We start from the raw sequence: 72,089 nt of genomic DNA, 5'->3' as shown, positions 1-72,089 counted from the left end.
CATCCCCAGACAGACGGTCAGAGTGAGCGGACAATTCAGACGCTTGAGGACATCCTGCGTGCATGTGTTATGGATTTCGGAGGAAGTTGGGACACTTATTTGCCCTTGGTTGAGTTTTTCTTACAATAACAACTATCATTCGAGTATTGGTATGCCTCCCTTTGAGCTTCTTTATGGGAGAAAGTGTCAGACTCCCATTTATTGGGGAGAGGTGGGGCAGTGAGTATTGGTGGCACTGAGATAGTGCTGAAGACAACTGAACAAATTTAGCAGGTCATACATAGGTTACCGACGAACCAAAGTCACCAAAAGAGTTATGCAGATAGGAGATGATCTGAGCTGGAGTTCCAGGTTGGAGGTTTTGTACTTCTGAACGTATCCCCTCGGAAAGGGGTGATCCGATTCAGCAAACGGGGCAAGCTGGGGCCCCGATACATCGGTCCTTTTAGTGTGACCGCCAAAGTGGGTAGGGTACTGTATCGTTTGGAGCCACCTGTGGAGTTGAGTAAGATTCAGAACACCTTTCCATGTGTCTCAACTGAAGAAGTGTGTAGCCGATGAGACGGCAGTGATACCACTAGAGGACATTCGGGTTGACGCGAGCCTAAATTACATTGAGAGACCGATTATGATCATGGATCGAAAGGTGAAGGTTCTAAGGAACAAAGAGGTACCCCTGGTTTAGGTCCAGTGGCAACATCGAAGAGGGTCCGAGTTAAGTGGGAGCCGGAGTCCGAGATGCGAGAGCAGTATCCATAGTTATTTTCAGATCATGACTTCGAGGGCGAATGTTGATTCTAGTGGGGGAGAATTGTAACATCTGGACTTCCAGGTATATTGTTTATTTATTTATTTATATATTTTGAGGACCATTCGGCTACTCGACGAGTCGGTGCTCTAACTCGTCGAGTAGAGTCGCAATGTGCCACGTAGGATTAATGACCTACTCGATGAGTCCGAGAGCCAACTCGCCGAGTAGACGCTGGGATGAGAAACCCTAAATCCCCGGGTTTGGGGCCTATTTAAAGGCACTTATAGCCTCATTTTCAGCTATACTTTCTTGAGAGAAACCCAAATCGCCCTTTGAGCTTATAAAGAGAGTGTGTGTGAGCTAACTTTGAGTGTTTTGGTGTATCTTTGGAAGAAAAGAGAAGGATTTCAAGAAATGAGCAAGATGAGGCTGTTAGATCTGTTGTTATTCATCTAAGAGCTCCGATTAAAGGTATAAAGTTCAAACCTTTCTCATTTATTTAGATAGATCTCATATTTTTGGAGAGTAGGGCTTCTTTTCTATATATTATTGGGACTTTGAGGGTATTGAGTTCATATGGAGGGTTGAACTTTAGATCTGGACCTTGTGAGGTCCCTAGCATCCAAAGGTCCTTGCTTTATTCAACCTTAATGGAAGTCTTTAGTGAAAAACCCTTATTTGAGCATGTTCTTGGCATTTCAATCCCAGAGTGACATGCATGAATGTAAAGTCTGTCACTTTACGTGATAAATGAGCCTTGAGAGTGTAGATCCAGAGTTTGGGGAAGTTTTCTGCCTTAAAATCATCTGATTGGGGAAAAAGTCTAAATGAACTTGCCGAGTCGAGGAGCTGACTCGACGAGTCGGTTAGGGTTTGTCCTGATGAGTTGTCGTTGCTGTTACTCGGCAAGTTAGGGGTTAACTCGACGAGCTGGACCATCACAAGTACCCCTGAGTAACGACTGGACTCGACGAGTCACATGAGTGCCCTCGGCGAGTCAGGTCAAACTGGGATTGTTGACTCGAGTTGGCTTTAGGGTTTGGCCAACATAAGTAATGGAGATCATGGAGGGGTAAAATGGTCTTTTACCCATTCCAAGAGTTCGAGAGAGAGTAAGAGAAACTTTTGGTGTATTTGAGTAAGAGTGGGGTATTGATTTGAGATGCTTATCTAATGTGTTAGGCGGAGGCTAGTTCGGGATTTCCGAGTACGTGTCTATTACTTGCTAGTTTACGAGGTGAGTCTTCTCACTATACTTACCAAGAGTGGTACCTTTATGTGATTGAGCTGTTTTATGTGTTTATATGTGTATTGTAATATGTTGCATTATGTCTTTGTGATTCATGTTGAATATTGTTACTATGAGTTTACTGAATTGGGATCGGAGGGTTCCACTGAGACACATCGACCGGAGGGTCTTATTGAGTTATGGCCTAGAGTAGCTAATGAGCCGTGTATGGTGTTTTGGGGAATTCACTAAGCTTTGTGCTTCCGATGTTATGTGTTTTGTGTTTCAGGTACTTCTCAGGATCACGGGAAGGCGCCGACTTGATTGTACACACACAATGGAGATTGTTTTATGATTGAGAGGATCCTGAAATTTTATATACATTTTTATTTTGGACATGAGTTTTGATGAATTGACATTGTGGCACTTTGTGGTTTTTTATTGGAATGAATGTGTTTGAAATTTAAAATTTTGGTCAAAAATTTTACGTCGTTATATTACGTCCAAAATGTAGATCCAAACCCTTTAAGACCTCCTTAACCATAAAGTCATAAAATTTATGTGCTTGCATGCATGGTTGGGGTCAAAACATGATTTTGGTCCTTTTAATAATCTTAAAGACCAACTAACACTTGCATGGTTGTAGCTTAACCATCAAGGTCCGATTTTGATGACTCTTAGTGCCTCTAAGAGCCCAAAAGGACAGCTATTATGATCTGGAATCGTAAAGATGCAAGAAGCCTCAACAATGGAGTCCAAAAGTGACCTTAAACACCCCCATAAACAAATCTAAGCATACAATGGCCAAGTATGGAACTTGATACCTCAAAAAAGTCAGAAGTGATGTCAATCTCCTGGATCTACAAGCTCTTGGTGGATCCTTGCTTATTCTTCAAGCTCCTTTCTTCCCTTCTCACTAACATAACACACAAGCACTCTCAAATGGCTTCCAAATCACACTGACACAAAAATATGAGCTAGGGTTTTCGTGGTGGTTGTCTATGGGTGAAGGGAGGCTGAGCAAACAGGGGTAATGTTATTTATATAGGGAGCAAACCCTAAATTTTAGGTTTTAAGGATTTGCACATATGCGCTGCATGCACTCCTGGTACGTTGGGTGTTCGTGCATGGCTTCCGCGGTCGATTCTCATGAGTACGCTGAGTGTACATGGCAAGGTACGCCGTGTACAGTTTTCCCTCAGCCCACTTGCAAGGCCCAAATGTCAAATCCCAAACCAAACAATTTCACTATTCAATTAAGATAATTAATAATAGTACCTGGAAAATCCTGGATGTTACCCTTCGTTTGAGAAAGTTATGAATTTTATAAGATTTAGCGTAACAGTACACAACTCGGAAATCGAATTTCAGATCGATCGATTTTAGCCGACACAACCTAAATGATAATTGAATATCTCGTTAATAGGAGTTCAACAATATAAAGTCAGTCGAAAATGGACTTCGGATGACATAATTATGAATTTTTAACGGACATTAATTGTTTAAGCATGTTAAAATATGACTTTAAAAATAAATTCAAAATTAGCCGATGGAGTCTAAATGAAAGTTGTATATCACATCACTACATACGAGTGGATATATAGAATGTCAAAAATGGAGCTCGTATGCGGAAGTTGCGGATTTCAGAAGATAATTAATTTTTGGGATTAACCAGCGAGTGACACATGGCAAGATCTGGGCCACTACTTCTTCCCTACGACTTTGCATGAGATGGCGACAGGTGGCATGAGTATTCCCAACATAGCTCGAAGTATGCCCAACGTACTGAGTATATGTCACACCTTCAAACCATAATGGCAGAAAAGTCTGAGAGTGGATGACTTCATGTACAGTATCATAACAAAATGAATAATAGTGATCAAAGCCATACAACCCTCATAATTATAAGAAGTTTACATTGTACCCAAATATTGTTTGTTTCAATACCAATTACATTATGACAAAAGTAAATAGTGTGACAGCGTAGCGTCCCATCCTCAAAATCTCGTGGTTACCTGTTTAACGATTCCCTGAGAATACAAGTAGGTTTTGAAAAAGTGTCAAGAATTAAGTTGCCATAAAAGCCCTAAATCTCAATCAAATGAGGTCTAGGAGGAAAATGAAGTAAAGGTGGTGACTTGATACCTTCAAATGATGCCAACTGAGGTAGATTTTCTGATTCCCACACCTTCCTTGCTCCTAATCTCTTGTCCTCCAAGCTCTTCCTTTCCAAAAACTCCTTTCTAAAGCTTAAGACACACAAGGATGAACACCACACGAATTAAGGCTTCTCAATGGACTGCAAAGAGGCTAAAGAGGGCTTATGCTTCTTTAAATAGGGTGCAAAACCCCGAGATTTAGGGTTTCATCTGCCAGCTCCTACTCGTCGAGTTCCTTTATGGACTCGACGAGTATGCCACTAAATGCGCGATCCCACCTCGCTACTACTCGACGAGTAGAGCAACCAACTCGTCGAGTAGATCTTAAAACTAAAACTTTCATTTACATCCATACCTGAGAATCGGGGCGTTACAGTTTATCCAGAAAATCCTATATTTTCTATAAAACTGAACTATGAGCTGTTTGTTTGTAAAGTAATTGTGTTTATCCTGGAAAATCCTATATTTTTCCATAAAAATGAACTATGAACTGTTTGTTTGTAAAGTAAATATATTTATCCGGGAAAATCCTATATTTTTCATAAAATTGAACTATGAACTGTTTGCTTGTGATGTAATTGTATTTATCCCGAAAAATCCTATATTTTCCATAAGTTGAGTTGTAGTCTAATATGATCCAAGACCGAAAAGTACAAGTATTATCAATACTTAAAATAGTTATAACTAGTTTTATTTGTAAGTATTATCCTTTCATTATGTTTATAAATTATAAAATAACTTATTTTTATCTAATCGTTTCTTTGTTCCGAAAAGGTAAGATAATGTAAATGTTTCCCTAAACTATACCTACTATAGTTTAAAGCATATGTTTTACGAAATAAAAATCGTTGCGTTTTAATGTAATTTACATGTAAATATTTGCACTGTTTGGTGGTAACGTCGTTTTGCATATTAGAAATTTGTAAGAAAACGTAATTAATAGTTTGTATATTTACACAAGTTTCCTTGTGTTTTACTTGTATCCCCCCTAGAAAAAAGAAAATTTATTGAAAAACGTAGGGGTATGAACTCACCTTATGTGTGGTCGTGGTTTGATGAGATAGAAACGGTGACTTTGAGCTAGAATACGGGAAGGATATCGTAATCCTAATGGTTTCATACACATTAATGTGGGAAAATTTGATGAAACAAGAACTTATGTGTTGAATAGCCATAGAACAAGTGAAGAGTACTTACCAAATTATTAAGGAGAAGTATGGGTTAATGAACTTCCTGGGAGAGTGTTTGTGAAGAACTTAAGAGAAAATATGTGTAATATATTGAGAGAACGTATGGATAATTTTTATTACTGAAACTATAATGAAGAGTAATCTTATTTAAGTGTCTTAAATAGGAAATAAAATGAGGAGGTGATGTGAAGTTTACGTTGGTAAGTGGTAACTGTATCATATCACCTTGGGAAACTAAATAAGGATAAAATAGGAGGGTATTTATAGGGTTTACTAGTCAATTTGCAAGAGTTTACTGCCCATTTGCAAGTGTTTGCGGCCAAAAGAGGGAGTTTGTTGTCCATTATGACCGAAATCATCCCAAATCACTCACAAAAGAGTGATTTCGGTCCTAATGGACCTAAAAGAAGAGATTTCAGTCCCATGTGTTTGGGGTTTCGGCCTTAATGGGCTATTGTCTTTGTGTTTTTGGTCCTATGTGAATCCATGAAGTAGTTTTCGGTCCTAACATCTTTAAAGTAATTGATTTCGGTCAAAGGGAGTTTCCAATGTTATAAAACTTGAAATCCTTAAGTATTATACCATAGCTTGCTCAAAGACATATAACTTGAACTTGTGTTGCCTCCTTTGAGTCCTTGATGGCTAGTTGACTTCATTTGTCTTTCAAAGGTTCTTTACAACGTGGCTTTCAAAAGTGTATATGCATATGAGCCTGTAAAAGCATGCTCTCTTGGCTTTCTATGTTCAATTGTAACAAGGTTACAATGTGAATCTACCGATACATAGAAGAAGTTTAGACCTAGTTTGCTCTTAGGATTTTTCAGGTTGTCACAACTTTCCTTTCTTTCTAAGTCTTATAATTCCTTTCCACAGTGAGACTTTAAGCAGTACCAAATCTCCAACTTCAAATGTCATTGTTTGTCGCTTCTTGTCAGCATAGCTCTTTTGGTGATCCTAAGCTGCCAACATCCTTTCTCTAATCACTTTTAGCTTGTTTGGTGGACTATTTCGGGGCCCATAAACTGCTTTTCTCCAGCCTCAAGCCAAAAATACGGCGTACGACACTTATGTCCATACAAGGCTTGATAAAGGGACATCTTAATGCTCAAATGGTAACTATTGTTGTAGGAAAACTCTACCAGTGGTAAATGCTCATCCCAGTTACCTTGAAATTCTAGGGTACATGCTCTTAACATATCTTCCATTGTTTGAATTGTTCTTTCGCTCTGACCATAAGTCTGCGGATGGTAGGTTGTACTTAAACACAACTTTGTATCCATTTCCTCTTGTAGACTTTTCCAAAATATTGATGTGAAACAATTGTCACGATCTGATACAATCGTTAACGAAACAACTTGAAGTCTTACTATCTCCTTCACACAAGCTTTCGTAAGCTTATCCATAGACCATCTCTCATTGGCTGCTATGAAGTGTGCACTCTTTGTGAACCGATCCACAGCTACCCAAATCATGTCGTGGCCGTTCTTTGTCCTGGGTAGTCTAGTCACAAAATCCATGGTGATGTCTTCCCATTTACCCATGGGTACATCTAAAGCTTCTAAACTCCCATACAGTTTCTGATGTTGTGCTTTAACTCTCGCACATGTTACATAGTCTGCCACATATTTTGCAACATCGAGTTTCATCGTCGGCCACCGATAGCAAGGTTTAAGATCCCTATACATCTTAGTGTAGCCGGGATGAACCGAGTACACGATCTTGTGAGCTTCTTCCATCAGAAGGTTTCTTATTCCTCCCATCTTAGGCACCCAAATCTTATCTTGGAACACCTTCAATTATTGACTATTTGTACCGAATACCAATGTTTTGCCTAAACGGACTTCCTTTCGGTCAATTTTCTCCAAAGCTTCTACATGAGCTTTCTTAATGCTTTCCATAATTGTTGAGACAACTTCTATTCTTAACACTCTTGGCCTTTTTCTTCCCAGGTTTACCTTTCGACTTAGAGCATCAGATAGAACAATTACTTTACCAGGGTGGTAAAGTATCCCACAATTATAATCCTTGAGCAACTCTAGCCAACGTCGTTGCCTCATATTCAATTCCTTTTGATCAAAGAGATGCTGGAGACTTTTATGATCATTGAAGAGTTTGCATTTCGTGCAATAAATATAATGCATCCATATCTTTAATGTGAATACAATCGTTGCCAACTCTAGATCATGAGTGGGTTAGTTATTCTCGTGCTCTTTCAATTGTCGAGATGCATATGCTATCACTTTATCTCTGTGTGTCAGAACACAACCTAACCCAACTCCAAATGCATCGCTATAGACTGCGAAGTGTTAAACTCCTTCAGGTAAAGAAAGAATCGGTGCTTCACATAACTTCTTCTTTAATTTCTCGAATGCTTCTTCATGTTTCTCGCTCCATATATATGTAGCTCCTTTATAGGTCAAAGCTGTCAATGGATCAGCTATTGAAAAAAAGCCTTGGATAAATCTTCGGTAATATCCAGCTAATCCCATAAAGCTTCGAATCTCAGTAGGACATTTTGGTTGTTCCCATTTCATCACAACTTCAATCTTTGATGGTTTAACCATTATTCCTCTTGGTTAATCACATGACCCAAGAATTGGACTTCTCGAATCTAAAAATCACATTTGGAGAACTTTGCATACATCTAGGTGTCTTTCCTAGAATAAGCTAGTGCTCATGTCTAAAATATAGCAGGCACTCATCTCACAATCATCGCTTAGCATTCTAAGTTTAAGTTTAGAAATCCTACAAATTCCTTGTTCGCTTGAACTAATGCTCTGATACCAACTGTAACATCCCCAATTTCACGGTCTGAAAAGACCGATTTGTTTATGCTTTATGTGAAAATCAGAGTATCCTTTTGAAGAAATATGTTGTGGAATTTGTTCCCAAAAATATGATAATTAAATTATTAAAGCATTTTCGAAGAAATGTGTTTTCAATATATTAAAAAAAACGTTGGGATGCCATTTTCAATACAGTACATAAGCATAAATATAAATAGTATAGGTCTTACAACATCTATTATTCTAATGGTTTATAATCCATTGATCTATCATCAGTTCATCACTCCTGTGCTTTATGGCCACTACTTGTAATACAAGAAACTGAGTGGGTCAGGCTTGGGATCCTGGTGAGCACATATGGTTTTTAACCCACAATAATTAAGTTTATTAATTTTATCAAATCAATCAACCCAATTACCCATTCACTTTATCCTCACTTTTGGTCCCTTAAGCATCTAAATTAAGGGACCTAGACTAAGGATTTTATCGGGATGGAAAACACTGCTTAGGGGATTGCTTAGCAATATATGTCAAAAAGGCTACCATGAGGGGATGGAGTACACCTGGTGAACACGTAGTTCAAAATCACATACATGTTGCAAGTCTGTCAGCGTTCCACTAGACTATCTTGAATAGTCTATGGTCGTCATCTATACTCCGCTAGATGACTGAATAAGCTTAAACATCGGGGCCTCTCATCATATATTTCATCATCTATATCAGCTACCCATCTTTACCCATCATAATATAGATATAAAATACATATACAATTTGATTCGAATAAAACATGTATATTTTGTTCATCCAACATAGATATCAAGAACACAGATTATGACAACCATCAATTTTGGTCAAACAAAGTCAACCATGTCAACTCAACTTGTATTAGAATCATTAGAGAAATATGATATTCCTTAATTCTTCTAATATACTATTAACAAGTTATAATACAAAGTACCTCTCTTATTGCCAATTATTGATTCTAAACCCTAATTAGGGTTAGTAACGTAAAGATTCGATAATTCAATTATATATTATTTTGGTATAAATAATATTCGTAACACAACGTTCGACAACGGCTTTTGAGAGCTATGATTGCTAATTAGATTTTGAAGTCATAATTGTAGTTATAGTTATTAGACTTATCTAAGTGGGAGACTGTTGGATTAAATGTCTAAGCCCATAACTATAATTAGTATGTACTTAATTTGATAGTAGCATGGTCCTTTCGGGTTGCCTTCACCCGTAGCAACTTGACATGATAACTTTTGGAGAAAGAGGTTAATAAATGATTTATAATATATTATAAGAATAATATATTAATTAGAAATCATATTAGTTAACTAGTATTTATCAGAAATTAATTTGGAATTAATTTTGGGATTAAAGAAACTGATTAAATGAACGGGGACTGGTTTTGCAAATCATTGATAGTTGCAAAATTGGGCTACTGGACTCCTTATTTGTGGGGTGGACGAAATCTAAGGGAGGCCTTATAGAATTTCGTCCAAGGCTTCTAAATAGGAGGTCCATTGACTGCTTATGGCCTAAGCAAGGAAATTAGGCTTTCCACCTGAAAACCCTAGCAGCCTCAGTTATATAAAGACTCCCTAGCATATGATTTTCAGCCCTTATTCCTTCTTGGAAAACCCTAGCCGATTTTCATAGTGGTTTACCTCTTCTCTCCTTCATTCTTTGCTATTGGTGTTTGTGACTCCATTAGAGGTGTAATACTTGAGGCACTAAGCTTTCAAGAGTCAAGATCAACCAAGGAATTCTTGTTATTACTAGATAGCAAGCAATGTAATCTTCTAACCCTAGTTTTCATATGGATTTCGAAATTGTATGCTAGTATTAGGGTTATTGCTTTGGAATTTCTATTTGCATGTATAATTTGTGAAAAACTTAGATCCAAAGAAATTAGGGTTGCATGATAACATAGGAATGTAGATATGCTTAAAACCCATCAACAATATGCTAGGAACCTACCTAAGTGCAACAAATGCAAATTCCATCACAATGGAGCTTGTCGGGAGTTGCACTGCAACAACTGTAACAGAAAGGGGCATACCGCTCGATTCTGTAAGGCGCCAGCTCAGCAGACCACCCACGCCGCTAATACTGGGGAAGCCAGGCATGTTACGGATGTGGGGAGATAGGGCATTTCAAAAGGGAGTGCCCAAAGGCAAAGAACAAAAATGTCGGAGGCGTGGGAAGGTTCTTGGCAATGGGGCATGAGGAAGCAATGAAGGCCCCCGTTGTGGTTACCGGTACGTTTCTCCTCAATAACTCATATGCATGCATACTTTTCGATAGCGGTGCAGAGAGGAGTTTCGTGAGCCACAAGTTTAAACACATACTCAAATAAAAACCTCAAACACTCAATGAAATATTCACAGTAGACATGGAAAATGGAAAGACTGAAAGCACTAAATACATATACATATGATGCACCCTAACCCTAAATAATCACTCCTTCCAAATTGACTTAATGCTTGTTACAATAGGAAGATTCGATGTGATCATTGACATTGATTGGTTAAGCTCTCACCATGCTGATATCATGTGTTATGAAAAAGTCGTTTGACTTAACTTACCAAATAATGAAACCCTTGTTATCTATGGTGACAACCCGACACGAACCTTTGAATTGTCTCATGCATCAAGGCTCAAAAGTGCTTGCGCAAGAAGTACCACACATTCCTAGCCCACTTCATCAATGAGAAGAGAGTAAAGGACGTCAAGGATATTCCAAAATTATACAACTTTCCCGATGTATTCCTAGAATACCTTCCGGTAGTACCACCCGTGCGACAAGTCGAGTTCAAAATCAACTTGATTCCTGGAGCCACCCCGATAGCCAAATCACCATATCGATTGGCCCCAGCCGAAATACAGGAATTGTCCAGTTAGCTTAACGTACTTCTAATTAAAGGATTCATTAGACCAAGCTTCTCACCTATGGGAGCACCAGTCTTGTTCGTAAAGAAGAAAGACGGGTCATTCCGGATGTGCATTGACTATCGAGAGTTGAACAAACTCACTATCAAGAACCGGTATCCCCTACCCCGAATTGACGACCTGTTCAACCAACTTTAGGGATCGAGCTACTTCTCGAAAATTAATCTAAGGTTGGGGTACCATCAGCTCAGAATCCAGGAGGAAGATATTCCTAAGACAACGTTTAGGACTCGTTATGGTCATTACGAGTTCGTTGTGATGCCCTTCGGATTGACTAGTGCACCCGAGGTGTTCACGGATCTAATGAACCGCGTATGCCAGCCTTAACCGGATAAATTCATGATATTGTTCATCAATGACATCCTAATCTATTCGCGAAGTAAGGAAGAGCATAGTTAACATTTGCGAGAAGTCTAGGAGACACTAAGGGCAAAAAAGTTGTATGCAAAATTTTCATAATGTGAATTTTGGATTCGAAATGTGGAATTTTAGGGGCACGTGGTCAGCAAAGAAGGGATACATGTGGATCCCTCCAAAATCAAAGCAATTGGAAAATGGGAAGCGTCGAGGACACCGACATAAATCTTCCATTTTTTGGGCCTTGCTGGCTACTACCGAAGGTTCATACAAAAATTTTTCAAAATCGCAAAGCCACTTACTAGCTTGACCCAAAAAGGAGCGACCTTCAAATTGGAGGATAAACAAGAAAACTGCATTTCAGACACTAAAGCAAGCTTTATGTGGTGCTCCGATCTTGTCTCTTACAGAAGGAACGGAATACTTTGTGGTATACTGTGATGCATCCAAACAAGGTCTAGGTTGCGTATTCATGCAACGGGGAAAGGCCATTGCCTATGCCTTGATACAACTCAAGACTCACGAGGTCAACTACACCATACACGACCTTGAATTAGTGGCAATATTGTTTGCCTTAAAGATCTGGAGACACTACCTTTATGGTACCAAGTGTACGATCTTCACCGACCATAAGAGTCTCCAACACATCCTCAATAAAAAAAGAACTCAATATGAGGCAAGGACGATGGCTAGAGCTACTAAATGATTACGAATGCGAAATTCATTATCATCCATACAAGGCCAACATGGTAACAGATGCCCTAAGTCAAAAGGAGTACCCGGGCCGCCGAGTAAAATCGTTAACAATGACTATCCATTCACATCAGTTTACTCGGATCAAGGAGGCGCAACTTGAAGGCTTGAAACTTGAGAATGTCGCAAGTGAAGCCTTCGGGGAATGGATAAAAACCTTAAGGTCAAGGATGACGGAGCTCGTTACCTCATGAATCGAATATAGACACCGAGATTCAGCAGATACATCGACATTATCATGAACGAAGCTCACAAGACAAAGTCCTCCGTTCATCCCGGGTCAGATAAGATGTATCTAGACCTCAAGAAACTATATTGGTGGCCAAACATTAAGGCAAGAATCGCTACTTTCGTGGGCAAGTGCTTGATTTGTGCCAAGGTCAAAGTAGAATACCAAAAGCCCTCGGGTTTGCTACAACAACCAAATATACCCGAGTGGAAGTGGGAGCGGATAACCATGGACTTCATAACTAAATTTCCCAAGACAAATGGTAGGCATGACACCATATGGGTAATTGTCGATAGGTTAACCAAATTTGCGCACTTCCTGCCAATAAAGGAGACAGACAAAATGGAGAAACTAACAAGGACTAGGGGTGTAAGTGAGCCGAGCTACTCGGGAACGACTCGTTAAAAGCTCGACTCGAGATCGAATTAAACGAGCCCGAGCCAAGCTCGAGCCTAAATATGAGGCTCGTTTATTAAATGGGCTTGAGCTGAGCTTCAATTAGTGGGCTCGCGAGCCTAAACGAGCCTATATATATATATATATATATATATATATATATATATATATATATATATATATATATATATATATATAGGCTCGATTAGGCTCGCGAGCCCACTAACTTGTTCATGAGCCGAGCTCGAGCTTCATTTTAAGGTTCGAATCGAGCTCGAGCTCGAGCTTCCTCAAAATTAAACGAGTCGAGCTCGAGCTTGGTTAGGCTCGGGCTCGGCTCAGCTCGTTTACACCCCTAACAAGGACGTACATCAAGGAGATTGTATGATTACATGGTGTGCCGATCTCCACTATCTCTGACAGAGATATCAGGTTTACCTTACGATTTTGGCAATCACTACAAAAGTATTTGGGAACTAGGCTTGACATGAGTACAGCCTATCACCCACAAACCGACGGGAAAAGCGAGAGGACTATGCAAAAGCTGGAAGATATGTTGAGAGATTATGTGATGGAATTCTGTAAAGATTGGGATACCCACTTATCACTCATCGAGTTCTCATACAACAACAATTATCATTCTAGCAATAAAGTTGCTCCATTTGAGGCCCTCTATGGGCGCAAGTGCAGATCACCTCTATGTTGGGCTGAGGTGGGTGACACTCAGCTATCTAGAGGACAAGTGCCTATCAACACTCTTACCGGCCCTGAGATCATATGGGAAATGACAGAAAAGATTGTTCAGATCTGCGAACAACTAAAGGCTTCTCGGGATCGACAAAAGAGTTATGTGGATAAACGATACAAACCCTTGGAATTCCAGGTTGGTGAAAAAGGGAAGAAATGAGCAAAGAAGTCGGTTGCCCTCGACACCCTTTTATAGGGGCTGGAAGTTCGAATTATTCTGGGCGTAATATGAAATTACGCTGGGCGTAATGACGATAGGGTCGCTGACTCCCCCCCATGGATAATATCGATTAACATATATTAAATTAAATATCGAAAATATTTAATAAACTTTAAAACTTCATATCTTCCTCATACGAACTCCGTTTTCAACGTTCTTTATATCCAAGCGTAGGTGAGACTACGATCTACAACTTTCGTTTAGACTCCGTCGGCTAATTTTGACTTTATTTTTATTATTTATTTTTAGTAGGCCGGGACAGGAAAACTCCGTTATAAATTCATAACTTCTTCATCCGACGTCCGTTTTTGCCTATCTTTTTATCGTTTTACTACTATTCATGAGACCTTCGATTCTCATTTAGATTGTTTTGGCTAAAAACCGCTCGATCTCAAATCGAGTATTCGGGCTGCATACTGCTAAGTCGAAACTTCGAAAAATCATAACATCCTCATACGAAGTCAGATTTGGACATTCTTTTTATGCACGCTCATGGTTTAACAAACTCTAAGACTTTCGTTTAGATTGCTAAGGCTAAATATCACTCTAACGTAAATTCACTTTTTACGTCATTCAGCGTCGTGCCGGTTCTGCCGCGACATGTCATAACTTCTTCGTTATAACTCGGATTTCGGCGTTCTTTATATGCACAAAAACCTTGTAACATATACTATAACTTAGTTAAGATTATTCATTCTAAATAATCTTTCATAAAAAAAATTCATTTTTGATGCCTATCGTTTCTAAATTCACTAGCCCGGATCTACGGGTGTTACAATTATCTCCCCCTTAGGATGATTACATTCCGGAATCATCAACGAAAATAGAACTTGCATAATGATTCCACACGTTATTTATTCGTCCTAGGTAATAACCGTAACTTCTACGATTCCTCGAAAGAGTATTTAACTCTATGGCTTTCTTGACCGTAGAAGATGCCCAATCTTGCATCTGCTTATCGTACCATGTCGTACTTTTCAATTGTAACCTTTGAGTTACCAAATAAGTCCTTATTATGGAATCCTTCTTCTTCTCAGGATAAATACTTTCCTTTATCTATTGTAACAGACCGATGGGTCGTGCTCTACTGACCTCTCATCGCACGATGCGACGCTTAGACTCGGTCTTTTTAAAGTTAAATTCCATAATGGAATATACCTTCCTTCACATTTTAATGTGATATAATCACATTTTTACATGTAGCGTTTCTAGCTACAAGCTTCCTTAAAAACGAGCGCCATGCAAACGATCGTATTAATTTCAATCTTCTGACTTGAGTCAAATGCTACCTCGAAATTGGTTCTATGAACCACGTAACAAACCCGTCGTAGTCGGACTCAATTTGAATGTGACCACTAGGGTCGGAATAACAACCACCTTACTAGTCACTACCGAAATAATGGTAATGACATACCAGAATAAAACGGAATCAATTACTTGCTTCTTGGTAACCTTGTGACTTTCCCTGATCCAAGTGCGAGTCCTGTGCTTCCGGTAGTATATGCATCTACTACCTTTCACACCTACTCATACTCGTCCCAAGTATTGTCCCGCAGTCGACCAAGTCACCATACAAGAAAATCAGACAATCATTCAACACATCAGTTAGCAAAACTAGGGTTTATATTAATTCCTTGAAACGATTACACAAAAGTTCAAGTTCACCTTATACTATGCCTCTAATAGGCTACATACATGATACTTTTCATATCGCTACTTTATTACTTGATCTTTAGATATAAGATCCTTATTCCTGATTCCTTGCATTGCCATCTACTTCATCAAGGATCATTTGAAATGCTCTTGCCTTTAGCTTTGGCGGCGCCTCTAGCCTTGCTGCTTGATTTTTCCTTGGGCAGTCTTGCTTGAAGTGCCCCTCTTCGTTACATTTGTAACACACCTTTTTGTTGAAAATACATTCATCGACGTAGTGCCCATGCTTTCCACACTTGAAACATGTCACCTCTGCCCCACATTTTCCTGAGTGCTTCTTCTTGCACTTATCGCACCACCTTGCCTCATCCCTTCCTCCTCCTCCAGACTTCGAGAATTTTCTTTTCTCATTAGAACCTGAAGTTCCTTCTAACTTTCTCTTCTCGCCAACTTCAACATTACTGTCAGTCCTCCCCTTGATCATATTCTCAACAGACTTGGCAGCCCAAATAACTGCCTCTAGAGTAGGTGCCTGACGCACTGGCACCGCATACTCCCAAGGGAGTCCCTTTGCGTACTGGTTGACTTTTGTCAGTTCGTCTGGGACGATGCGCAAAGCAAACTCCATCTTGTCTGTGAAGGCATTAGTGTATTCATCCACTGACATGATGCCTTTCTTCAATATCAGAAATTTGTTCTCCAACTCTAGCAGGTTTTGGGCCAAGCAGAACTTGCGCTTGAATTGCACCAAGAACTCTGCCTAGGTCAGTTGCAGTGGCTCATTAGGGATTAGGATCTTCCCCATAGTGTTCCACCAACAAACAGCCCCACCCCTGAACTGACGTACTGTGAAAGTGGTCTGCAACTTGTCTCTGCAACCACACGTCATGAAGGCTAGCTCCATTTCCGATACCCAATCCATAACTCCGATCGGATCCTCCTTTCCAGTGAAGGTCGATGGTTTGCAATTCATAAAATCCTTATACTTGCATCCCATTCCATCATTCCTTCCATTATGGTTGTTTTGCCTAACTATCGGTGGGTTGGCTTGACCAACAGATCCACTGAAGTTTCCTCCTTCCGAGTGCCCTTCATTTAATTCAGGCTCTTCCACTTGAATTGACAGTTCTTCACGATTCTGTCGAAGCAGACGTCTCGTTTCATTCATCTGACGATCCAACATCGTCTGAATCATCAATTGTACACCAGCCATTGTTATCGGCTCAGGTGCTGCTGCTACGACATGTATTTGCTCAATCGCTGGTGGTTGATTCTTGTTTTCATCATTATTTCCAACTCCACTTCTTGTTCTCATCATTTTTTATCTATATACCGAATAAGGTGAAATTAGATCCTTATTCACGATAGATATTCAAATCATCCTTATCACTCCGAAACGTTTACATGCTAGTTCTAAATTCGTAGACGTACGCTTAGAATCCTGCACACATAAGGTTTCCAGATCCGGTCAGCAAAATACCATAGATCCTAACAAATAATCGCATCAATTTAGCTATCACACAAAACAATTAGCACATAAAAGCATTTTAGGCATCATTCCTAAAAATAAACTAGTGCTCGTGTCAATTTAGGTGTACTACCTAACATATTTTAGACACACTCCTCACAATCATTACTTAGCATTCTAAGTTTAAGTCTACAAATTTCCTACAAATTCCTAGTTCGCTTAAACTAATGCTCTGATACCAACTGTGACATCCCTAATTTCTCGGCCAGAAAAGACCGATTTGTTTATGCTTTGTTTTTAAAATCAGAGTAATCTTTTAAAGAAAACAGTTGTGGAATTTGTTCCCAAAACAAAATATGATAAAAATTATCAAAGCATTTCTGTAAAGAAATGTATTTTCATTATATAACAAAATCTCGGGATGTCATGTTCCGATACAGACACATAAGCATAAACGAAACTTACATTATTTACACTAACGATTTTACATCTCCTTTAATCTCTCCGTGAAATATATCTTCGTATCGATACCTGTGATACAAAGAAAACTGAGTGGGTCAGGCTTGGGAGCCTGGTGAGCATATAGGGTTTTCAACCCACAATAATATAATTATTATATTTAACCATCAAACAATCAACTCAATTATCCATCCCCATTATCTTCTTTATTTCTTAGGATTTTACCCTAAGAATTCAACTACCCTTCATTCATTCATTCCTACGATTGACCTTAGGAATTAGCACAAAATCTATTGCTACATAAGGCGCATCTACCAACATCATCCTTTAAGCGCCTCTGCCACGATTATGTCATACACTATGAGGTGCGACTGCCAGGTTTATGACATTCTCTATTAGGCGCATCTGCCGACATTATCCTATAAGCGCATCTGCCAGGATTATCCTATAAGAGCATCTGCTAGTATTATGACATTCTCTATTTGGCGCATCTGCTGACATTATCCTATAAGCGCATCTGTCAGGATTACGACATTCACTACTTGGTGCATCTACCGATATTATTCTTAAGCGCATCTTTCATACCTCATCATTTATCACATTCCAACTATCTCATCTATCCATGTTCTACCCAACATATTTGTAGATATAAAATACATATACAGTTTAACTCATTTAAAACTATATAAAACATCCATTCCACACTCATCTCAAATAAACAACAATATATAAACACATAGCACGTATTTTATAACAAATATTTCATATTTATGTGTTAGAAGATAGTAACCACACGTTCACACAAACATATACTTAATACATTCAAACAATACTTGTATTATACCCGTGTTTATGAAAGGGACTATACACCCACACATATAAACAACTTTATATTATACACATAGCACGTATTTTATAGCAAATACTTAATATTTATGTGTTAGAAGAAAGTAACTACACACTCACTTGATCAAAAGATGATCGGACAGCACTACGACTTGTAGAAGTAGTATTCTTTCGCAGATCTGGAAGATCTTCACAAAAACCGGACTCCTCGCAGGCAGAGCTTCGGCTCGGGAATTGCACTTTTCGGGATCTTCGGGGCTTCGGGATAATTCTTGCACGAAAAACGATGCAAAAACGCGAGAAAAAGGGAAGAAATGAGCAAAGAAGTCGGTTGCCCTCGACACCCTTTTATAGGGACTGGAAGTTCAAATTACGCTGGGCGTAATATGAAATTACGTTGGGCGTAATGACGATAGGGTCGCTGACTCCCCCCATGGATAATATCGGTTAACATATATTAAATTAAATATCGAAAATATTTAATAAACTTCAAAAATTCATATCTTCCTCATACGAACTCCGTTTTTGACGTTCTTTATATCCACGCATAGGTGAGACTACGATCTACAACTTTAGTTTAGACTCCGTCGGCTAATTTTAACTTTATTTTTATTATTTATTTTTAGTAGGCCGGGACAGGAAAACTCCGCTATAAATTCATAACTTCTTCATCCGACGTCCGTTTTCGCCAATCTTTTTATCGTTTTACTACTATTAACGAGACCTTCGATTCTCATTTAGATTGTTTTGGCTAAAAACCGCTCGATCTCAAATCGAGTATTCGGGCTGCATACTGCTAAGTCGAAACTTCGAAAAATCATAACATCCTCATACGAAGTCAGATTTGAACGTTCTTTTTATGCACGCTCATGGTTTAACGAACTCTACGACTTTCGTTTAGATTGCTAAGGCTAAATATCACTCTAAAGTAAATTCACTTTTTACGTCATTCAGCGTCGTGCCGGTTCTGCCGCGAAACTTCGACATGTCATAACTTCTTCGTTATAACTCAGATTTCGGCGTTCTTTATATGCACAGAAACCTTGTAACATATACTATAACTTAGTCAAGATTATTCATTCTAAATAATCTTTCATCAAAAATTCATTTTTGACGCTTATCGTCTCTAAATTCACTAGCCCGGATCTACGGGTGTTACATAATTTGATCTTCAAGTGACTTCAAGTGTTCTAAACTTGAAAACATTCATCTTCATCTCTTTATCCACCAAGAAACACACTCAATGTGAGTTCATACCTCTCATTTTCGTTTTATCCAAGTTTTTAGGGGGGGTAATACAAATGAACTTGTATAATAACACAAGTTGTTATGCATGCTTCGTCTTTATGTTGTGTAAAAGTATTATTTGCATTAAATAATGTTTTTACCTAGTATTATGAGAATTTTTGTGTGGTAAGTTTGATTAAAATGAAAAGCTACAAAAAATAAGTATAAACAAACTCTAGGTTCTTAAGAAGATGTCCTAAAAACAAAACTATAAAAACTATGTTTTTTTATGAACACTATATGAGTTTTCTAGCAAAAATGGTCATGACTAGGCTATGGTACCATTTTTGTGAGATTTGACCAAAAATATGTTGTTTTAAAAATATAAGGTTAGCTTGACTTAACCTCCATGAAAAGGTAAAAATAGACTTTACAAAGTTTATAACTTAATATTTACTGTTTGGCGACGTAAAAAGGCCAAAACCAGAAAACCGACTTTATCATACAAAAATTTCATATACTTGTGTTAGATTTATAATATATGTTTTTTATGAACATCTAAACATTATATATATATATATATATATATATATATATATATATATATATATATATATATATATATATATGCGTGTGTGTGGACACAAAAAAACATTTAAGATAAACTGTAGTGAGTATAGTTTATGGGTCATTAGCACTATTTTAACGTTTTGAGACAAAACAAATAATTATATAAAAGTATAATTATTTTACACTAGGTAAATACTATGGAAATGTGATATTTTTACTTACAAAGGGTTTTGAGTACACCATTCGTAAACTTGTTGATACAATTATGTGAGACATAGTCTTCACCGTACGTACCAGAGTACACACTAAAGTCCTGAATTATAATCAGAATCTCGGTAAGAGAGTGTGACACTTGTATATAGATCTATACGGGACTGACAATCACGCACCTAAGCTGCTAGCTACAGCTAGACCGGCAGGTCTGGGGTGACAATTGTTTAACATTCCGACGCCTGAACAATGTCGTAGCGGGCCACTATGGTTTTAGTATGGTTGTGATAACTCACATGGGAAATCAACAATACATTTGGTTTACGGGGAACACGCGTTCTAATGATTTTATATAAGAATAAAACTACATAATGTTATTTTTAAGTATAGAAATACTTATACATTTTTGGTCCTAAGGTTTTTAAGACTACAAGTCATTATTAATAAAATATTGGATTTTCTAGAAACATCCACTATCATTTTTACGAGGAAAAAGTTACGAATTTTTCACATACAAAAACTCTTATGAACTCACCAACTTAATTGTTGACACTTTTCAAAACTACTTGCATTCTCAGGGAATTGTTAAACAGGTAACCACAAGGTTTTTGAGGATGGGACGTTAGGGCGCCATACTATCTATTTTTTTGTCATCATAATGTAATTGGTTTGAAACATACAATACTTGGAAACAATGTAACATTCTCAATTATATTTATGATGGTTGTGTTTGCTTTGATTCAGTATTGCACATTATGTTGTGATACTGTTCATGAAAGTCATCTACCCCTAGATGTTTCTGTCATCCTGGTTTGGGGGTGTGACATAGATAATATGCACACATAGCACACAATTTATATTAAATATTTCATATCTATGTGTAAGAGGAAAGTAACTATGCACTCACTTGTTAAAGTGATGACTCGTAATTCGGGCAGCACTTCGCTTTTAACAATTTTACTTTCTTTTGTCGAAACATAGTATCATTATAACTAGTTTTAGTCTAATATTTATTACAACTTACTATTAGTATAGATTCATCATTAACTCAGAGTCTACGTCATGATCTATCAAGTAAGGATCAGCCAGGCAGGACATTTGGGAGACAGGACCATTTCGACATATAGCTTTTCTGAAATCCAACAACCAAACCCAGCGTGACCATTCTAAACATCTCTCCTGTAAAGAGTTCAATCAGTATAACGACTTTAAATCATTGATAAATCTTGTTTATAGGTTCATAATAACGATAATGAGCTTAAACATAAGTTATACTTAAAGAAGGGTAAGCATAACTTACTTACAAGGACGTTAGGTAGGAGTCGGGCTCTGCAGGGGGTGAACTTCTGAGCCGAAAGCTCTTCTTCTCGAAGCCTTCTGGCACTCCGGGAATTGCCTCTAACACTTGGGATGTGTTATGGAAGGGGAGGGGCTAAGGGGGTATTTGAGAGAGAAATAATGGTTTTGGTGTGAAGAAAATGATAGATTTGTGCCTCTATTTATAGGCTGGAAATCGTGAGTACGCCCTAACTATTACATCATTATAATAATTCCTCTTCACTACTTCAAAATATATTACACTTGTTGACCGTAACTATTACATCATTATATTAATGTTTAGCCTAGAAACATGGGCGTTACACTGAGTACGCCCAACGTACCCTTGTGTATGCCCCACGTATAGGGTTGTTGGCAACCTATAAATAAGTGGCATTTTCACTCATTTCTCCACACCTCTTCCCCTACTCTCCCAAACACCATCTAAGCCTTTCCCTAGCACCTCCTAGGTGTTAGTAGCGAGTCCCACATCGCCAAATGTCCTCGAGAAGAAGAGCTTTCGGCTCGAAAGTTCTGCCCGCGCAGAGTCCAATTTCTCGCTAAACCCCTTGTAAGTGAGTTATGCTTACTATACTTTAAGTGTAACTTATGTTTAAGTTCATTGTCATTATTATCAACATATAAAAAAGATTTATCAGTGATTTCAAGTTGTTATACTGATTTATCTACTTACGGGGATGATGTCTAGGCTGTGATTTAGTGAGGTGTTTAAAATGGAATTTCCAAATAGTATACTACGTATACCAAACGGACCCTACCTACAATATGATCCTACCTGGTTGTTCCTTACTTCATAGATCATGAAAGTAGACTTTGAGTTAATGATAAATCTCGACTAATAATTAGTCGCAATAATTATTAGACTAAAACTTAGTGATAATAATACTAGGTTACGTCAACGGAAAAGGCAATTGCTAGAAGCGAAGCGCTGTTCGAATTTCAAATCGTCACTTTAACAAGCGAGTGCATAGTTACTTTCATCTTACACATATACATGAAATATTTAATATTAATACATGTTATATGTGCTTATTATCTGTGTTCCTAATATCTATGCTAGATGAACGATTTATACAAGTTTTACGTGATTTAAACTGTATATGTATTTTTATACCTATAAATATATTGGGTAAAGATGGGTAGATGAATGATGAGAGATGAAAGATTATATATATATATATATATATATATATATATATATATATATATATATATATAATGAGAGGTGAAAGATGATGAGAAAGCCTTGACTTTACTGATGATCCAACCATCTAGAAGAGTATAAATGACGACCACAGACTATTCTAGACAGTCCAATGGAACGTTAGGAGGCTCGCAACCTGTAGGTGTTTATGAACGACGTGTTCACCAGATGTACTCTAAAAACCCTGACACATATGGACTTAGTTTTTTACAAATGAACATTGGCAGTTGTGCCTAATAGATAACATCGACAGTTATGGACTTAGTTTCTGTTGGATAAACTCTGGCAGTGATGGATTTCATGCATATTCTGTAGGACAATCCGTAGGAATAAATAACTGATGAATATATGATGCTTAGGGTAGATCTTTAAGAATAAAGAAGATAATGAGGATGAGAAATTGGATTAATTGTTTGATGATTAAACATAATAATTATATTATTGTGGGTTGAAAACCCTATATACTCACCAGATTTCTCAACCTGACCCACTCAGTTTATTTGTATCACATGTATCGATGCGAAGATACATTACACTAAGAGATTAAAGGAGATGCAAATTATTAGTATAAATGAATGTAATGTCTATTTATACTTATGTTTTTGTATTGACGATGACATCCCAATGTTTTAATATAAATAAAATACATTTCTTCAGAATTGATTTGATAATATATTTATCATATTTTTTGGGACAAATTACGCAATGATATTCTTCAAAAATGATACTTTGATTTTAAAATAAGCATAAATAATTTTTTTAAAATGAACATGAATTTGAGGATGTCACAACCATCTTCCTTTCTTTTCTTACATACCTTCGTCTATTTTCTTACATCTTTAGACCATGTTCTATCATTAACACTATACTTTACACTAAATTGATAAAATGATATAAAAGATAGTGTAAACACTAATTTTTATTTAACTATAAAATTTACTATATTTTTGTTTTTATAATTTTTTATGTTTTGTTTATCGTATGGTACATATATAAGGGTATAAAATTGTTATCTCCCCCCGATATTAAAAACCTATGAACCAACCCTAGTCGCTCATCACTTTTAGCCACATCGGATGTCGTCGAGGTTTGTATCTTCCTCACTGTTTAGCCTAAGGCTAAGGGGAATCATCACGCGTGAATTGTGATGAAGATGAGGCACGGTATTTTACCATTCCATAACCAATCACTAGATTGTAGAAATGGTGTTCACCGGTGGATTGGTAGTGAAAGGTGGAAAAAGAAGAAAGAGAAAGAGAGTGTCAGATGCTATTGTTTGCTTCCTATTAATTGTCTTCGTTCGTTTTCATAGACTCCACAACAAAACTACCAAACATTAGGACGTTGTTCACGCATCCTTTGGACTGCCACATAGGTTTTCACGTGTACGTTTTGGATAGCCTAAGAGGCAAGATCCAATAGTTTTTGGATGTAGACGTGAAGTACATATTCTACCCTTACATTTTCTACCTTTGCTGGAATTTCACCTATCTTTGGTAATAATTACATTAATATCACCTTTTTTAAATGTTAAATCTCAATCATTAGTTTTACGAACAAACAACTAAAATTTGTCTTTATAGTTTTTATTATATTTGGAGTTCTTACCCGATTATTTATGTATTAAATGACAAAAACTTATCAATTTAACTTTTAAATGTTTATTTTTAGGTTTCTAGTCTACCACTTAAAACTATATTTTACAGCAAAAAAATGTTTGTATTTATTTGAGAAGTGCACAAAAGGGTTGAAAGTTGTTACAACTTACAAGAGTTGTCCTTATTGTCCAGGTAGACAAAGACAATACACGGTGCATTTTCCTAGTATTTACATATAATTATACTCCTCAATTTAGTATCCGATGAACATTTCCAATTTACCAACGGATTTATATATTCATCCCATGTTAATTTAACAATGTATTATAACGTTACAATACATGTTTATTTTTATTTATAAATGACATTTTTAACAAAAATAACATCTTTCATTAGAATTTTTTTTAACAATAATCATTTTCTCCATAACACCCTATTCTGAGGAGTATTTAGTTCCTTTTCGGAGTTGATGTGAGTTTGGTGTGACCTAACCTAAAGTTGTTTTATAATCTGACGACATACATTTCGGATTAACGTAGTCAAACTCCGGAATAACATCATACATCTCGCCATCTCGGACATCTCATACATACACTTCAGACTATCTTCGTACATTATAGTATGTATTTGTACATTATGGATACATATTTCATAATAGTTGCAATATATGTCTTATGTTAACCACCGTCTTTTTACAACCAATATTTCGTAATGATGTCGTTCAATATTAGAAAATGAGTTCATTGAATCATGATAACGAATATTAACTGTTTATTTCGGTTATTAATTTTTTACAATTGATATATATATATATATATAATAGAGAGAGATTCAAACAATCCTCACTTGCATGCTACCAATGATCTTCATATGTAGTGGCCCTCTTAAAGATGACTATTTACGCTCAATGTTCATAAAGGTTACTATGGACGAAAACCACCTGACTCTGACTATAACATTATGTATAGGCATGATAAAGAGTATCACATTGTATACCTAGTTTCCAATGAGGCTAAAGGAATGTATCAGAGACATTTGAGAAGTAACATTCATAACCAATATGGCGTTTTGATAGACTTTTCTTTTGGTCGGGTCTTCAAAAATCTATATCGCGAGTATTGTTGTAAGAACAAATCAATTATGTTGCATTATAGGATTGGTTGACGTCTGAGTCATAGAAATTGTGTTATGGTAGACATGAAAATCATATAAAATGTTTGACTTTGAACAAAAATTTGTGCTACCAATATTTATATAAAATGTTGGATCATAGGCTACCAAGATACTAGATGCCATCAACATTTTATCGATGGATGAATAGAATTTGCCAATAATGGTGCTCATTGAGGTTATCCATGAGACAATTCAATGCATTTATATTTAATGTTTTAGAAACAGAATAATATCTAAATAAGAAAACATTTTGTAGTCGTTAAATCACAAAAATCCTAATATATATATATTTTTTAAAAGGCGGACTCTTTGGTGAATTCACCCCTTATATTAACCAAGAAAGAAAAATCACAAACGTAACAAACATACTTAAGGTTAATGATGTAACTCGTAAGGCTAAAAATATAGCACCTTTATTTGTCATTTTATGCCTACATTATGGTGTGGTGCCATCCAATACCTCTAACATTTTGCATGCTTTATTTAAAAATAATAAACATTTCATAACATTAATAAAATAAAACCATAACATTAAATTTAAAGACGGCTACTTAAAAGGATGTCTCGAACAATTTTGCTAAAAACAATTTTTTGTAAGTATTTTTAACCCTTTCAACGGCCAACTGAGAAGTTGTGCCTCCAACAATTTCAGTTTAAAATATATGCCGTTCACCATTGTCTACGAAAATAGCCGCCGGTGGACGATGTTTGCCACCAACAATTCCATCCACATCGTATACCGCCGGGAAGTTTACCCTCCACAAGTTTAGCCACAAATTGTATTTTTAGACTAAAAATGCTGCTTTTTATAACGACAAGACGTTTTGTCGTTTTCTATAATTTACTACTATATATATAATGAAGGCTTCGAAATAAGAGAGGCGTGGCTTAGGTTATTGGCCCAAAAAATCTATGCACTGATTGGTGTTTCTCTTCTGGAAGTGGTGTCATGGAAACCAATGCTTTTTTTTTTTTTTATATTTTATATAGAAAAAATACTAGCAAAGATACCCTTTACAAGAAAAACAAAAAAAGAGACTCAAACAGTAAAAAGTTATAATGAAGTAATGTCATAATGCCACAATAATATAGTAAATTTAATGCCACTTCATAATTTTTTAACTCCAATATTGTTATAAACTAACCATTGTAATTCTAAAAATACAAAAATTATTAAACTAGGTTAATTTTTTAAGTTTTTTCATTGGTTAGTAGCAAACTAAATTACAAATGCAGTTATGTAAAAAAAAAAAAAATTAACCCCTCGAATAGTTCACCACGACAGAGAAGTGCAAGGAGTTCCCGAAGAGGAAGACGACGAAGCTCCATTGTTGCTATTCAAATCGCCACCACGACCAGCATCATCATCTTTAACCGACGCCACCGACTTCACCTCAGCGGGAAGCTTCTTCATCGGCGTTATCGGCGGCGTCACCACCACCTTCAAAGACGTTATTTCATCCCGTTCATCATCACCAGACGACCCCTCTGACTCCAGCCGCGAAGGCGACGTGTCCGGCGTCTCAAATGGAGTATTCCCCGCCTTGCTCCGACGTCCATTCTCATCATCAAACATAGGGTTCGAAATGTAAACCAAATCCTTCTCTATACGACCGGAGTTCCCAGAACAACCTTTCCGAATATACCCATCTTGGTTATTTTCTTGATTTTCCGGCGGTTGAGGTAGCTCTTGCTGCTTCTCTAAGTCGTCGCCGGCGAGTGAAGGGTAAAGGATGCTTCTTGGAGCTGCAAGGACCCCTTGTGAGTAGATATCGCTTAACGATGGAAGAGCAGAACTAGGAGGAGGAGAAGATGAGTTGTTGTTGTTGTTGTCTACTATGGTTAGAGGTGCGGCGGTGGTGGTTTGTTGAAGTTGACGGCGGCGGAGGAGGATGGAGCAGTAGAGCTCAGCTAACAGAACCAGCACCAAACCAAGAACCACAGCAAGACAGACCACAAGCACCAGGGTTAACCCCATCATCAAATTGGATGCACCCATCATCATTTTTCACACTCTATGTGAAAGAATGTGAGAATGGGGAATATCACCACTGACCACTGTGGTAATAAATGGCAGACTCAAGGTTTTGGCGGGAAAATGGTGGTGGGGTGAACCCAGAGAAGGAATCTTGATTCTTTTAAGGTTACGGGGATTGTTGAGGCGAATACAGTTGGATTATTCAGACGTTTTTGTGAAAATTTCATGATGATATCTTATAAGTTATAAGAAAGAAGAAATTTGTGTAGATTGTACAAAAATAACAAAATGAACATTTTGTATGAATCACGATTTAAGAAGCATAATCATAACCTATTGACATAACGTTACCTACCAGAACTTAATAAAGAAATGTGAAGGGTGTACCCTTTTGACAAAGAAGGTCAAAATGGTCATTTCACTTGAAAAGGTTTTTGTCGTTTGATCTCTTTGGTGGGGAAATTTTCTTTGATTCGTTGCATGAACCCAAAAGATATTGTCATATTGATGTCACGAGACTTGGTGAAAATCACAAAAAAAAAAAAAAAAAGTACGTGAAACCCTTTTCATTAAGAAGGTCAAAATGGTCATTACATTTGGGAGTGGTTTTGTCTGTCGATCTTTGATTCTTTGTGGTAAAGGCACTAACTACTTTCCCGAAAAAGAAATTTCAACCTAAAGTTAATTTTTTAAAGGAGAAGATTTAAATGAATCTAAAAGATATGAATATCACTTTATAAAATAAAAATAAGAAATGTAAGGGGTATTCTTTCCACAAAGAATGTCAAAATGGTTATTTCACTTGGAATGATCTTGAGAATAATCTTTTTTGTGGCAAAAACATTAATCTTGTTTTGTAAAGAAGAATTCCCTTCTCCTAAATCAATATGGTTATTTCATTTGAATACCTTCTCTAGAAATTAGAGACTAGTATTATATTCACCATGTAAACAAAATTGAGTAGGCCCATATATATGAGTTTAGGACCATCTACCCTAGATAAGATATAGGGATAATGACTTGAAAGGGTAACGAATTTTCGATTTTTGTCACATTTAATCACTAAACTTTTTTTCGTTATCTATTTGCCATTGAACTATTGAAACTGTTCATATTTTACCCTTATGACCGGCTGTTACCGGTCATAAGGGTAAAATGTGAACAATTTCAATAGTTTAGTGGCAAATAGATAACGAAAAAAAGTTTAGTGACTAAATGTGAACAAAATCGAAAGTTCATTTCCCTCTAAAAAGTTCAATGACTAAATGTGAACAAACTTCCTATTGTATTATGTTTTAGCAAGTTATTTATTTTTGTTTAATTGTAGCAACACTTGTTGATGAAGAAATCTATGAAATAAAAAAACAAAATGTAACATCCGGATTTCCAGGTATCATAATTTAAGTATTTTTCTTTTGAGTTAGGAAGAGAGACTCGACGAGTTGACGTCTCAACTCGTTGAGTAAGGTCGCGACTGATGACTCGGATTAATGAATGGACTCGATGAGTCGGTGAGGCGACTCGACGAGTCCGCGTTGTTGGTAGAAACCCTAAATCTTTGGGCCCGAGCCATATTTAAAGGCACTTATGGCCTTCAATTGCGACTACCTTTCCCATAAGTGAGAACCCTAGCGAGCTTGAGTGTGTAGAGTGAAAGGAAGAGCTATCTTGAGCTTTTTGGTGTGATAGATCTGGACCCTTCTAGGTCCAGAGAGCCGAGAATATGAAGCTTTAGTAGAGTAAACCTTGGGGTTCGAAGCTAGGAAGCATTTATGGGATTTTTATGGTATATATAGTTATCTTCATCTTACACATAGATATGAAGTATTTTATATAAATTACGTGCTATATGTGCATATTATTTGAATACTTGTTGTCTATGCTGGATGAACGATTTTATACATGTTTTAAAAGATTTAAACGGTATATTTATTTTATATATACAAATATGTTGCGGATGAAACATGGGTAGATGAAATAGTTGGTGTGTGATGAAATAAAATGATGAGAGATAGGTGATGATAGAAAGGTGATGATAATTAGGTAAATAGATGATGATGAATATGTGATGTAGGATGAAAGGAGATACCATAACCTTAACCGACAATGTGGTGATGTAGTCATCTACCAAAGTATAGATCGCAACCATGGACTATTCTAGACAACCCAGTGGAAACACCAGCAGGCCCATAACCTGTAGGTGATGAATTACGAGTTCAGACGATGTTGTAACTACGTATTCATGCGATGATACTCTAACCCCTTACTATGAATTACGAGTTCAGACGATGTTGTAACTACATATTCATGGGATGTCACAAATTCCGCATGTCAAACTAATGGTCATAATTCACATCAGTGAGAATGGTTTATTTTTTTGTAAAACCAAAATCAGATAAGAAATTTTGATTTTTTATTTTGGAAAATGTCAAACCATTGGTTTTTTATTTCGGTTTTGGTTTTTTGTTTGTTTTTTTTAAATATATTTTGAGGGTTCTGTTTTTTTTTTTTATTTCATAGATTTCTTCATCAACAAATGTTGCTACAATTTAACAAAAATAAATAATTTGCTAAAACATAATACAAGAGAAAGTTTGTTCACATTTAGTCATTGAACTTTTTAGAGAGAAATGAACTTTCGATTTTGTTCATATTTAGTCACTAAACTTTTTTTCATTATCTATTTGCCATTGAACTATTGAAACTGTTCACATTTTACCCTTATGACCGGCTATTGCCGGTCATAAGGGTAAAATGTGAACAGTTTCAATAGTTTAATGGCAAATAGATAACGAAAAAAAGTTTAGTGACTAAATGTGACAAAAGTCGAAAGTTCGTTACCCTTTCAAGTCATTATCCCTAAGATTATATTGGTTGGGCAGTGGTGGATAAGGGAGGACCTCATGGGGACATGATGAACAAGAAGTGGATTCGGCTCTAGTTCGAGCCAATAGTCGAAACATGTTTTCCTAAATATTAATTTTGTAAAGAAGTAAAAAAAATCGTGCACTAGATTTGTGTACTATGGAGCATTTACATGTAAAATGTGTGTCATATACAATCTGATGCTGTAAAACAACAAAGAAAAAAATTAAGCTATTGTCCACCTTGAAAATTTCCTTTTTCGGAATTTCGAATGTCAATTTTCCATAAACAAGATTACAAGAAATCCTAACCAATGAGTTGCGAACATGCTCAAAGTTATCGAAAACCTTTTTGAACATGTTCTTAGTTTTCGGACATGATAAAAACACAATATCCATGGAAAATAGGTTTTCTACTAGGTTCATATACTTAATCGTGCACTACGAAGGCTATCCAATAGAAATCCATATAACAAAAGTTAAAAAATAAAAATAAAAAATCGAACACGAAAAAGATGTTCGGAAAAATCATCATGAGAATTAAGAACATGTTTTTTGTGTTCAAAAGTGTTTTTTCTAGCAATTTCGTTGACCATATGTATTTATAATACGTTTTACATGAATAAATAGTTGAAAACTTACCTCACTGTCATTAATTGAAGATTTTTTGATGCCTATTGTAGAAGATGCGAGTTTTGGGAATTGGGATAGGTCTCGGAAAACTTTTTTTCGGTGAAAATACAAAATAAAAACTAAAACATAAAAAATTCAAGGATTATATATCGAGAACCACTACATTTTAGTTCTGACATTCAAAAATTTAAACTTTTCGAGCATTATGGTTAAAAGTAGAAATTTAATGTGTTATAAAAATATGTTCATTTGAAGAATACCAACAAAACTATATTTCAAATTTTATATAAAAGAGAGATTTTACATGAATCCAAATGATATAAGATATCATGTTAAAAAGAAGAAAAATAAAAAATGTAAAGATACTCTTATGATCAAAGGTCAAAACGGTCATTCCGATTGGAAGTGGTTTTGTAACTTTTATCGTTGAATCCCTCCCTGTCGTAAAAAGCAGTTCCTGAAAAAGGATTGAAGAACAGGGCCAATTCAGTTATCTTGGGACCAACCGGAGGAGGGAGCAGTATTGGTACAGTACTAGTATGCATTATTACAGTGCAACGTTTTTTTTTTTTTTAATAAATAGTTATGCATATGTACATTATCACATCACCTAATACTGTTCAATTTTTGCAATTCAACCTTTTAATGATTAGTTTTTCTTATAATATTTGACAAAATCCTTTATTATTATTATTTTTTGTTATGTCTTCCTTAGGAATTGCTCCTATATTATTATGGTCATGTTTTTATGCTTGTTATTTGATTAAAAAAACATAGAAAAACTTGCTGTACTTCTCACATGATGATTTGCCATACAAATTATTATATTTAATGCAATAAATTATTATATTCACGAAAATAGAGTAAGTTTAATTTTACAAAATTTAATTAACGTATTTTATTTAGAATTTAGTTGTGTTATCCACTTATCCGTTAAAACTTAAAAGAAAAAAAATCGTAATACAAAGTGAAGCGTTACTTTGAGGAATATTTCAAAATTTACTTTTGGTATAAAAACAAGAAAAAATGTCTAAAAGTTGTCTCCAACAGAGGAACCAATTTTAGGAAAGTACAAATTTTGTTAAAAATATTTAGCATTACGCAAACTTGCTATGGGAAAAACTGAAAATATTGTAATTTTAATTTACATCATATTTTTAACATTTTTGTGATTTTTTAATTGAAAACCAAAATATATTACTTTTCTAAAAAATAAAATACATAAAAACCATTATATTTTAATTACTTTTTTGGGTTAACAATGATATTTCAATGTCAATACAGTGAGGATTGACAAAAAAAAATGTATGGACCACTTTTATTTGTTATGATTTGTTTTAGCAAATTAAACTTGCCACAATACAAAATTATATCAAATTTTAGTTGTTTTAGAGATTTATTTATCGTCAATTTTTTCAATAATACCACTACACTTACTTCATACACCTATAAAATTTATCCTTATATAAAAATAACAAATTAAACAGAGATTCATTATTCATTGTAAAATACATGTACTTGATATTGAATCTTTGCATAAGACACTTCAAAATAACACACTTTCGTCTCATTTATTCATTCAACACTATATCCAATACAACATATAGCTCTCATTAAATACTCTAACTTCATTTATAAGTCCTCAATATCATCATCAAAATTCTCCCTAAATGTTTAACAAAATGAGGGACTAGGGATTTTCTGGTTCTTGTTTATCAGGATCCTCTTCCTCTTCTTTGTTATCTTCATCTTCTTCTTCTTCATCTTCTGGTGGAGGGTCATATGGTGATGGGGGTGGTAATGGTGTTTTCATCGGACTGAATTGAGGAAATATATCCGGCCTTCTACCTGGTTTAGGTCTCTCCCATTCCTACACCACATACCACAAATTCCTCAATCATTTCTACTTTTGACACAGTAAATAACACTGTAAACAAATTGACATGACAGTCTCTAAACACCCTCCAACCATGTCAAGATCTGGACTTTCTGAGAAACGAGTTGACTATGTACTGAAAAAACCCTAAAACCTGATTTCAACTCTAGATGATGAAGTCATGAAAAATGTATGAATAGCACTCTAGTCTAATATTGATCGGAAACTCGGTTTACAAGTCAATTAGTCATCTTGCAAGCAAGTGTTGCATATAATTGGTAAAAACATGGCCTATACAAAGCCTAAATTGAAGACTTACTAATCAGAGCTTGAGTTGATAAGGTTTACAGATGCAAAATTCCCCGATATCATAATAGATAGGACAGAATTCGATGATTTGCTCTATAATTAGCAAAACAATTACGTTTACTAATCAACAAATTAATCAACTGAAGAGCTTACTTACCACATATATTAGGTAGAACATAGCATCAGTTAGTTAGAACTTAGAACCCTAGAGACCCGATTGAAAATGTCTACATAAATTACGAACAGAGAAGAAAAGTAGAGACTTACCACTGGAAAATCGAGAGGGTTACGGCGAGTCAATTTCTCTTCGTCGGGGGCCATACAAACAATCATTGCAGTCGATCCCGCCTTCATCCTCCGACCAAGAGAGCGTCTTGGAAACGTCGTAACCAATGACGAATATGAAGATGAAGGAGAAGTGAACGACGATGAAGACAATCTGGAGGTCACTACAACTAGTGATGGTGTAGAAGGTGGTTTCGAAATCATAGAAGGTGAGAAAGGATGCACGAAGGTGCAAATCGCCGCCATATCTTGTCGTTATCTAAGGGTTTTTGTGTAGAACCAGCCGGAGATAGCAGCGCCAGGCTACTTGCCACCACCGCCTTTGAATCTCACCTAAATCCTAATTCAACATTTTTAGTGGGGACTCGCACAACAAAATTGTAAAAATATAGGGATAATTACGAAAATAGATTAAATTTTACACCTTTTCTCGAATTTATTTTAAAGATTTTAGTCATATTACATTGTTTTTTTAGTTGTTTATAAGAAGAAAAGTGGACGAAAGTGAAAATGAAAGAGAAAAGAAATGTATTTTTTAGTTTTTTAGTAGAAAAAAAGTGAAAGAGATTAAGAGAAAACACAATTATTGATATCATTTGCTCTTAATCTAAGACTATTCGGTATGGGCAACGGTGATAACGTTGCCACATCAAAAAGAAGAAAAGACGATGCCCTCAACGTCATTGTGGGGATGGTGTTTGTCAATGAACACGCCGTCATGATCAGCCAAAGAAAGAAGACCTTACTCTCAAATTGTGTCGTTGCCTTTAGTTACAATCATCATGGGAAATAACATAACACACAAAAATGGGAGGGCGGTGTTGTGTTTGGGTCATGGTAACTTCGTTTTCTGATGTCAGGTCACGAAAACGTGAGTGAGCGTTGCCCACACCAACAACTCTAAGGTATTATGTGTGTGCAACATGTTAATACATGTTAGTACACCAAAAAAATGTCACATCACATCCAATGTCACCCATGGTGTTATAAAGGATATAAGCAACATGTTATAACATCCACTAATTTATATGTCATCATTTATTTTTTCTTTTCTTCCTTGATTTATTTTTTAATACTTATAAAAAACAAAATTAATTTAATAAAACATGTTATTTAAATAAACCTAATTTTTTTAATTAAGCGTAACATTTAAATTTTTAAAGAAAGCATTACAACAAAAAACAAATAACATTTAAAAACAAAAAAAAAAAAATCCATTTTTTTTTCTGAATTATTCATCTTGATTACCATCGTATATATAATCTGTCAAGTCTTTTGAAATTGCTTGTGTATTCATATGTCTTGAATATCAACGACTCTATGTAAATATCAGGTTATACCTGATTGAAATTATACGTGTCTGGGTTCCGTCCGTATCCGAATACTCCACAATATTTCATCATTTATCTTCAATCACAATGTAATGTATTATGATAAATTCATATATAATATTTCGTAGACTTTCTAACTAATATGCTCGTGTCGTGTATTCAACTATGTGTCATTTTGTCTTTAGAACTCCAAAAGCATGTTCCACATCCTTACGTGTTCTTTCTTGTATTCTCTTGAAAAATTTGTCTCTTGGTTCTAATGGGTGTCGAAACGCCTTCACGAATGTGGAATATGCTAGATATATTCCATCTGTAAGATAATACCCAAACTTAAATTCATTTTTATTCATTATGAAAGGAACATTCGATGCCTTTCATGGCAAAAGATTATTAAATATTGGTGATTGATCAAGGACACTGATGTCGTTGTTAGAACTTGCAACTAGGGGTGAGAATTATTTGGTCCGAAACTGAAACACCAAAAAACCAAATCGAATCAAAATCGAATTCAGACCGAACGATATTTAAATTCGGTTTTCGGTTTGGTTTGAGACCAAACCGAATTGTGAATTTGGTTTTTGGTTCGAGTTTCGGTCACATGAAGTTTGAACCAAACCGAACCGAAAAAACCGAAATTTATAAATTGATTAATAATATATTTTATATTTTATATTAAATAAAAGTATTAATTAAAAAATAAAAATCATTTTAACTCATTTACTATTTGGATCATTTTGTATGAAACTTTAGATATTTCTGTTTGCAACTTTAAGTTTCTATGTTAAAACAATTTCATTTATGTTTGAAATTTTTTTAAGTTTATATTTGGTTTCCTCGGTTTTCAAACAAAACCAAACCGAATTAGAATTCAATTTTTGGTTTGGTCTACAGAATTTGAATTCAATTTGGTTCGGTTTTCGAATTGAACAAAAAAAAAATCAAACCGAGGAAAACCGATTCGAGGAAACTGAAAAACCAAAAAACTGAACCAATTCCCACCCCTGCCTGCAACCCCGAAAAAAGCATGTCAAATCAATAAATCATGAGAAGCAACATCCTCTAATACCAACGAAGACGTTTCACGATGACCACTTGCATATTGACATTTCCATGTCACGAGGCAATTTCTTCAGTTTCGGTGTGTGCGATCAATGCTTCCAAGCATACCCGAAAAATCATGTTTTTCTTCATGTGCCGCATATAGTTGTTGAATATCATTTAACGTAGGTTTCCTCAAATAAAAATATCACCTAAGGTTTCGACAACACCTATTGTCAAATTATACAAACTTTATCTTGCAGATCTCTAGAAGATTTTCATGTGTAGGGTTAAGGGATATTTTTCGACGTACCTTTTCTCTCACTTTTGGGTTTCTTTATCGAGCATCCTCTGTACTCCCTCTGTCTTGGGACTCGTTGCCTTCCGTCCTTCGTACGGGGCCTCATCCCATCACATTTAATGTTTAGGGTTGGAAGTACTGTAAGACTAATGGTAACAACATCACTTGCCAGTTTCTCTACGAGGAGGTAAGCGGACCTTTATTACAACCTGGAATAAGCTATAATACCCATTTACAAAAATCCAGGGAATCAAGTTCGGGTCAGATAAAGTAGTTTTGATTTGCTAATCAATTCGGAAAGTTAGTCAACCCTTATCATATCTCATTAAGTCCCCTAGTATGAATCGAGACGAATTTAATCGTGTATCGATTCAGATTAGTATCAATGTCGTCGAAAGTCCATCATTCCTGATCTACATAGGATAACATCGGGGGTTGTGACATGTCTTGGGACGTGACAACTCTGAAGCCCTAGTATTCGCACCAATGCCTTGGTAACGGATGTTGTTGAAGAGTCCACATGAAGAAGAAGACCTTATAGAGTTTTTTTTTTTTATCTAATGATAGAAACCCTTTTCTTGATGAATTTGAATTCCAACATTAAAGACCCCAAAACACCCTTTATCCCTTCTTCGTGTAGCCGGCAATACCGGTGAAACCGGTTACTAGATTCTAATACAAAAGTCAACACATAAATATTGGTATAATGTTAACAAAAATCAATTTAGGACTAATTTAGATAAAGGTGTAAAACTTATGAATTTTATGATTATAATTTAATAATTTATAACCCTATAAAAATTAAAAGTCATTTGAAAACTACTTATTTTTATGAGATTATCTACATTTGATTCGTATTCATTTGCCGTGAAATTGAATTCCTTCTGTAACCTAATAAAACTGTACAACTAATTTCCACAAGGATTTCGAAGATAGAAATGGTGTCTTCGCATATCCTCCCTCCGTTATCTTCCCTCCACTACCCGAAATTGACTCTCAATTCCACCAGTTCATCACACACGCTAGCTTTCAACAATACCTGTTATAAACCCATCATAAAACCCCCCAAATTTCTAGGCTTTAGTAACCCTCCAAACCATAGAACTCACTTTCGCAAGCTAACTTGCCATGGAATTAAAGACCCGGCTAAGGAATTGAAGGTGGGTTTGGATTTAGACGGTGGAGGTGGCGGTGGTGGTGGAGACGGCGGAGGAGACGGAGGAGATGAGAATGAAGAGAAGAAAGGTGGGTTTTTACCAGATTGGGTGGACTTCACTTCCGATGATGCTAAAACGGTTTTCGCCGCGCTTGCAGTTTCTCTTGCGTTTCGATCGTTTATAGCAGAGCCCAGATTCATTCCTTCATTATCTATGTATCCCACATTTGATGTAGGAGATAGAATCGTCGCTGAAAAGGTAAATTTTTTGCTTAATTTATGTTTCAAGCTACTGTTTTTGTTCAATTTGACAACCGGGTTTCATGTTTAGACGATTAATCTTTCTATTTGATTCCTCATTTGAAAATTTCTTGATTGTTGATATGATTTCAGGTTAGTTACTATTTTAGAAAGCCATGCCCAAATGATATTGTGATCTTTAAAAGCCCTCCAGTCCTTCAAGAGGTTGGATATACGGATAATGATGTGTTCATTAAACGAGTTGTTGCAAAGGCAGGAGATTTGGTTGAGGCGAGTTTCTTGATTTATCCCCCCAAATATCATAATCTGATGCAACTCTTTTTAGGTCGTTATATACTTATATCATATGCACTTGTACTTTGATGCAAAATTAGCACCTTTTCAATACAAGAAGTAGCAACACACTTTCACTTTTATTAATTTGGTCATTGGAGTTTGAAAATGGTTAAAATTGAAATTAGTTGCTATAACCCAACAACATTTGCAAACTTTTGCATCACAGGTACACAATGGGAAGCTAATAGTAAACGGGGTACCCAGAAATGAAGACTTCACTCTAGAAGCACCCAAATATGAAATGAATCAAATTGTATGTAAATTGTAAAAATCTTTTATGATCTAATCCACTATGAAACCCTAATCTTGAAATCATGCTAAATCTGCTTCATTTATTTATTTTGTATTGCAGCGTGTACCCGAGAATTATGTTTTTGTGATGGGTGACAATCGTAATAACAGCTATGATTCACATGTGTGGTAAGTTTTCTTCTCATTTTTATCATTTTATAGAAACTTATATAAATTATTTAAAACTTGTTCATTGTTTAAACAAGTAATATTTGTAGCTAAAATATCATCAGCACTAGTTTAGAAATTAGAACCACCTCAACAATCTTTTTTTTTGGGTAATAAATAATGATCCTCAAAATTCTTATTATTATTTTCTTTTGTGTTTTTATTGCATTAGGGGACCCCTACCTTCAAAAAACATAATCGGGAGATCGGTATTGCGGTATTGGCCGCCAGCAAGGATAGGCGGCACAATCCTACCTGGCGGCTGTGCCACTGACAAGCCGGAAAACATCATCAGCACAACTAGTTTACAACCACCTCAACAAGATTCTTCCACTTCTTTAGCATCTCAATAGGCATTTCATGGTGACTTTTGATTCTCAACACAACTTTTTCATCATTTTTATTTCCTCCAAATTCGACTATTTGTTAAATGTTAATATCATTTTCCTTCAATCTGAGTAAAACTTTTAGTGTCTGTGTTACAGTTTTTTTTTTTTTCAAGTGAATTTTATAGTAACAAATATAAGTAAATATGGTTGCAAAAATCTAAATTGTGTGAGAAAAAAATAGTGAGATAATTGATGTTGTTCTATAAAACATATGTGGATCCATCCTTTTCAGGCTGATCTATTCTTATACATGGAACATATGAGAGCATCGAAGACTTCCTTCCTCATATTACATTCCACAAATGATGTCATAGACTTAAAAATTGTTATATTTTGAAATATATTAGCTTCTGAACACCAATACTTCAATGAGACTACAAAGGAGTATCATTTTTTTAACAAGTTGAGGAAAATGCATCTCTTACCTCTTTTCATGCATAGAAAGTTTATGAAAGGGAGAAGAAATCTATGATATAAAGAGATTATATTGTACTATTCAACAAGTAGGAAACCACAGTTGGAGAAAAACCATCTGTTGATTAAAAGAAAGGATCCTCTAATCTTAACAAATGTCAAAGTAAAAGTGTTAGGATTGACATGTCAAAATACAATTGTTAGACTAGGAAAACATTGTAAGTATACCCGATGTTTACTCTTTAAAGTATTGAATAATGGAGATAATCTAAAACTCAAAGTCACACCTCCTAAATAGTTTTCAAACCAAAAGATACAAATATAGTTGGGAAAGAAGCTTAAACCAAAATTACATTGCCAAAATACCTTTAATTATTAAACAAAACAAAAAACTAAGACCATTTTGTCATCATAGATTTCGAAGAAATTGAAATGTATATTTGTATAAAAATGGCATTGGTCGACAAAATCAAAGGAATTTGAATTCTTTAAATTTCATGTTCTAAGGAATTTGTCATTCTGTGGTTAAGAGCAAGGATTTTATATATTTTTTATGTTTTATTAAAAAGACAAAAATGCCCTCCCACTTCCTCTTTATTTTAGCTATGATTCATCAAATGATTATCATCATCTCTCACACACCCCACCCATCCACCCACACTTATACTCATACCACCAACTCACCCACCCCTACACATACCTCCACCCAAACTCCAAACCCACCCAACCTATCTCCACATACACACCCCTACGCCTACGTATACAACTAGCTCCTCCCCACCTAGACCACCTACCTACCCACCCACACGCATCTTATATTGTATTTTAGACTTGATTAATAAACCATCTGATGATTCGTATTGTGATCAAATCGTTAGTGATATCTAAAGCAAACAAGTCCATAAATAAGATTGTGAATTATATGTCAATTAGTCGCAAATAATAAATCATATTATTATTTTTTAGTTACCAACTTTCGTCCAAAAATCATATCGATCGTTCACAATTAGATCATATGAAATGTTGTAGAAGAATATTATATCGTTATCGGACGAATTAAAAGACTAGACAGAAAATTAAAACCAACCTCAAGATTGCAGTTTCTTGAGTGGTAGATACACGAAAATGACTCATGTCCTTAAAAGGTTTTATGCACTCCAATGATTGTAAGTCTCAATGTAGAATCCCGTGATTTGGATTTAGTGCAGTTATCTCTCATTTCAACAACAATGGAAAACTGATAAACCCAAAGCTTCCTTATTGGTTATCCGAAAGTCAATACATTGTCAAACATCGACTAGGTTGATCCAACTCAATTCAACCTAAACTCCGCAAAAATCAAAATCTTCTCAGCTCCCAACAACTGATACGACATGCAAAGTGCGCCTAAAATGTGTGCTATTTTGCGAACATAGTATCTTGTGTTTATGACTTGGCTAGGCAAGTATGTGGACCTAACCCTTAACCTTCATTAAAATCTTTGAAGGTGTAAGGATAAAAAAGCCTTATAAACCCACAAAATATTCTTCCTCCCACATATGTAGGACAAAGGTAATTTACCAACTTGTAAACTTAACCTCTTAAATTTCCAACTATCCCCCACCAAGTTGGTAAGTGTCCTTTCGCTTAGACCAACAATGTCACTTGGGTGTCACGATGTAACACCCATTTTCGAGAATAGATCGGTTGAGGGCTCAGAGGAAGCCAAGATAAGGATTTTGGGAAAAAACCTTATGCCACAACATGGTGAATTGAGCACCACGACGTGGCATGTCAAATGCATGGATAATGTATCATGTGTCTGCCACGACGTGACAAGAGGAAGGCCACAACGTGGCATTTGTTGCAGCCCAAGCCCATGATCTTTTAGGGATTCTTCCATATTCAAGCCCCTAAACTCAAGGTTTAGGGCATCCTATTCAGCCTTCATCCCTTCCGAACGAAACCCTAGCATCCGGGCATGACTGAAGGCTTGATTTTTTTGATTTAGAGCTTATTCTTGGATTTTGGGAGAAGCTTGAGGAAAGGAGAAGTCCATCTTTGTGCAAGGGGTTAAGGAGTGAGCTTGGATCCACTATCTTCTTCATATTTCTGAGTGATTGAAGGTATAAAGCTATCATCTTGACTTATGTTTTTCTTGTTATAAGTTTGAGTCCTTTTTGTAAGATTTTGGTCCCTTTCTTGGATGCTCTTGGAGTTTGAAGAACTCCAGAGATTGTGATGAATTTTCTAGGTTTGGTGTATCTTGCATTCATGCTCAAGTTATAGCCTCATTAAGGACTTAATGAATTTAGGGTTGTAGATCTATTCTTTGAATGGAGTCCTAATAGATAAAGTTGGGAACTTTATCCATTAAGTCATTGAATAGAAGTATATCTGAAGTTTTGGGCTTAGATCTTTAGGGATTAAACACTTAATGAAGAATTTGGCATTCTACCAAATCCCACGACATGGCCAAGAGCTTGCCATGGCGTGGTGGTGCTCTGATGATCGACTGTTTTGCCTTAGTTGGCCACAATGTGGCCAAGAGTTTGCCATGACGTGGGGGTCGTTGACATTTTGATGAGTTTTACTTTAGGTCAAACTTGAAGGAATTGAGTTATTAATTAAGGTTCCACCTTGGTTTGGAGCTTATCGGTTTGCAGGAGTGATTAGTACATGGAGTAAGCATGTTGTTGTGTTTCCTTGAGTCTTCGATTAGGTGAATTTCCTCACTATACTACGTATTGCAGCATATATCCTTGTATGTTAGGATATATGAGTAATGATATGATGGTTAGAGTACCGGTAGATTGGTTAGAGTACCAGTAGGTTGTTTATCATCTAGTGGAGTGTCATAGGGGTTGTATGTAGTCACGTAGGATAGCCTGAGAACTCTTGATTTAGGCTTTCTTTCATGTTCCTTGTTTGGTTGTGGCTATAGAGTGGGATCACATGTTCGAATGTCTATCTCACCTCTGGTTACATATAGTTATGCATTCCTTGGAGATTTGACGGTAGTGACATAATGTGTTGTATGAGGCCTAGTATATGGTAGTGAGTTGTTAGATAGGTAGACTTGGGTAGATAGTTGCCCATGCTTATGTGTTTACTTGATTGCTTGTTTGTTTCATCTGTCGACATATTGTGGTGGATCATGTTGAGGCGGTCCTGCTTCGTGGTGTAGGCCAAGATACCAGATGCAGGCCAACTGTAAGTTGTAGGCACGAGAGAGGAACCATTCGTGGGCTGGAGGCTCAGGTGAGCGGTTGGTTTGAAACAATACTACTTGGTGCTGTAGGCCAACAAACTCGAGGGCAATCCAGTCTTATGTTGTGGGCCCGGGGGTAATCCAGTCTTATGCTTTGGGCCCATGGAAAATCCAGTCTTATGTTGTGGGCCCGGTGTGCATGCATTGTATGTGTATTGTGGTATGTGGTATTGTGGAGGAACTTACTAAGCTTTGGCTCATAGTTGAAGATTAAACGTTTTTTTAAAAACAAATGTATTTTGGAACAAATGGTTTTCTTAACTGAGATCTTATAAATGTGAAGTTTTAATTAAAAAGGAAAGTTTTTTTTTTTTTTTTTTTTTGTAAAAATGGGACTTTACACATGAAGATTAAACCCTCGTTTAATGTGGACAAACAATAAGAGAGATGGTGTTTTTTAAAAGTTATATTTGGTTGTATTCACACCCATAACTCTATAAGACATTCTTCATCATATATGGGACACTACATATCTACTAATAAATGCACTACCAAATACACACATGTACGTTCATCTCATACTTTAGTTATTCTCATTTAGGCATCATACTTATGATGATATTTTATGTAGGTAGTGTACTTTCATTACTTTGTATTTCTAGTAATCTTTAGCTATTCTGAGACACATACCTATGATATTGGAATGCATATTATCATAAAATACATTACAAAGCAAGGGATTCTTTCATAACTATATACTTCACACATTTCCTATTTAGGCAACATACTTCGATTTCTAGGACGCTTTAACATCTAAACTCCATTTCCTTACTTACTCACCACCCAACCTAATTGACAATACCATATTCTTATATTGGCTAGTTCTATGTAGTTTTGGTATACTTGTAGTCTAGTTAAGGCACAAAGTGCAACCTTTAAATATATGACTCTTGCATTGGGTTCTTGTTTATGTTCTTGTATGTATTAGTTTGTTGAGAACCAATCAATATAATATCATTTCTTGTACAAAAAGATTTAGGAGGAGTAATACTTTGAGTATGTTTTAGGCAACTTAGAGAAGTTACCTGACTTGTTTCTTTTTTTCAAAATTTGTAGTTTTACATATGTAAGTCATCAGAAATAAAAAATAAACTAAAGTAACACATTTTAGATATATAAAGTGAAATTAATCCTTTACAAATGATGCAAGATCCAAGAGAAACGACTGTGGTTTATCACACCGAAAATCTACCAAATAGGAAATAGGAAACATATGTAACTAGAATTACTCATTTGCTAGTGATGTTCATAAAATAAGAGAAACATAAAAGCAACTTTCGATCTTGATTTTCATTTCACGTATACGAACATGATTCCCTCTTAAAGTTTATAACTTTATTGTTCTCAGAGTCAATTTCCATGGTGCAAAACACTTGACGTCGATGCTTTGTCTTTACCAACCACCCCACCAAATTGGCATGTGAACGAATCTCAAACTCTAACTTCAATGGGACACTATTGTTATTGTTGTTGTCTGATGTAGCTAAACGTATACCAGCTCCATAGAGAGGAACCTTACGACCTTCAACATTCACTGACATTGTCCTTTGGCTTTTCTTCGGTTGATAATAGTTCACAAACTAATGATAACAAACAGAATACAACATTGTAAATTGAAAGGTTTCAAGGTTAAAATCCCATGAAGAAAATGGGCATGAAGAGCTAATTACCTGACCACTTCCTACCACGATTTGTGAATAAAAGAGATTTAAAGAACTTGAAGAGACATGGATGCCAAAAAACGTGGCAGGGTTTTCTATGTTCATCTTCACCGTACAATTTACAGTCAAGAACTTGGTTGGAACTCCGGTGTAATCCGTTCCTTCTCCATAATAGAAATTGTTCACCTTCCAACTCTACAAAACCATAATGTTGATGATTCATGTCACAAAGGCAAAAACTCATGTTATATAAATATTCATGATAGATTAATTTCACAAAAAATAACATCACCTACTATATAGCTGCAACCAAATAGTGTAATCATAATATTTAAAACTAGGTATGAGACCCATGTATTACATGAGTTTATTTAAAAAAAAATTAAATATGAAATTTCAACAATTTGAAAAGTTTGAATTTATAAGAAACATGAGAAATTTTTTGAATTATTAAAATTAATAAGGCTTTAATGTATTGAATACATTACATATATAAACCATTTCTAATAAATACCTTACATATATGTTACCTTACATATTAAATGTGGAATTTTAATTTAATAAAATAAAAAATACAATAAAATGACAAGTGGGAAATAAAAAATTTAAAAATTCTAGAAAATGCCATGTGTTTAAATGAAGGAGAAGAAAACATGTGCCAAAAAAACCTTCATTTATTAGAGTAGATTGCGAGGTATGTCTATTTGCTATTATTTAAAAGATAAAAACACCGTTATACATTTTATTGTTTTTAACTACACGCTTGGACAAAAACACCAATAAATCAAATGTTTTGTGAATTTGCAATCATGGCAATTATAATATTTTCGTCTATTAAAAAAAACTATTAAAATTCTCTATGAAAAATTGTTATTACATAATCATATTGTACCAAATTAATTAATTAATTATTTAGTTAATTTGATAAAAATTGAATCATCTCTAATAAATGAAGGGTTTTTTTTTTTTTTTTTTTTTTTTTTTTTTTTCCATTTGTCACACTCTCGTTCAATTTGCCAAATATCATTTTGTGGTTATTTTGATTTTTTTTTCCACATGTCATTTTATGAGTTTTTCGATGTTATTAAATTTAACATAATATTTTAATGTAATAATTACAATAAATATAATAATAAATTGATATGAATTTCATTAATAAACTTACCTTTTAATTTCAAAATTCCTAAAATTAAAACTCATTAGTTTCTTTTATTTATTTAAATTTAAAAGATAAAAAATATTTATATTATAATAATTCATTAATTTTCTTATTTTCTTATAAATTCAAAGTTTTTAAATATTTTGACATTTATATTTAATTTTTTTTTAAAAAAAAAAATTAATATCATACATGGGTCTCACAACTAGTAAATCTGATATAACTCGACATTCTAATAAAAATATAATAACATTGTAAATAATTCAAAATAATTATTTCCAATATATATCTGTAAGAACATGTGAAAATATAAAATTGACAGATTACAAAAATATATCTAAGATAAACTATTTTTAGTGGACATATCAGAAAGAAAATGTGAAAGTAAAATGACATTGCTAGCACACACATCATGACATCATTATAAAATTTGTGATTATATATTGTAAAAAATATGTGTAATAAACTCAAGTATTTTGATTTTTGAGTATATATATTTATTTATATACGATAAAGTTACCTTCATATGAACTTGAAGCTTGTAAGGCCTACTCGCACCCCATGTGATGAAACAGATCGCCGTAAAACTCATTACCAATCCCATCAATACCATCATAATCCGACATTGTCGCATGAATTCTCTATCTCGGAAGTAATCATCGTCCTCATAATCTTCATTTTCCTCGTCAATCACACTGAACAACGGCGGCCACCCTTTCCTCTTCCTAAAAGACGAATGGACGCGGTGTTTTCCGGTCACCGCAAAAGCTCGATAGGGGCCGGAAACTCTACTGGCGCTGGAGGAAGACGGTCGTGAGTGTGAAGGATGCGACGGCGAGTCATTCGGAGAGCTGTGAGTCGGAGTTGTTTGACTGTTGGTTGAGGATTTGTTATCAACATCATCATGCGAATCGCGAGATGGACTTTGAACGTAGTAATTATACGATGTTGTCGGAGATCGATCTCGTTTCGGCGACGTTGATGACGACGTGCTGCTGCCGCCGAGACTTGTTACATCGCTTTCCAACTTCTCGGTGCTCATTTTTTTGTGTGTGTGGTGGCCGGATTCAATGGCGAACAGAAATTGAGGGAGAAATCTTCATCGGATTCGATTCGATTTGATGGAGAAACGAGAAAACCCACACAGATTTGAAGGTGTTTAGGAGAGATTAAGAAGCGATGATGTCGGAAATGGAAAGAGACCGTTTCATGTGGGCAGAGAATGTCGAAGGTGACGGATGCGTGTGTGTTGCTTCCATCGGGATCATGGAACCTTAAACAAAACATGTGTCTATACTAGGAAGTGAAATTTCGGCTGAGTTCTATTTATGGGCCCAGGCCCAAGAAAGATAACTAAAATATATAGATTTATTTATTTGAAAACGAGTTAAAATCGGGTTTAGGAAATTACGAATTCAAAGCATTCCTTAGTACTAGTTGAAAAGGTATTAAAATTGATTGGTATTTATAAATAAATTAATAAAAAATAATATTTGATAAAAACTAATGGATAAAGTAGATTTTATTTATTTTTAATTGTCATCGTACAATGAGTGAGATGGCAAACGGGCAACAACTATAGAGAACTAGCTTACAACTATTTTCATGGCTTGTCAAAAATATACCAACCTTAAAAAAAAAAAGAGCTAGTTGTGACTTATTTAATATAGCCTTAGAAATTGTCGATATCATAATAAAGTGTCTAGAACTTTATAAATTGTTTGTATTAAAGTTTAATATAGTTTTACAATAATTTTTGTTATTGCACATATATATAATAACTGTTTGAATTCGAAAAAAAAAAAAAGACAAGGAAATGAGTTGGCAGGTCCAAAAGGCCACCACAACCCCTAAAAATAGTTATGGACTTTTGGACTTTTTACCAATTTGAATTTGGAAACCCTCGTTTACAGCTATAAAGAATTTAAGAATTTCCAACGTTTAGTTCTATTTTTCGGCGCATTATTATCCTTTGTTTAAAAATTTTCAAATTAGATCAAAATAAATTGATCAAATTTGAATTTGTATTGCGCCAATAACGGAAGCAAACGATGATCCTGAGGAAATTCTCAAGAAGAATTAACAATATGGCCAACTGAGATCTCTTAATTCTTGATGGACATTTTACATACATTCAAAACTTGAGACTTTTTTTTTCCCTATTTAAAGAAAGGTCCCTAAAGTTAACCTGTATTATCACAGTTGTCCCCTAGACTTGGAGGTTTAACCTAATTTTTACCTACACTCTACATTTTGGCTTACAAACTAAGCCCAACATATCACAATTGAAAAGTCAAACACCTTTACCAAACTCGAACTCGAAAACGAAAGCAATGGATAGTCGATCTCTATCCAACCAAAACTCTTTGGACTTTGGGTAACCAAAATGAACATCTATAAGCTCACACAACTTCTTCTTGATCTCTACCAAACATTTACATCTATATCATGCTTATCAGACTTTGTGCAACCCCATATACGGATATACCTATACCTGTGCTTTGACGAATGCTCTAAACCATACACAAACCTACAATGTCGACCATGCGAACCTCTATTGGATAAACCAAAATCCCCACTAGTTGAGCCCTTGAGTTTCTTTCATTGATATCACCATGAAGAAATTTCTCATGTCATACTCCACGTGGAAATTTCCTTTGTAGTCAACCCCTACCATCTGGCTAAACATATAAGCCACATATCTCACCAAAACATTCGGTTTTAATCTCAATTTAAATAAATTTTGAAAGCCACTCTTCAAATTGTGAAAACCCTTTAAACAAATATAAAAAATATCTTTGTAGTTAATCCTTACCGTTCGATTAAACATTTTTTTTGAACAACAAACTAATCTACTAAAATCCTCTAAAAGGGAGGACATATATCGCAACTAAGCATTGAAATAAAGTCTTTTAAATAAATTTTGCAATCCCTTCTTCTGAAAGCCCCTTAATTAAATATAGAAAAAACATCATAAATGGTCCCTGTGGTTTCCCAAAATCTAAAGTTTAGTCCCCGTGGTTTAAAAACATCATAGTCGATCCTTGTGCTTTCAAAACTTTTAACGATTGGTCCTTATTATTAACTTTGTTAAGTTTTGTCCATTAACTGAAGGGCATTTTTGTCATTTCACTACCACAGGGATCATTTATGATGTTTTCACTTATTTAAAAAAAATTAAAAAATAATGAAATAATATGCAAAGGGGTCCCACCCTCTCTCCCTCCCTCCCTCTTTCTCTCTCTCTCTCTCTCTCTCAACCCCTCTCTTCCTCTCGTTCTTATATCACCAGCCACCATCATCATGTTTCTCACTATTTGCTGTTGATCGGAGCTAGCCAAACACCGTGTGTTGCTGTTACTGCTTGTGTGGCTCCGTCTGACCAGCTACCTCCGACCACCTGTCACCGTTCACTGCCACTCCCTTTGAGTTCACGTTGGCATAAAACAAATGAGCAAGGCAGTGGAACTACAATTGCATGCCACCACCACCCGCTGCCATAGTGAGGACTCCGATTCACCAAAACTAATAGACCCAACAATCTATCTTCTCCTCTACCTCCTAATTTGACCATCGCCTGTATGGTTGTATATACTCACCAAAGTTTTTAAATCAAGAACCAAGGCATACATCTTTTCTCTGTGAAGAATTAACACCATCATCTCTACTGAAATCATTCTCTCTTCTCCTATATCATTTCATTGTCCATCATCAGAACACCACCATAATCCTTTTCAATATGCAATTGGAGAACATAAGGAAGAAGGGGTTGTGATTTGAATCTGTACAGATGAGAAGAAAGGCGCACATGAAAAAATGACATCTCAGTCTTGATCTTCGAAGGTTAAGGGTGGGTCTAGTTTTCTTGAGGTGTACTTGGTGCTCGATTCACACAAGTTTAAAAATGACAGAGGCATCTCTCTTTCTCTCTTGTTCTTCATATATTGCAAAAGTTATTATGTTTATCAATTTTTAGCTCACTGAAATATGCACACAAAGTGTTTGTTAAAATGCCAAGAAGAGCTTTTAGTTGTTACGATCCATATTTGCCTTAAACCCTTTTTTGTTATTATGTGAAAGTGTTTGGCTAGCTCCGATCAACAGCAAAGAGTAAGAAACACGGTGGTGATGGTTGGTGATATCAGAACGAGAGAGAGAGAGAGAGAGAGAGGTGGGACCCCCTTTGCATATTATTTCATTTTTTTATTTTTTTTAAATAAGTGAAAACCTCATAAATGGTCCCTGTGATCGTGTAAAGACGAAAATGCCCTTTAGTTAACGGACAAATTTAACGGAGTTAGCAATAAGGATCAATCGTCAAAAGTTTTGAAAGCACAGAGACCATCTATGACGTTTTTAAACCACAGGGACTAAACTTCAGATTTTGGGAAACCACAAGGACCATTTATGATGTTTTTTCTTAAATATAAAAATTATATGTTGTTTTGTATATCAATATACTATTTAATTAACTAATTTACTTATTACCGAAATTTATATACTAAAAATCCTTTAGTTTATGTTTTAAGTAATTTTATATTATAAAATAAATTAAAGGATATATAATAATATAAGGTTAACATATTTAAAACGTAAATAAAAAAAGATAATTACTTAAATACAACATATTTTGTGCGTATAATTGATAGAGACAAAAATAGCAACATCATTGTAAGACAAAATTGCAATAATGATCATGTTGTTATGTGGAAATTACCATTTTGGATACAACTTCCAAAGAACTTTTGAGTTTTTGTCGCCCTTAATCCCCCCATTAGGCTTGGCTTTTTGAATCAAATCCAAAGCTTTAAGTGTTCAACAGCACATAATTGCTTAAGAAGGTTTAGGTGATCATTGACAAGTTCGAATATTTAGAGGGTGTTTGGTTTAGCTTCTTAAAACCCAAAAGTCCTTTTGAAAAAGTTACAAAAAGTCATGATTTCCTGATTTTTTTAAAAAGTTGATTTTCCTTGTATAAAAAGTCAAAAATAGCTTTTTAAAATTAGTTTACCAAACATCTTTTTTTTTTTTTTTTTTTTTTTTTTTTTTTTTTCAAAAAAGCCTTTTGACTGTGAAAAGCTAAACCAAACACCCCCTTAAATATCACCAAAGATTTGATCAAGTCCCCCATTTCTTTAAACCTCTTTTTTAGACTCAATATGATTAATTATCACCCGATATAAAATCTTCAAAAATATGAATCAAAACTCATCAAATATCAAACTAAAACTTACAACATTGAAGAAAATCTAGCTTTTATCTACATAATCTTTGGCTTTTTAGTTCTCCATTTGAAGCTACATATATGTATATAATAACAAACAAGAAGAATCATAAGTCCTAACCACTATCACATAATATGAATCAATGTCTGTTTATCATTTAGCCTCTGTTGTTTCTATGTCTCTCCACATTAACACTTGAATCCAGTGTCGATAATATTTGTGGCATTGACATGCCCCCAGACACCACAATTTCTGCAATAAAAAACCACAAAAACTATTCAACCTTTTTCCTTTTTCACTTAATAGACCAAATAAACCGTTTGAATTCCAAACAAATTCACAATATTCATCAATTTTGAAGGTTATTTTAGTCATTTAATACAAAGTTATGACTTACCAATTCCTTCACGAACAGATAAGTTGGGTCTGATTACATCCTTTGAATTGACCAAAAAGATATCACCAATGTAAAGATGATTCGTTGGAACATATACCGAATATAGCTCTTCTTCCCCTGAATAATTCTATTAAAAAAAAAACGAATAATTAATTTTGTTATATTTTACTAATAACATACGAAATGATTAAAAAAGAGTGGAAATTTATAAACCTGGAGAGTGACAGATGAAGTAATGAAACCAAATGCATATTCTCCAATACGAGGATGCCTAATGATTGCCACTTCTTTAAATGCTTGTGTGTTTTGATCTGATATATTATCAACAACAAATAATAACATTAGCAACTATATATTATATTATATTATATTATATTATATATAAATAAATAAATAAATTAATAACCTGGAGAAATGGCAGCACTAATTTGTTTGGATGCATTGTAGATATGACGAACAAAAGGCATTCGTTTAATGAACCATTCTCCAAGGCTTAGAACAGATGCACCCAACCATGATGACATGAACACTCCAACCAAAAATATGAACATGATGGATGTTATAAATCCAACACCTAAATAAAATTCAAATTCATTAAAGTTTATTGGTTTAATCACTTAATTAGTTTTAGTGGTGATTAAAAATGTGCTCACCAAATATATCTATGCCGAGTTGGACATAAATTGGAGAGAAAAATCCATCCACAAAATGTATAAACCACCATGTTATGTAGAAAGTTATAGCGATTGGCAATAGGATCACACTGCAAAAAAAAAAAAATGAAATCTTTAAACATTAAAACTAAATCCGAAATGGCATTAAAAGATGATTTTTATTTTTTGTTGGCTGTTATCGAAGGAAAGGGCATTTTGGGAATTGAAGGTAATGTGAATACCATCCGGTCATGAACTTTTTAGAAGCCCAACTTCTGACAACTTTGATGAAAGTCTACATGAAAATGATGACATGAAAAATCTCATTAGAATAGGGTGATTGGAGATAGGTGGGATTCATTAAAAGAAATAAGACTGATGAAATTATAAGAAGAAAATCAGAGAGTAAACTCATATGATAATGGAATACAATGATTCAATCCATCACCTTGCTCATTCCATTATCTACATCATTCCAACCAAACAGATCCCAAGTTGTGAAAGTTATAATCAATCCATTTCGATCATAGATTCATAGTGGATGAGGTAAAAGAACTTAAAACCAAACTACCAACGTCCCTCTTCACAATTCTTAAGTCTTAACCACTTCCCACCTAATTCCCTCTTGCTACATACGAGACTCATAGAATCATAGTCGAGTTATTCAATGGAATCCATCAATGATACCCAACGAACGAATCAAGCATTCAATTCACTCCCGTAAAAGTTAAAACTCAGAGCTATACCCCTAATCACATACAATCTTGTATCCACAGAGAAAAACTAAAAACTAAATGATGTAATAGAAACTTAGAAAGCACAATGAACAAAAACCCGCTACGATCCTATAAGAAGTTCAGATAATAAAGGGAATTCACCTAAAACCCTAACAGGGGGCAGTAAGTTTCATAATCCAAAGCCCAACTAAGCAATCAAATCGAACATAGTATCATTTAGAAATTTAAAAGTATAGCTAGCTAGTGAGAGAAAGAAAGAGACCTCTCGGCCGGCGTGATGAGACGATGAGTTGGAAGAAGGTGAGGGTTTTGAAGACGCGTCGTCGTCATCGTCAACCGTATTGGCGACAGGTATAAGCAGCTCTCGATCTCTGCTACTCGGAGATTTTTCATCGCCCATTACTTTCTCTCTCTCTCTCTCTGTCTCTCTCTCTCTCTACTTTCTCTCTCTAAGACTTTCTCTTGAAATTGAAATTCATTAAAAGAGAGATTGTGTTCAAGTAATATACCAACTTACATATTGAATTTTATATTGAAACTATAGCAGGGTGCATGTGAAGAATTCAAGAAATTTGTTGGTAGTATAAAAGGGGCGGAAAGTTCAACGCTGAAAGCTACAAATTAGAAATTGCAAACCCTAGGAATTTTGATATATGCAAAACTGGGGAAAGTGTTTTCATGGGCGAATGCTCTCAACAAGAAGTCAACGGGGGATAGGAATGAGTCTACCTCTAATTAGATGGATAAATGGATAATCATAAAAATATCATAGGATTTATGAAGAATTAATAAAAATAATCCATCTTAAAAAATCAACCTTCTATATATTTTAAAATTAGGATTTTACTCGTTGTGCATGGTAAAACAAATATATAGGATAATGACGCAATAAAGTTTTCGGTTAAAATTACCATTCGGTTGGGACAAACCCAAACTTTTTGCTAGGATTAATCTTCGTAGTTGATGTCAAATTCGAGAAAGATGCCCACAGCCACAAAGATTTGTATTATCAAATATCTTATGTGTCTTTGAAACCATTCGGTTGGGAAAAACCTCATACTTTTTGCTATGATTCGTCTTCGTAGTTGATGTCAAATTCGAGAAGGATGTCTATAGCCACAAGGGTTTGTATCATCAAATATCTTACGTGTCTTTGAAATGTGTGAGTCTGAGTTGTAAATCATCGATTTAGTAGAAGAAGAAGCAACCAAAGGAGAATAAGATGTTGTAAATAGTATTCAAGGTCATTAACTGTTTTGGTAATATTTCTAATAATAGCAGAGTCATTTTGGGTTGGCCACATGACCCAAATAGCATAAAAAATGGAGTTTAATAATATGTTAATTTATTAAGGAATTAACAAATTAATTAGAAACTATTTTGATAAATTAATTAAAAGGATTTAATTAATTTAAAGAGGTTGAATATTAATTAATTATAAGGGTTAATTGCAATATTCTAGAACCTCCTAGAAGATATATGGTGGATGGTTTTGATGCCCTGAGGATAAGGGTAGAGTTGGTTTGAATCAAATAAGGATAAACCCTATAGTTTGTATCCATTTGTGATTTTAATAGCTACCTATAAATTGACTGTTAGGGTAAAGCACGTAGCCGATTATTCCTATCTCTAAATTCACCTAACCTCTATCTCATCCTCTCCATAACCAAATTTTCATCCCCTCTCATAAGGTTCTTGAGTTTTTGAATAAACCCTAATTTGTGGGATCTTTCTTTTTGCAATTTGGTGCGTGAGTCTGATTACATTACATGGATTCTCCTTTGGATCCTTCATCTTGAAACTAAGTTGGCATGTACGAGATCACAAGGAAGTGAACATGAGGTTAGTAATTGTTTCTATTAAGTTTTTTCAAAGTGTGATGCTATAATTGTAAAACATAGATTCTATGTTGCATGTGCACTTAGGTATATCAACTTTTGATTTTTCCACTACCTATGTAATGTATACTTCATGCTAATAATCCCCAACAATGGTATCAAAGCCTAATTGTTTTAATTATGGTACAAAACTTTGTGAAAAAACGAAAATCGAAAAGAAACCTATCAATCGCAGGCACATCACGCCCTCTGTTTGGCACGACGCGCTTATTGGGTTTTTATTTTTATGGGATTTTTACTGATTTCAAAAATCTCACTTATTGTACGATGACAATCGATTTTCATTTAATTAGACATTGTTTTTCACTAAAAAAAATTATATTTGAATATTCTTTAAACCAAATTAAAATTTGAAACAATTTAGTGGGGGGCGTTCACGATCTTGCGGCTAGAGCTTTCATCAATAGTGTTACTTTGGCCATTAGTGAGTTGGCTATTAGATGAAACAGTTTAGTTCCCATGGAACTGAACATCTTACATTGAGGAGTTTTATTGAATATGATTATTGATTCTCACCCATGATAACCTTTCGAACAAAGGTATTGATCTAGAATATATTATGTGCCCTATTTTGTGGTTTGGCTATGGAAACCGTTAGCCACTTATTATTATTTTTTTTGTTCGGAGTTGTGGACATTTGGAAGCTCATTACAACATGGTGGGGGTATTGTGTGTCCTCGTGTCTCGACTTTGGGCTCTTTGATCAACTGAGCGAATCGTCTGAAGCTCAATAGTCAATAGTGGACAAAGGAAATATTTTGATGCGGTCATAATTACAACGATTTGGGTCTTATGGAAATTTCGTAACAATTTGATTTTTGTAATAACAAAACCCAAAATATCAAGGCTGTTTTATGATAGTTTCGTTTTTTTTTATTAGTAATAATATAAGTAAAAAGTATAGCTCTAGTTGGATTGAATGGTTGCATGGCCCCTTTTTTTGCTTCTATAACTTTGTAATTTTGATCTATCTCCAATTGCTAGTTTTAACCCATTTATGCCTTTCTAAAAAACCTTAATTAGAAACTAAAATTACAATTGGATTGTTGTACCCTTCACAAAATAATTCTGAAACACCTTAATTTTGTGTTCCTAAATATCGGGTAGGGTAGCCAAACAATTGATGACACATAGAAAAACCATCCATTCAAGAAACACAAACTCGTGTTTCATAAAAACATGCACCCCACAAATTGAAGAGCTCCATGAGGTTTCTAAAATTAGAAAGACCACAAACAAAAAAATGGGACGAAACAAACACAAAAAACGATCAAAAAACCAAATTCTTGCCATTCAACCAATCAAGAATGCATTCTTTTATCCCAAAATTTTGTTTTAGAAATTTCCCACTAATATCTTTAAGAAAAGTGGGTTTTTATTGTTTTTATAGGCTTGTATAGATTCAAACCATGCATAATCCCTTGATTAATCTCCGGTAAAATCCAAAGAAAAGCAGAACTTGTAAGAAAATGGCGGAAGAAGAGCAAACATCGGAAGTTCCTGGGAAAGAAACGATGGTTGTCGAACAATCTGCAGATGTTAAATCGACCGAAAGCACATCAGATTTAGAAAACAGTACAAAACCAGAAACCGCCAAGGAAAAGCCGAAAACGGGTAAGCTTTTAACAAATTCATGTTTCCCTCGCTGATTATTTCTAAACAAAATTGTTTTTATTTTCTGTAGATCTAGAACAGATGAGAGAAAAGTTTTCTAAGCTGCTTTTAGGAGAGGATATGTCAGGTGGAGGAAAGGGTGTTTCATCAGCTTTGGCTCTAACGAATGCCATTACAAATCTTGCTGGTAATGAATCCGACTAGTTTACAAGTTAATTCGTTAAAACGTAATCATTTTTCTTGATCTTTTTGTGGGAAATCTGTAGCTTCGGTGTTCGGGGAACAACATAAACTAGGACCAATGAAAGAAGATTCAAAAAAGAGGTGGAGAAAAGAAGTAGATTGGCTACTATCGATCACCGATCATATCGTCGAGTTTGTTCCCGTTCAACACACAGCAAGAGATGGATCAAATATGGAGGTCCTAATAATGTGTGTGCATGTTTTAGTGTGTGTTTTGTAGCTAAGTTTCCTAATATACAATTCAGACATGCAGATTATGGTGACGAAACAAAGAAAAGATCTTCTCATGAACATTCCTGCACTAAAAAAGCTCGACAAGATGCTCACTGTAATGATACCAAACTCCTGAAATCTCCATATTTATTCATTTCACCTATTGAAGTTGTTTATATGTTTCAGGATTGTTTAGACAATTTCAAGGATCAGAAAGAATTCTGGTATGTATCTAAAGATGCGAATGAATCAGAAAAAGGAGTGCAAAGAAACGATAAATGGTGGCTACCAACGGTGAAGGTTCCTCCGGGAGGGTTGTCGGAAGAATCAAGAAAATGGATGCAGAAGCAGAAAGACTGCGCGAATCAAGTTCTGAAAGCTTCCATGGCTATAAATGCTGAAGTTCTTGGAGAAATGGAGATTCCTGAGAATTACATCGAAACTCTCCCTAAGGTATATATATAACCCATAATACATGAAGGATACAACTAAATATGCAACGTGTACAACCCTGGAAAGCTGAACTGCCTACATTTTTTAAACAGACCGAAAGCATCTATGATCGATTTCCATTCTTGCAGACGTTAGCTTCAATGTTTCAGTGGTTAGCTTCATGGGTTGTACACCGTGTATGTACACATGGTACTCTTCCTTTCTATTCCCTACTTGGTTTTAGTCGACTTAACAAAAACGATTTGACTAAGGTTACAAAATAAGTAATTCTTTTGTCCATTTTTTTCATAAACAATTAAACCCCTAATGTTATCTTGATTGAGTGCTGACATGATAAATGAAACAATATATTAATTAATGTATTGAAAATGATTACAGAATGCTCGAGATAGCCTTGGTGATGTGACTTATAAGAGCCTTACAGTCGAGTTCTTCGACCCAGGGCAATTCCTAGCATCTGTGGACTTGTCATCAGAACATAAAATACTTGATCTAAAGAACAAAATGGAAGCTTCGGTGGTCATATGGAAGAGAAAAATGCATCAAAAAGAGTCAAGATCTTCATGGGGTGCATCTGCAAAAATGGAAAGGAGGGAACTTTTCGAAGAGAGAGCTGAAACCATTTTAATCCTCATCAAACAACGCTTCCCGGGACTTCCTCAATCGTCACTAGACATCTGCAAAATCGAGTCGAATAGAGTATGAACACGAAAAAACCACATATCTCCTTCTCCTCTTGTTCAATGGCTAAAGATTTGTCATTTGACAACAGTCGAACATATATCTTTATGACTGTTCGACTGCTGACAACAACCACACCATAAATTTACGTTTTTTTTTTTTTTAAACAGGATGTCGGCCTTGCGGTTTTGGAGAGCTATTCACGGGTATTAGAGAGTTTGGCGAACACGGTGATGAATCGTATAGAGGATGTACTTTATGCAGATGACTTGGCACAAAATTCATCGGAAAACAACACGAAATCATCACCATCAGATCAAACTCAGGGGAACAAAACTCCGAACGGAACACCTACGACAATATCGGATATCATGGGGTGGGGATCAGATCAAGGAGAAACTGAGATAACGGAAGAGTTTTTAGATAACAAATTGATGGGGGAAACAACCAATGATATGTTTACAAGAAAACCTACGAGCATTTTGACCAATCATATATGGAAAAGCTAGCGGTTGACATATATTAAGAAGTTGAAAATCACGTCAATAGACACATTGGAAACAAGGAAAGATTGGACAAAAGATGAATACTAGGAATACAAGAGGATTATGCATTTATGCCCGTTAAACGCAAAAATATTTGCAATGACTCAAAAAGAGTATATTCGCTCATGAAAAACTCTTTTCCTTCATACTTGAATCAGAAGGACGAGTTTGTGGATATTAACTTTAGTTATGTTGTTTCTTAGAACATATTAACATCTCTCGATGTGCTTGTTGTATACTGAGTAGGTTATACAGATATTATAGTTCCATGTAGATGGGGAACAAAAAATTTCAATGTCTAATATACCAACACATAATGAGGTTGTAAAGAGCTGGAAAAATAAGTTGGGTTCCCACCATACATATATAAAAACCATGGCACTTCATTGTATTTTTATTGAAGTATTCAGTCACACGCGCATCACTCACACATTGTTTTTCCAAAACAATCTCTATATAAGACCAAACGGTGTGGACTTGCTGAACACCGGGCCGACCACTCAACATGCCGAGATCGGTTTGTAACGTCCCATATTCACAACAAAAAGTTTTCATTTTTATCATAAAAAAACTTCCCAATTATAAATCTATTTTTAAGAAAACAATTTATTCCAAATTACATTTATCGAAAATCAGAGTAATATGATAAACACGAAATTCTCAGTGTTGTTGATGAGTGTGTATAGTCCCGCTTTCACCTTCCCACGATCTGAAAGAACTTGAAACATAAACAATTAGGTAAGCATAAAGCTTAGTGAGTTTCCCCAAGATACCCATACAACAAACATACTAGCATGCATATCGGGTCCACAATCATCAAATTGGATTACCCCGGGTATGTTGGCATGCCACCTCAACCCAACCGCTCTTTCCGAACCTCTGTGCCTACAACTTACAGCCGGACCGCACCTAGTATCTTGGCCTACAACACACAGCATGACCGCCTCAACCTAACTCACCACCATAAGTCGATACATAAACAATCAAGGATCAATTAGGCACATAATACATGTAATTATCAATCATATAGCTCACTACCGCCTCACACCACATTGTTCCGCTACCAACTAACCTCCAAAGAATGCGTAACCATAAGTAACCAGAGGTGAGATAGCCACTCGAAAAATGATCATACTCTAAAGCCACAACCAAGCAAGGAATAGGCAAGAAAGTGTAACACCGAAAAATTTTAAATTTATTTTATTCATTTTTATTTCATAAAAATGCACATTATCCTATATAAACACTTTTTATTTATAAATCATCAACAAGGTTTTCAGAACATTATGAAATTCCAGGATCTGTATTCATCACTCTTTTCTCTTGTGTGTGTACAATCAAGCCGCCGCCTTCCAGCGACTCTGAAGAACCTGAAACACATAACACATAACACGGTAAGCACGAAGTTTAGTGAGTTCCCAAAAATACCACATACAACACATAAGCCACTCAAGGCTACAATAGGACCCTCCGGTCGGTGTGTCTCAGCGGAACCCTCCAGTTCCGTATCGTTGGACCCTCTGGTCCGGTCTATATCTTTGGACCCTCCGGTCCAGTCTATAAACTCCGCATAGCATAAATCACAAAGACATGATGCATAGCATATCACATATAACATAATACTCAATGTAAACACATAAGACCCTCCGGTCACACATAACTACCACTCAAGGTAACATATAGTGAGAAGACTCACCTCGGGTAATTCTCGAAAAGTCTCGAACTCGAAATACCGATCTAGCCGCCACCTAATCACATAAATAAATAACTCTAAATCAGCAGTGGCTCTCAAAGGCTAGACAAGTCTCGTATTATGCTTCCCAAAAGGGTAATAGTCCACTGGTTGACTAAACCCTAAAAGTCAACGGTCCAACTTTGACCAGACTCGTCGAGTCCACACGCGTAATCAGATTCCTCACAAGGTCTCACTCGACTCACTGAGTCACCCACCCAAATCGTCGGGTCTCAATCACGAAACTCGGGTAAACTCGATCCGACTCGTCGAGTCCTCCTATGGACTCGGCGAGTCTCCTCCATGACCAAACTCATCTGACCTTCTAAGGTCAGATCTAATTCACCAACTTGTAGATCTATCCTTCTAGCACCCACAAATCACATAAAGGTCCAAACTTTACGTTCATGCATCATGATTAGAGCCATAAACGAAGAAATAGCCATCTAAATGGAAACCTAGGCTCAAACTCTCTATGTGACTGCATAAAGCTGAACATAAGGGACTCTCTGGACCTCCCATGGTCTAGATCTAAGGCTTATTCCACATTGGGACCTCAAACATTCCATAAACCTCTAAAGAGAATGGTTAAGAAACCCTAGATTCATGAAATCAACATCAAACATGAGAAATGGTCTGATTTGTTTCCTCAAAGTGAAGCTCCAGGCTTCATAACCTTAGTACATCAACCCCCTCTGGTCCCTCTTGCTAGAATCTCATCTTCTCTTTAGAAATGACACACCAAAATGCTCAAGATGGCTCTTCTTTACTCTCTAAGCTCTCAAGGATGATTTAGGGTTTCTCCAGGGTAAGGATAGCCGCAATGTGAGGCTATGAGTGCCCTTAAATAAGCTCTAAAACCCGGGAATTAGGGTTCCAATTTCCATCGCAGACTCGACGAGTCATATGCCCGACTCGTCGAGTCTGGTCGCGAAGATTCGCAGAAACTTCCTCACCTACTCGACAAGTCGTGGCACCAACTCATCGAGTCCCTCCTTTTTCTTGAATAAATAATTAAAATTAAATCATATCCGAAACTCTGGATGTTACAATTCTCCCCCACTAGAATCAGACTTCGCCCTCGAAGTCTTGCGCTGGAAACAGCTCGGGGTACTGCTCAATCATCTCCGACTCCACTTCCCACGTCAGCTCGGATCCTTATCCGTGCTGCCACTGGACCTGAACCAGAGACACTTCCTTGTTCCTCAAAACCTTGATGTTTCGATCCCTAATCGCCACCGGTCTCTCAACATAGTTCAGGCTCGCATCCACCTGAATATCCTCTAATGGTACCACTGCCGACTCGTCAACTATACACTTTCTCAGCTGCGACACGTGGAAGGTGTCATGAATCTTGGCCCAACTCTGCAGGTAACTCTAACCGGTTGGCTACCCGGCCTACCCTCGCAATCACTCGGAATGGACCAACATAACAAGGCCCCAGCTTGCCCCTCTTCCTGAATCGGATCACTCCTTTCCAAGGAGATACCTTCAGGGGTACGAAGTCACCGTCCTGGAACTCGAGCTCTGACCGCCGTCTATCAATATAACTCTTCTGACGGCTCTGGGCTGTCGGTAACCTCTGTCTGACCTACTGAAACTGCTCGGTCGTCTGAAGCGCAATCTCTGTACTACCCATCACACGTTGCCCTACCTCTCCCCAGCAAATGGGGGTCCGACACCTCCTCCCATACAACAACTCAAAGGGTGGCATACCGATGCTCGAATGATGACTTTTGTTATAGGAAAACTCATAGAACCTCAACCCCATAGTTGAACTTCCATTGTTACCCATGACATGATCTAAAATGTCTCGCTGACTTCCTCTTCGTATCAACTATCTCAGCCCTGTGACACGCAGGTCACAAAATTTCCAAATGAAAAGTACAATCCAACCGAAGATCGACTTAGCCCCGATCTCTGATGTCTACTGCACATATCTCTGTGCATCTCGTGGTATCTCCCGCACTTGAGTACTGACCTATACAGGTTAAGACATCCAATGACGACAATACCCTTCATCCAAAAATTCACCTCAGAATTCCAGAGTTTCATCTCGTTTACCCATGCACCATCAATGCCAAACTCAACTCGAGAGTTTGGTCTGACCAAAAGTTGGAACTTCGCTTCCCATAAGATACTCTTCTCATGACTCGGCTTGCACCCCGAGCAATACCACTTTTCCAACTTCCTCATGTTGCGACAATCACAAATCAAAACAAAATATAATGATTCCCGATAGAGACGGAGACCCCAGTCTCACCCCTGGTTCAACCACCAGACTCCAAAAACACAATACTAGGACTACTCAAGCCTAAAACTCTTCTACATCATACATTGATCAGAGAACACTCCATCGTTACACTCTCTTGTCGTCTAGTGAATACTATGGCTCCCCGCAGCATCACGATAACCTCTCGATGACTAGTGAGTACTACGGCTCCCCGTAGTATCACAACACCCTCTGACTAGTGAGTACTACGGCTCCCCATAATATGACCACACCACACTACGTCCACCAACTCATGCTCCGCAGACTATCATAGATAGCTACACATACTCGACCCAAATATGCATCCCAGACTCTGGCGGCAACCGACATAACAAAATACCTACTTCTGCGGAGATCCACTTTCTTAAATAATCCCTCTTGATGTCAATACTCGAAGGGCTCCCACTGGAACCGTAGATACATGATACACCACTAGTCGTCTCAAACTCAAGATTCCAAATAACTCCGAAATCGGAACATTATACCCGGGTACTACGGAACACTGTTACAGACATCACAATGTCCTGCCTCAACAACTGATCTCCTACTCCCAGCACCATACAGGTACAACAATACATTTCCTCTGAACACCATAAACGATTCTTCATTTTACCCAATGCGCAACTTCAGTGTATCCAAACACTCAATTGGAATACAAAGAAAGCGCTAACACTTCAGAACACGCTAATGATCCTCCGAAACCCTTTCCTCTGCTGCTCATAATCCAAGCAAGAACTCACATACCGGCCCAGGAGTTGGCTGCTCGATCATCTTCTATCTACCCCAAAAGGGCATATACAAACCATACTTCGACTCAAAAGTTCTCAACTGCCCATACCATCATTACGAGCCTTCCGCTTGAAACGACCCTAACCACCACCAAATTCCTGACCATCGGCCACCTGCTGTGGAGACACTCATCCTTTCACAGACACATACCACATGCATTATCTCGCTCTGCACTTTTCCTTGATCACCAATGACCCTGGTCTCATGAATTCGATCCGCAGGTTTCTGCATCCAATCCCTAACTGCTCTTGCACAAATCTTTGGTTCCCTAAAAAAAAAAAATACTCGGTTCTCCCCCGCTTGGGGATTGAAACATCACCAATTGACGCATCAACAATCTACCCCACAGACGGTTCCCACCAGGAACATCTTACCTACGCTTGGAAGGTGTCACACTACACCCAATGATCTCCCCACGTAGAGATCAAGAAACCTCAAATACCCTAAATCTACGAAGAAATTCTCAGGAACTTCTCATCACGGCTGCCTCTAACCATTCGAAGTCTCATACCATCCCAATACCGAACATTCCAATTGTCCAGTACTATCACTGACTCTTAGACTGAAACAAGTCATCATACTCCTCATCCTCGACTTCTCAACCCCTGTTCCAACACGTGAATCATCACGAGAATGGGGATTCCACTACCATACTCAATACCCATCATAGAAGAGTCACCGCTCTGATATACTCGTCTGGATTACCCATTGATATCGCTACCACACGCCCTACTATACTCAATTAGGCTGTAATGTGGTCCTTGACCATCTCAGTCCCCACTGAATACCTGCTCATGGTAGATCATTTCCTCGCGGCAGACATGCTGCCTGATACATTGGTGGAAAAAAAAATCGACATCAATGTCAACTCGTAGGGTTTACTCCCAAACCCATAACTGAAATCTCACGTTTCTCCTGTTTCCCACAGGAAACATAAATAGCACCCATCAGGTCATAGAAGGTGACATCTCGTCCATCGACTGATTGCTCACTCATACCGCAATCCCACATAAATGCCTTCTCTACTAATCCTTGAGTCTTACGACTACATCTGACATCATACCAATAATACTCTGAAATGCTCTCGACCTCCCTCTCAAGGGATGCCTCTTCGGACTCAATCATGACCCTTAGGCCTAAAACCCCATCGCGTCCAGACTCCCCCAATCAATCCTGACCGGACAACCAGAGAATCACAAGCATCATTTGCTAAGAACCATGGTACTCATCCCATGACATCTCTCCTCAATCTGCTACAATATATGGTACTCGAACTATAACATCACCCCTCAATATGCTAAGATGCATGGTACTCGAACCATGGCATCACTTCCCAATCTGCTCCGATGTATGGTACTCGAACCATAACATCACTACTCAATTTTCTCTCGAACCATAACATTATTCCTCAATCTGCCCCGATGTATGGTACCCGAACCATAACATCACTCCTCAATATGCTCCGATGTATGGTACTCGAACCATAACATCACTCCTCAATCTGTTTCGATGTATGTTACTCGAACCATAACATCACTCCTCAATTCTGTTCCGATATATGGTACTCGAACCATAACATCACTCCTCAATATGCTCTGATGGATGGTACTCGAACCATAACATCACTCCTCAATCTGCTCCTTAGAACCTTCAGAATACTCCCTGTATCGAGTATGGGTCCTCTACTTTCGGTAGTACGGGCCCATACTACCTGCCACATCTACCCATACTTTCCACACAGACCATCCCAGAGCTCCTAAGTAGCTGCTCAACCTTCTCCTTCACCAATTCCGTCACACGTGCTCGCTCCTCAGCGAAATGCTCTACTCCGCCAGCGTACTAATCTGGCTAAAGTTACTCCCTAGGCTCTTCCTTGGTCCTCCCACTTCTCTGCCATCAGCTGCTGAAGAGCTCCTGATGGTGCCAGCCATCTACCTCCTGAATATCGTCATATTCACTTGGTAGCTGACTCCCATCATCGAGGTTCCACAAAGCACGAAGCAAGCAGCATTCGGGCATCGAAAAGTACATAGAACTCACTCTAGGTGATAACTCCGCTTGCTCTGCTCATTCTCAAAAGTACCACCGAACTCTGCAACTCTACCCCTCGCAGGTTCTAACTATTCCTTCGATAAGCACCACAATACTCATCTAGGCATCTCTCCTAGATTACTCCTCTACTCAAATCCCCTAAAAGTATTCCAACTGAATACTCTCACTCATCACATACTCAAAAGCACAACACATATAACAGCAACTCCTAGGCTAAGGCATCACAAATCAAGCCACTTTAGTCCTAAGATATGAAATACCTATCCTGTCTCTAGCATGCATAATATCTCATAAAATGTATCGTAAACATCTCAAAACACAAAAGTAAGGGTATTTTGGGAAATCACCGTTCGGGCTCTGGCTGATTGTACACACTGCTCTTTCTCGTTTTCCCTTTTAACTCTTATTCACTTTTAGAAAATCATTTCTTTGAAAAATTTTCTTACTTCCTCCGTTTGAGTCCAGATTTACCCGAAGGAGCATCCGAATCCCTCAAACCAAGGCTCTGATACCAACTTGTAACACCGAAAAATTTTAAATTTATTTTATTCATTTTTATTTCATAAAAATGCACATTATCCTATATAAACACTTTTTATTTAAAAATCATCAACAAGGTTTTCAGAATATTATGAAATTCCAGGATCTGTATTCATCACTCTTTTCTCTTGTGTGTGTACAATCGAGTCGCCGCCTTCCAGCGATTCTGAAGAACCTGAAACACATAACACATAACACGGTAAGCACGAAGCTTAGTAAATTCCCCAAAATACCACATACAACACATATGCCACTCAAGGCTACAATATGACCCTCCGGTCGGTGTGTCTCAGCGGAACCCTCCAGTTCCGTATCGTTGGACCCTCTGGTCCGGTCTATATCGTTGGACCCTCCGGTCCGGTCTATAAACTCCGCATAGCATAAATCACAAAGACATGATGCATAACATATCACATATAACATAATACTCAATGTAAGCACATAAGACCCTCCGATCACACATAACTACCACTCAAGGTAACGTATAGTGAGAAGACTCACCTCGGGTAATTCTCGAAAAGTCTCGAACTCGAAATACCGATCTAGCCGCCGCCTAATCACATAAATAAATAACTCTAAATCAGTAGTAGCTCTCAAAGGCTAGACAAGTCTCGTATTATGCTTCCCAAAAGGGTAAAAGACCATTCTACCCCTCCCCTGGCCCAATAGTCCACTAGTTGACTAAACCCTAAAAGTCAAGGGTCCAACTTTGACCAAACTCGTCGAGTCAGGCAACGACTCGGCGAGTCCACACGCGTAATCAGATTCCTCACAAGGTTTCACTCGACTCACTGAGTCGCCCACCCAACTCGTTGGGTCTCAATCATGAAACTCGTGTAAACTCGATCCGACTCGTCGAGTCCTCCTATGGACTCGACGAGTCTCCTCCATGACCAAACTCATCTGACCTTCTAAGGTCAGATCTGATTCACCAACTTGTAGATCTATCCTTCTAGCACCCACAAATCACGTAAAGGTTCAAACTTTACGTCCATGCATCATGATTAGTGCCATAAACGAAGAAATATCCATCTAAATGGAAACCTAGGCTCAAACTCTCTATGTGACTGCATAAAGCTGAACATAAGGGACTCTCTGGACCTCCCATGGTCTAGATCTAAGGCTTATTCCACATTGGGACCTCAAACATTCCATAAACCTCTAAAGAGAATGGTTAAGAAACCCCAGATTCATGAAATCAACATCAAACAGGAGAAATGGTCCGATTTGTTACCTCAAAGTGAAGCTCCAGGCTTCAACCTCAGTACATCAACCCCCTCTGGTCCCTCTTGCTAGAATCTCATCTTCTCTTTAGAAATGACACACCAAAATGCTCAAGATGGCTCTTCTTTACTCTCTAAGCTCTCAAGGATGATTTAGGGTTTTTCCAGGGTAAGGATAGCCACAATGTGAGGCTATGAGTGCCTTTAAATAAGATCCAAAACCCGGGAATAAGGGTTCCAATTGCCAGCGCAGACTCGGCGAGTCATATGCCCGACTTGTCGAGTCTGGTCGCGAAGATTCGCAGAAACTTCCTCACCTACTCGACGAGTCGTGGCACCAACTCATCGAGTCCTCCTTTTTCTTGAATAAATAATTAAAATTAAATCATACCCGAAACCCTGGATGTTACAGAAAGCCTATATCAAAAGTTCTCAGGCTATCCTACATGATACATACAGTGTAACGCGTAACTTTTCAACAAAAATTTTCATTGTAAAACCACATAATTCTCATAACATATCTCACAAAAATCCCATTTATTTAATTTACAAACGCAACTCCATAATTGTTTGATTAATAATCCAGGATCCTCAAAACATAACTTTTTTCTCTAGGGTGTACAATCGAACCGGTGCCTTCCCGCGATCCTGAGAAGAACCTGAGACACATATCAAATAACAAGGTAATCACGAAGCTTAGTAAGTTCCCCAAAATACCTCACACACCACGTTAGCCACCCGAGGCTAACTCAATACGACACTTCGATCATTGTGTTCCGACGGTCCTACACTCGGGTAGACCTTCCGGTCCTAACTCAATAAGCTCATAATAATAATACTCAACATAAATCACAAAGACATAATGCAGAATATCGCAATACACAGATAAGCACATAAGACATCTCAATCACACAAAGATACCTCTCATGGTAAGTATAGTGAGAAGACTCACCTCGGGATGATGAACAGCTTCTAGAGATTCTACTACTGCACACCGGCCTCTAACACTGGACCAAGATTCACAATTACCCAATTAAGATCTAAGTCCAAACCCTCACTCTTTAGGTCTAAAGGTAGTCCACTAACTAGCCCGTTATTAACCTAAAACTCATTGGACTCACGAAAGCCCAATAATGAATGGGCTCTCCTGAGGCCCAACTCTCAAGTCCAAGTTACTAACCCAACTCAAGGGCCCAAGGCATATATATATATATATATATATATATATATATATATATATATATATATATATATATATATATATATATATAATCCTCTGGTCTAAAACTCTAGTACAACAAGCCCAAACTCCAGGCCCAAAATGAGACTTAGCCCAAAAGTCCACAGTGAGGTTACGCGGGGCGTACCTCCCTTGGTACGCTTAGCGTACTCACGAATCCAGATTACCCATCGGGGACATTTGGTCAATACGCGGGGCGTACTGGAATTATGCTCAGCGTACTTCCTAGGATCACTCTTTCTATACATTTGATCTTAATCAGTTAAGACCTTGGCTCATATCACAAATGTAGACTCCCTAATAGCTCTTACTCCATAAAATCAGTGACTTTAAGCCTTTGCATGGCTGATAAAGTCCCAAACCCAAATACTCTCACTCTTTACTCCCAAAAATGCTCATATCTCATGCATGGAGAGATCTTGACGACCAAGATCTCATTTTTAGGACTCGAAACGACTAAAAGCATCTATAAGGACTGATATTATACTCTGGAGTTCATCAAACCCATAAAGTTCCAAGCTTGGGACATAAAACCCTAAAAATGGACTCAAAACAATAACTAGCACCACAATGAACAAGTTTCAAACTTGATACCTCTGGAAGATGCACCAACAAGTGTATAACTCAGATCCAAAAGCTAGATGCTCAAGCTATTCTCTTTCATGGCCCCTTCTTCCAAGGACAAACATAGCAAGACATCACCCCAGTAGATCCATATAAGAAAGCCACCAAGATTCAAACTTTATGCTTCCTGGATCTAGATCAACATGATTAGGGCTTGGATCCACAAGCTCCAAGCCAAGTAATGTTTCCTCAAGGAACTCCTTCTTCCACAATAAGCACCAAAAACATCACTAAATCACCAAAAAGCCCAAGAATCACTCCAATGGAGGCTTAGGGTCGATTTATAGGGTTTAGAGGGATGGAGGCTAAAGATATTAGGGTTAGGTTATGAGATAAGGAGCTTAAATAGGGTCTGAGACCCTAAAATAGGGTTCAGGTCTGATTGGCGTACGCCCAACGTACATATGGTACGCCTAGTGTACTCCGAAGAACATTAGCGACCATCCTGGTCAATACGACCGACGTACTCCAAAGTACGCCCAATGTACTGCCTTCTTCACTAGTACGTTCCGCGTACGCTTTGTGTATGCCTAGAGTACTCGGCTAACCCTAAAACCATGAAACTTCCGAAGCCATAACTTCTTCGTTTTTAAATTCGTTTCCAACGATCCTTATATCCACGAAAAGGTAAAGAGAAGCCCCACACTTCTATCAACTTTATTCCTCCTGAAGCCCACTCGAACTCAGATCCAAATTCATGAAAATCCCACACCATCGCCTTTAACAATACATTTGGGCTCTAAAGCACAAACCGAACTCTTTTATCACACAACCTACCTTACCCACATCCCAAAAAGTTCCTAAACATTTCTCCTTCAAAGCCTCAAAACCTTCTCATACTCGGATTAAGGCCAATGGGCCTTAAATCATAGAACAATCCGGAACAGGATGTTACAATTCTCCCCCACTTAAATTAGATTTTGCCCTCGAAATCGTTCTTTATCTTCACATAGATGGAAAAAAATAACCCGAGAAGCACAACCGTAAAATCTCTTAACATTCAACGATCCATGTCCCAAGACATCCGAAACCAAATAGAAATTCCCAAGCCGAAGAAGGACGAACCCCTTTTCCGTGGAAGTACCTGCTCTAACTTTCCAGAACTGAAGACTATAGTGGTATGTCTCCCCGACAAACCGTCCATGCAGAATATCACCCTGATAATTGCTCATCGAATAACATACTTGGATAAAACACTTCCAACTCCGAGTAACATGTCAGCTCTCGACCCAACGGTTGAACCTCCAAGGCCTACCCCTTGCACACCCAATAAAATGACTTTACAAACCTCCTTTTCACAATAACTATCTCATCACATCATATGACACACAAAGTCATGAAGTTCACTTTACCTCAAGCGGATACTTCAACCCATCTGATGTCGCCTCACCTCCGGCCTCTGTCGTCTATCACTTATTAGATCCATACGTCTCATGGTCCTTCCCAACCAACGAACCGACCCACTCGGGTCTAAAAACATCATACGGAAACCGTTACCACCCAGAATGAGATCCATCTGAAAATCCGGAATCTCATCCTGCCTACCTAATCCTCAAAAAGAGCTAAACTCGAACTCGAGATTTGGGTTCAACAGCAGAATTGGAGCCACTCATATCCAATCTGATACTCAAATCAAAACCCAAGATCCGCGAATTTTCGTATACATTACTTCTCCAATCCCTTCCGATTAACGACAACCCTCCCTAAAATCGTGATATAACAGTCCCCGACCATCACGGAGACCCCAGTCTCGCCCCTGGTCAGACCACCAGGTTCCCGAACACTCAAGTGGTAAGGCTACCCAAGCCTAAGAACTCCTCTGCGTCATACTCTGACTAGTGAATACTACAACTCCCCGCAAAACAATATTCACTCTTATCGACTACCGAGTGTCATGGTTTCCCCGTAGTATCACAACACTCTTTCGCTAACCAGTGAATACTATGGCTCCCCGTAGTACCACCACACTCTCTCGCTGACTAGTTAGTACTACGGTTCCCCACAGTATCAAATACTACAGCTCCCTGTAGTATTACGACACTCTCTCGATGACTGGCGAATACTACGGCTCCCCGTAGTGCCACGATACTCTCTCACACTGACTCATGGATGCTATGGATCCCCGTAGTCTTACAACACTCTCTCGCTCACTAACTCACCATGGGCTCACTCCATGGTTTTTCCTGATAATCCCAAGCGATTATATGTTCCTTCTTGGATTAGAAGCGATATCTGGGCCCCTCGATGATTTTGTGTTGACCCATGTACCAGGCCCGGTCAGAACTAAGTTGATGTGTTCAATTAAGTTCCATGTCAAACAAATCGAAAATCGGGAAACAAACTGCTGGACAATAAGTAAGTCATTGTTCCATGTATTTGTCTAACTGATATCCAGAACATAGGACTATATGATTACTTATCTTAAATGGTGTATCATCATCATCTCAGTTCCGCAAGACCTTAAAAGAGCTACGATTGCTAATCGGTTCCTGAAGTCATTCTTGCATTTATAGTTATTAGACTTATCCAAATGGGAGACTGTTGGATTAGGTGTCTAAGTTCTTTACTATTTCTGGAATGTACTTGACCTGGTTAGCATGGTCTATTTAGGTTGCATGGAATTGCAACACTTGGATAGACTAAATGAGAGAAAGGACACTTAATGATTATTAATATATTATAAGTTCTAATATATTAATAATATTATTTAATTAGTATTGATCAAAGAATTAATTTGGAATTAATTAAGTGATCAAAAAGAGACTAACTAAATATATGGGGTTGATTGTGTAAATCATCTATTCTTGTATAGTGGGCTAATGATCCATGGTTTGTATGGATTGGGCTAAAACCCATAAGGTGCTCCATGGATAGTCCATGGAGGTTACAAAACCATGGATCATGGAATATGGAAAGCCATGACAATTAGGGTTTACATGGTGTAGCCCTACTTATGCCACAACTATATAAAGACCCCTAGACTAGCAAAATCGGCACTACTAGTACAAGCAAGAAATAGGGCTAGCCGATTTTGAGGTGTTAGTGAACTTCTCTCAAGGTTATTCCAAGTGTTGTGGTGTTGTGTGAGACATTTGAGGCATCACACTTGAGGTGCTAGGCTCACAAGGTTCTCAAGGAATCCAAACAAGAAAAGGTATGTTCTTCTTCTAGCATTTATGTTTAAAAGTTCCCCATGCTATGCTAGATAGGTTAAGAACCTTGGAAAAACAAGTTTTCATGTATCTTAGTAAAACATAGATCCAAGGTTTCTAGGGTTGCATGTACACCTTAAGAGTGTTAGAATGCTTAAAACCCTTCATTTTGTCGATGCAAAACACCCCAATAGAGTGTGTAAGCTTGAGAAGTCCATTTATGGACTGAAACAAGCATCTCACAGATGGAATCTTTTTTTCGATGAGAAAGTCAAAGAGTTGGGTTTTCTGCGAAGCGAGGATGAATCATGTGTATATGTCAAAGCTAGTGGGATTATAGTTAGCTTCCTAGTATTGTATGTCGATGACATACTACTCATAGGAAACGGCATCCCGACCCTGAAGGAAGTCAAGACCTAGCTTGGGAAGTGTTTCGCTATGAAGGACCTCAGAGAGGCTGCCTATATTATGGGAATAAGGATGTGAGAAACAGGAGTAAAAGGCTAATAGGACTTAGTCAGAATACTTACTTGGACAAGGTACTAAAACGTTTTAGTATGGAGAATTCCAAGAAAGGGGAGTT

At 36.8% G+C, this 72,089-nt stretch overlaps 6 protein-coding genes across 7 annotated transcripts; 2 read left to right on the top strand and 4 right to left on the bottom strand.

Moving 5' to 3' along the window:
* Positions 1-26,612: 26,612 nt before the first annotated feature.
* Positions 26,613-27,848, bottom strand: LOC111883866 (uncharacterized). The gene has a single exon (XM_023880194.2). The coding sequence runs from the start codon at positions 27,526-27,528 to the stop codon at positions 26,797-26,799; it is 732 nt and encodes a 243-aa protein (XP_023735962.1). The 5' UTR covers positions 27,529-27,848; the 3' UTR covers positions 26,613-26,796.
* A 4,591-nt stretch (positions 27,849-32,439) lies between these two features.
* LOC111883867 (uncharacterized) lies at positions 32,440-33,832 on the bottom strand. The gene is made up of 2 exons (XM_023880195.3): positions 33,451-33,832; positions 32,440-32,868 (listed from the first exon to the last, which is right to left on the bottom strand). Exons 1-2 carry the CDS (start codon positions 33,712-33,714, stop codon positions 32,689-32,691), a joined length of 444 nt encoding a protein of 147 aa, XP_023735963.1. The 5' UTR covers positions 33,715-33,832; the 3' UTR covers positions 32,440-32,688.
* Positions 33,833-36,986: 3,154 nt separating this feature from the next.
* On the top strand, positions 36,987-38,825 carry LOC111883839 (chloroplast processing peptidase). 2 transcript variants are annotated; one of them, XM_023880165.3, is made up of 5 exons: positions 36,989-37,553; positions 37,688-37,825; positions 38,058-38,144; positions 38,244-38,311; positions 38,523-38,825. In XM_023880165.3, the coding sequence occupies exons 1-5, from the start codon at positions 37,077-37,079 to the stop codon at positions 38,701-38,703; spliced, it is 951 nt and encodes a 316-aa protein (XP_023735933.1). In that variant the 5' UTR covers positions 36,989-37,076; the 3' UTR covers positions 38,704-38,825. The 2 variants fall into 2 exon arrangements, with proteins under 2 accessions (XP_023735934.1, XP_023735933.1); XM_023880166.3 differs by lacking the exon at positions 37,688-37,825 and having other exon boundaries at positions 36,987-37,553.
* A 4,671-nt stretch (positions 38,826-43,496) lies between these two features.
* Positions 43,497-46,824, bottom strand: LOC111883877 (uncharacterized). Its single transcript, XM_023880206.3, has 3 exons — positions 45,744-46,824; positions 44,074-44,259; positions 43,497-43,983 (listed from the first exon to the last, which is right to left on the bottom strand). Exons 1-3 carry the CDS (start codon positions 46,263-46,265, stop codon positions 43,699-43,701), a joined length of 993 nt encoding a protein of 330 aa, XP_023735974.1. The 5' UTR covers positions 46,266-46,824; the 3' UTR covers positions 43,497-43,698.
* Positions 46,825-50,439: 3,615 nt separating this feature from the next.
* Positions 50,440-52,930, bottom strand: LOC111883882 (protein LIKE COV 1). Its single transcript, XM_023880212.2, has 7 exons — positions 52,498-52,930; positions 51,741-51,793; positions 51,499-51,608; positions 51,252-51,419; positions 51,059-51,156; positions 50,846-50,972; positions 50,440-50,700 (listed from the first exon to the last, which is right to left on the bottom strand). Exons 1-7 carry the CDS (start codon positions 52,633-52,635, stop codon positions 50,606-50,608), a joined length of 789 nt encoding a protein of 262 aa, XP_023735980.1. The 5' UTR covers positions 52,636-52,930; the 3' UTR covers positions 50,440-50,605.
* A 2,467-nt stretch (positions 52,931-55,397) lies between these two features.
* LOC111883771 (rop guanine nucleotide exchange factor 11) lies at positions 55,398-58,338 on the top strand. Its single transcript, XM_042896432.2, has 6 exons — positions 55,398-55,934; positions 56,014-56,168; positions 56,244-56,318; positions 56,390-56,656; positions 57,035-57,355; positions 57,508-58,338. Exons 1-6 carry the CDS (start codon positions 55,829-55,831, stop codon positions 57,844-57,846), a joined length of 1,263 nt encoding a protein of 420 aa, XP_042752366.1. The 5' UTR covers positions 55,398-55,828; the 3' UTR covers positions 57,847-58,338.
* Positions 58,339-72,089: the final 13,751 nt, after the last annotated feature.

The sequence above is a fragment of the Lactuca sativa genome, chromosome 7 (genome assembly GCF_002870075.4).
Source record: "Lactuca sativa cultivar Salinas chromosome 7, Lsat_Salinas_v11, whole genome shotgun sequence".
In the NCBI taxonomy this organism is placed as follows: domain Eukaryota; kingdom Viridiplantae; phylum Streptophyta; class Magnoliopsida; order Asterales; family Asteraceae; genus Lactuca; species Lactuca sativa.
This window is presented reverse-complemented; position numbering and strand designations above follow the sequence as displayed.

Coding starts and splice junctions, on each gene's coding strand:
- LOC111883882 (XM_023880212.2), bottom strand. CDS start 52,635: ATGGGCGATGAAAAATCTCCGAGTAGCAGAGATCGAGAGCTGCTTATA. Junction 51,420..51,498: donor ACTCGGCATAGATATATTTG/GTGAGCACATTT, acceptor AATTTTATTTAG/GTGTTGGATTTATAACATCC. Junction 50,973..51,058: donor CTTCATCTGTCACTCTCCAG/GTTTATAAATTT, acceptor TTTTTTTAATAG/AATTATTCAGGGGAAGAAGA.
- LOC111883867 (XM_023880195.3), bottom strand. CDS start 33,714: ATGGCGGCGATTTGCACCTTCGTGCATCCTTTCTCACCTTCTATGATT. Junction 32,869..33,450: donor ACCCTCTCGATTTTCCAGTG/GTAAGTCTCTAC, acceptor TATGTGGTGTAG/GAATGGGAGAGACCTAAACC.
- LOC111883771 (XM_042896432.2), top strand. CDS start 55,829: ATGAGAGAAAAGTTTTCTAAGCTGCTTTTAGGAGAGGATATGTCAGGT. Junction 55,935..56,013: donor TGCCATTACAAATCTTGCTG/GTAATGAATCCG, acceptor GGAAATCTGTAG/CTTCGGTGTTCGGGGAACAA. Junction 56,319..56,389: donor AGCTCGACAAGATGCTCACT/GTAATGATACCA, acceptor TATATGTTTCAG/GATTGTTTAGACAATTTCAA.
- LOC111883866 (XM_023880194.2), bottom strand. CDS start 27,528: ATGATGATGGGTGCATCCAATTTGATGATGGGGTTAACCCTGGTGCTT.
- LOC111883877 (XM_023880206.3), bottom strand. CDS start 46,265: ATGAGCACCGAGAAGTTGGAAAGCGATGTAACAAGTCTCGGCGGCAGC. Junction 44,260..45,743: donor AGCTTCAAGTTCATATGAAG/GTAACTTTATCG, acceptor ATGGTTTTGTAG/AGTTGGAAGGTGAACAATTT. Junction 43,984..44,073: donor TCGTGGTAGGAAGTGGTCAG/GTAATTAGCTCT, acceptor TGTTATCATTAG/TTTGTGAACTATTATCAACC.
- LOC111883839 (XM_023880165.3), top strand. CDS start 37,077: ATGGTGTCTTCGCATATCCTCCCTCCGTTATCTTCCCTCCACTACCCG. Junction 37,554..37,687: donor ATAGAATCGTCGCTGAAAAG/GTAAATTTTTTG, acceptor ATATGATTTCAG/GTTAGTTACTATTTTAGAAA. Junction 38,145..38,243: donor AATATGAAATGAATCAAATT/GTATGTAAATTG, acceptor TTTGTATTGCAG/CGTGTACCCGAGAATTATGT.